At 40.0% G+C, this 72,089-nt stretch overlaps 2 protein-coding genes across 2 annotated transcripts; one reads left to right on the forward strand and one right to left on the reverse strand.

The window, feature by feature from the left end:
• The first annotated feature begins 18,597 nt into the window (after positions 1-18,597).
• COMTD1 (catechol-O-methyltransferase domain containing 1) lies at positions 18,598-22,435 on the forward strand. Its single transcript, XM_051982051.1, has 7 exons — positions 18,598-18,787; positions 18,919-19,061; positions 19,252-19,357; positions 19,547-19,665; positions 19,906-19,960; positions 20,878-21,011; positions 22,159-22,435. Exons 1-7 carry the CDS (start codon positions 18,700-18,702, stop codon positions 22,312-22,314), a joined length of 801 nt encoding a protein of 266 aa, XP_051838011.1. The 5' UTR covers positions 18,598-18,699; the 3' UTR covers positions 22,315-22,435.
• A 2,754-nt stretch (positions 22,436-25,189) lies between these two features.
• VDAC2 (voltage dependent anion channel 2) lies at positions 25,190-43,448 on the reverse strand. Its single transcript, XM_051982048.1, has 10 exons — positions 43,186-43,448; positions 42,865-42,919; positions 41,619-41,687; positions 40,464-40,513; positions 32,185-32,337; positions 32,024-32,076; positions 31,056-31,283; positions 29,415-29,565; positions 28,011-28,068; positions 25,190-25,443 (listed from the first exon to the last, which is right to left on the reverse strand). The coding sequence occupies exons 2-10, from the start codon at positions 42,893-42,895 to the stop codon at positions 25,352-25,354; spliced, it is 885 nt and encodes a 294-aa protein (XP_051838008.1). The 5' UTR covers positions 42,896-42,919; positions 43,186-43,448; the 3' UTR covers positions 25,190-25,351.
• Positions 43,449-72,089: the final 28,641 nt, after the last annotated feature.

A 72,089-nucleotide genomic window follows, 5' to 3' on the forward strand; every position in this document is an offset into this window, starting at 1 on the left:
TCTCTTCAATTTTCTCATCATTAAAATGAGGGGCCGGACAACATAATATCTAAATTTCCTTCCAGTTCTCAATCCTCTGATCCCTAAGATTAAACTAAAAAATGGCAGGCAACATTATATAAAATTGCCATTGAATTGATGACTTTGCCCAACTCTGCCTCACTTAAACCCAATTCACAATCCAAGTCAAGACACTATCCCATGATATCATTGGTCCTCTTCAAGAAAACCAACAACAGCAACAACAAAAATATACAATTGGCAGGTTTTTTCCCCTCTGTGATTCTGCTTTCTGCCTCCTCAGATTTATAAAGCCCCTTTTCTGCCTCCCCTCTCCCTGCCCAGTCAATCCCATAGTAGACTTCCATCTCCTTCACTGGTCCAGAGCCTGTGCTTGCTTTCCTAGGAAAGAGCTTAATATCAACCACACCGAAAAAATGTGTTGTTGAAAACAAAATATAATATGTAGTTCAGAGGTGTCAAACATCAACCAGAAATACTTCAAAGAAATAAATTAGATTAAAATGTAATTGGGAAATATTTAACAAAATAAATAAAAATTCAATAGAACATAGATAATGTTAATACATGGTTTTCTAAGTCAATAATCAGGGTATAGGGGTAAAATATTTTATTCATAGCATGAATGAGTGATGAAAAACCTATGAATTAGAGGCCAGGTCTCCTGACTTCCAAATTCAGATTTCTTCCATTTCACCATGCTACCTAACTTCTATGTCATTTATATATGATCATGTCATTTATTCCCTCTCCCAAAAATTCCCACTTTGGTCTCTTATTATAGAATTAAGAAGATTCTGGCTCCTGTTCAAGGAATTTTTGTCCCAGAAAGCAAGTTTATGCTAATAATTAAAGGCATTGCAACTCTTAGGTTCTCCCTCATTCCTATCAGATTGTCAAAGATAACAAAATAAGAAAACGAAAAATGCTGGAGGGGTTGAGGGAATATTGAGTTTATGCACTGTTAATTATTCTGGGAAGTAATTTGGAACTATGATCAAAAAGTTATTCTACTGTGCATCCCCTTTGACGCAGCAATAACTCTACCAGACCCATTGCCCTAAAAGGATAAAAGAAAGAGGAAAAGGACCAATATGCACAAAAATATTCATAGCAGCTCTTTTTATGGTGACAAAGAATTAGGAATTGAAGGAGTACCCTTCATTTAGGGAATGGCTACACAAATTATGGCATATTAATGCAATGGAATACGATTGTATTGTTAGAAATGAAAAAGGAGATGGTTTCAGAGAAATCTGGGAAATATGCATAAACTGACGCAATGTAAAATAATCAAGAGATTAAATGTATATAATCATGACAACATTACTATGCTCATTTTTTAAAGTGGGGTTTTTTTCTTTAAATGAAGGAAGAGGAAGAAAAGAAAATAAATGTTTGTTAATTGAAAAAAATTAAAGCAAATGCAGATCAGAATGTAGAGGTATTACAGACTGCATGCATATAGTTCCTTCCAAACACAGGCAGCCTGAAATCAATCAGACTATAGTACAATCTAATCAAAAGTCCCAGGACACAGTCCAGGTGCTTAAACTCAGAATCCCAACCCTCAGGATCTAGAGAACATTACCCAATCTCCTTTACTCACAGGATCCTGAAGAGTAAAGGTTCAGAAAGTTGGAAAACTTATCAACCATGGCTTATTCCAGTGCCCACTACTTTCACTGGCAGGAATCCCCCATTCTGTCTACCTTCATCTCTGACTCTTTCTTGGGGTGGTTATTCATTCCCTGAGTTGAATAAGAGGCTGATCACTTTCACTTATTCCTCTCCAGTGAAGTAGTGAAAAGAACTCAAGTAGACTTGGGTATAATGAAAAGCTTCTTCATCTGTAAAATAGAAATCATAATAGCACCTGCATCCTAGAGGTATTATAAAGATCAAATGAGAATATCTATAAAATGCTTAGAATAATTCTTGATACATAGCAGTTATTTAATTAATGCTTGTTTCCTTCCTACCTTTCTTCCTTCCTATTTCCTTCAAAGGATCTTCAACTGTCATAATAAAGTGAGGCTGATGACTTTACACAGCCCTCCATCACTTAAATCCAATTCATTTGCATGTTATAGCATCACCTCTCTAATGTCAAAGTCCTCTTTGAGAACAAAAGACAAATAACAATAACTGGCATCATATTTTTATATTATCTCATCCTAAAAGATATACTAGATGAATGAATTAAAGAATGAACTAGTGAATGAATGAAAAGCATTTATTAAATACCTAATACATTGTAAGCATGATGCTTAGATAATCTCTAAGGTCTTTCCTAGCTCTATGATTTTAACTTCCATTTCAATCAAGTTACTCCCCCAACCTGATCCATAATAGAACCTAAATATTTCTGCCTCAATGTCTTTACCTGTGTTATTCCCTGAATTTGAAATATCCTGATCTCCCCCATCTGTCCAGATCTTGCCCATTCTTTGAAGTCCACCTCAAGTCCTTCCTCCTCCAGGAAATTTTCTCTATCCAAACTTGCTTGCACTTCCATTATAGAAAGAAGATTCAGATATGGGAAGTAACTAAGAGCAACATAAGATGATATCTAATTCAGTACTTGATTGTTAGGTGCAGACAATAATTTATAAAGTGAACATCTGGCTAAAAAAACTGATGTCATAGAATAGAATTTAGGTTTTCTGTATCAGAGTTTATTAACATAGAGTTGACAGTTCCTGGTCAAAGACAGAGTATACTTACACAACCAAGCAGGTAAGAATCTTGTCTGGTATCTTACAAATCTAATCTAAGGAATCTATTTGTCTGGTGTCTTACAAATTTAATCAAAACTAAATTAAACTAATTAAAACTAAAGATAGGAATGCAAATTCCCTAAGTAAGGTACTAGAGAGAATAGCCATAAATCAGAAAACAGCAGCTGAAACCCCCAGAAATTCACAGAAGGAAAAAAAATGCAGTCAGTAGTAAAATCCATACCTTAAATGTCTATGTATGAAAGCTCAGAGTTAGCTCCCTCACCCTCCTTCCCCCAAAAGAGGCACTAGAAATCTTAAGCAAGGGGGCAAATGTGACCTAGTACATATCAACAGGACTTAGTAGGAGTGAAATCTATGATAAGACTATGGCTCTGGATGGATATAACTTGTTTCAAAGAAATAGGATAAGGAAAAAGGGATGAGGAGTAGAGTAGTCTTGTACATTAAGAAGGTATAGTTATGTGAAGAAAGGCAGGAAAGAGAGGAGACATATGATGGAAAATATTGGGGGTAAGGTCAAAAGGGAGAGAAATAAAAGTGACTGTGGTATTGGAAAATACTACATACAATCTGTTCAGAAAGAGGGAATAAATGAGAATTTTAGAGAAAAGATGACAAAACTGATACAGAACATGATATAGTAATAATAGCCTTCCATTATCCAGACATCACATACAAAAATATTTATAGCAGTCCTTTATGTCATGGCAAGGAATTGGAAACTGAGTGGATGTTCTTCAGTTGGAGAATGGTTGAATAATGGTATACTGTATATGGTATTATGGTATATGAATGTAATGGAATATTATTGTTCTATAAGAACAGCAGGATGATTTCAGAGGCCTGGAGAGACTTACATGAACTGAGGCTAAGTGAAATGAGCAGAACCAAGAGAACATTGTACACAGCAACAATAAGATTATACAATGATCAATTCTGATCTTAAATTTTTAACAGGGAGGTGACTCAAACCAGTTCCAATGGTCTTGTGCTAGAAAGAGCCATCTGTACCCAGAAAGAGGACAGTTCATTTTTTTATTGTTGTTTGCTTGCATTTTGTTTTCTTTCTCATTTTTTCCTTCTTGATCTGATTTTTCTTGTGCATTATAATTGTAGAAATATGTATAAAAGAATTGCACATGTTGCAAAAATGTTTGTGGCAGCCCTGTTTGTAGTGACTAGAAACTGGAAAATGAATGGATGCCCATCAATTGGAGAATGGTTGGGTAAATTGTGGTCTATGAATGTTATGGAATACTATCGTTCTGTAAGAAATGACCAGCAGGATGATTTCAGAGAGGCCTGGAGAGACTTATAGGAATGCTAAGTGAAATGAGCAGAACCAGGAGATCATTATACATGGCAACAACAAGGCTATACAATGATCAATTCTGATGGATGTGGCTCTCTTCAACATTGAGATGATTCAAACCAGTTCCACTTGTGTAGTGATGAAGAAAGCCATCTACACCCAGAGAGAGAACCATGAGAACAGAGTGTAGAACACAACATAGCACTCTTGCTCTCTCTGTTGTTATTTAATTGCATTTTGTTTTCTTTCTCAGTTTTTCTTTTTTTTCCTTCTTGATCTGATTTTTTTGGTGCAAAAAGATAACTATATAAATATGTATACATATTGGATTTAACATGTATTTCAACATAAAAAAAGAACTGCACACGTTTAACATATATTGGATTGCTTGCTGTTTCAGGGAGAGGGTGGGGAAAAGGGAGGGAGAAAAAAACTAGAACACAAGATTTTGCAAGGGTGAATGTTGAAAACTATGCATATGTTTTGAAAATAAAAAGCTTTAAAAGAATAAAAAGAAATTACAAAAAGTAGGAGAACCAATGAAGAACCAATGAATTCTATTCTCAAACTGATTCTCACTAATAGGAAGAAATATATGAGAATTATGGAAATATTGGAGGAAGTGACTACTCTATCCTAAATATCGTGATAGAAAGAAGAAACCTGGACATAAGTTAGTATTCAATCTAGATTTGGGAAAAGCAGATTTCAAAAGATTCAGAGGAAAGATAAATAGGATCTCGTGGATTTTAAAATGCTTCAGAGAAAGTCAAAGCATGAGGCATGAGAGTTGCTAAAGAATAAATTTTGACAACTCACAAAGGGAAAAAAATCCAATGGGTCAGGAAAAAGGGATTATCAAAAGAGATCATGTAAATGCAAAGGGATCTAACTCACCAACCAACTTAAATCTTTTTTTTTCATTTTATTTTATTTAATAATCACTTTGTATTGACAGAATCCATGCCAGGGTAATTTTTTACAACATTATCTTAAAAGAAAAATGAAGCCAGGTGATGGGAGATAAATATAAGAGAAAAGCACAGTCTTATAAAAAGTGTCAGGGATTCTATATCTCAGAAGAAGCCAAGACTGGCAAAGTCAGAAAAAGACTATAAAAAGAGTTTGATTATTATTTTCTTAAAGCTATATTGAGAAGAAAAAGATGATCAAAGAAGGGATATGGCCTTTGCCTGGGGTGGATAGAATAATGACTGATAGCAGAGAGAAGGCAGAAATGCTTAATTTTGATTTCATTTCTTTTTTCTTTACAAATGAGAACTTACGCCTGAAATGACAGAACAATAATGATTCACAGGAAGTTGATACCTAAAATTAGTGAGAAAATAGGAAGTGAATACCTAGTTGCCTTGATGAGTTCAAGTCACTTAGCCCATATGGTCTACATCTGTGAAGCAGAAAGTATGAAGGCTGAGCCACTACCTATGATATCTGGAAGATCATGGAACACAGGAGAAATGCCCCAAGATTGGAGAAGGACGAAAAGAAGAGAAAGGGAAGAGAACAGAGATTATAATCAATAGGCTGATGATCTTTTATTTGATTCCTGGGAAAACTGTAGAATGGATTATTAAAGAGATATTTAGAGAACATCTGGAAAGGGAATGCTCATTGTAAAAAGCTAACATGGCTTCATCAAGAATGAGTCAAGCCAAACCAATCTCATTTCCTTTTTTTAACACAATTGTTTACTTAGAAAAGATCTGGTGCCATCACTGGTTTGCTGTATCATCTGGATGCCTCTAGGCTGGACCTGCCTTGGAGAGGTAATGGAGTGATTTTCCCTCTTGGGGGGTCCTTAAACAGAGGCTGACCAGTCACTCATAATAAAGATTCATTTTGTGGGTTATATTGTGGCTGCTGAGGTCTCTTCCAACTCTCAAATTCTGTGGTTCTGGGTTTCTATGGCTAATAAAGATCAGAGGAGGGATGGGTCTGAGGGAAGGCTTAGAGGAGGAAGTCTGCCTGGAGTTATACCAGAGTGACGCCATCTAAAACTTTAACCCTGGTTATAGAAACTATAATCAGGACAAAACATTTAGCTAGAAATGTGATTATCTGTGGCTGCAGAAGAGATGAAGTTTGGAAGTACCAGTGATCAGGTAAGAGTCTGGGCCTGTCCCTATACCCAGTCCCAGTGCTTAGATATGTATTATAGTTGAAGAAGGCTGCTACATGGCACTCTGGATAGAGAACCTGGCCTGGAGCTGGGAAAACTTATCTTCCTGAGTTCAAATCCAGCCTCAGACACTTGCTAGTTGTGTGACCCCAGGTAAGTCACTTCACCCTGTTTGCCTCAGTTTCCTTACTTGTAAATGAGCCAGAGAAGGAAAGAGCCAACCACTCCAGTATCTTTGCTAAGATATAGTATTACAAAATGTCAGAGATGACTAGAAAACAACGAAAAACAATAAATAGTTGAAGAATGGGTCAATGGCTGTTCTGATCCTAAAACAGAACTGGGTCACAGTCAGTAAATATTATTAAGCTTCTACTCTGTTGCAGACACTATGCTAAGTGCTGAAGAGAAGACCCCTACTCTAAGAAGTCCACACAAATGATGAGTTACCAGTGGCTGCCTAATCTGGAAGGGTTCAAGTCCTAACTTCCAACACATACTGGTTATGTGACACCAGGCAAATTACTTCACCTCTCAGTATTCTCTCTAATGCAATCTACTGCAGAAAAGGTGCCAGCCTGCATTAATAGAAAGAATTTTGTCAACTGGGAGTTCCCTATAAATAAAATTACAAGTCCAGTCCCCATCCCTAGATGGGGGATTGTATAGAATGGATTATATAGATTGGACATTCAGGTCTTTGAGATCCCTTCCAACTCTGAGATACTAAATAAGATTCTCTTTGTGTGTGTGTGTGTGTCTGTGTCTGTGTGTGTGTGTCTTTCTCTTTCTCTTTGTCTCTGTCTCCTTTTCTATCTCTGTCTCTCTCTGTCTCACTCTCTCTCTCTCTCTCTGTCACACATACACACACACACGCATGCACATATACACACACATGCACATACACACATATACATACTTCTATTTCCAAAGGAATAACATAGATACAATTTCAAGGAAACTGAGGCTCACTTGATGTGAGTGAATATAAAGAAAATCCAAAGGGAAAAACAAATACATAAATCCCTAGGAGGGATGCCCCTTCCCCAGGATACACACATCTGTCTGCACCTAGATACTTAGGGGCATCTAGGTGGCATAGTGAATAGACCATTAGGCTCAGAATCAGGAAGACTCAATTTCCTGAGTTCAAATCTAGTCTCAGACACTTACCAGCTGTGTGACGCTGGGTAAATCACTTTACCCTATTTGTCCCAATTCCTCATCTATAAAATGAGTTAGAGAAGGAAGGGCAAACCTCTCCAGTCTCTCTACCAAGAAAACCCCAAATAGGGTCACAAAGAGTCAGCTATGACTAAAATAACTAAGCAATAATAAAATGCTCAATATCAGTAGAATTCCAACATCCTGTGGGTCCAACATCCTCCATCCTCTCAGCTCAATGGACTTTCCATTCCACTAACTCCACACTATTTTTCATCTCCCCCTTCCTTCTTGTGCCTCCTCTGTCTTAACAAAAAGTTTCTTGGAAGAGATGATTGTTGGGGGATTATTTGGGGAAGATAAATGAGCCTTGTTCAGATTGGCCCAGAAAGCATAACCAGATGCCCGAGGTACAAACTCCCAAGAAGCATAGGAAAGCTGTAGCTATGTCATATATGATATAAGATACATAGAGAATAACTTCCTTGTCCACAATTGAGCAGGTAATTGGGAAGTAATGAGTGCCTATTCTCGGAAGATCTTCATAAAAGACTCAAAGTTCTTCATTATAATGGGGGCTCTTTTTAGAATAATGAGTTGGACTACATGCCCACTGTGTTTTTACCACCTCTTATTCTGTGGTTCTGTGATGCAGGGAGAAAATCTGGATAGTGGGAAAGGTAGGAGAAGCAAACCCCCCCAATAAAAAATTGAAGACAGAATTGTGACCAACAGACATGTGTTCAGGACACATGGAAGAGAATCAACTGGAGAACAAGGATCCAGAGTGGAGGGAAGGTGAGGTTATGCTAGTTATGACATGAAGATAAACATTTTGGTGTCAAAAAACCTTTCTGAAGAATCAGAGTATATGATTTTTAAAAAGCCTGGAAAAACTTGCATGAATTGATGCTAAGTGAAGTAAGCAGAACTAGGGGAATATCATACACAGGAACAGTAACACTGTGTGATATTCCCCTAGTTAAGAACTCCTAACTTAGCTCTTCTCAGCAATATAGTGACTCAAGACAATTTCCAGAGATTTGGGATGGAAAATGTCATTCTCAACTAAAGAGAGAACCATGGAAATTGAATGTGAGCCGAAGCATAGTATTCTCTTTTTGTGGTTTCTGTTTGCTTTTTTCTTTCTCATGGCTTTTCCTTTTTTGTTCTAATTTTTCTTTCACAACATGATTAATATGGAAATGTGTTTAAAATGATTGTACATGTATAACCTATATCATATTGCTTGCTGTCTTGTGGGGAAAAGGGGGAAATGAAAGAAGAAAGAAAATTGGAACTCAAAATCCTTTAAAAGTGAATTTGAAAACTATCTTCACATGTAATTAGAAAAAATAAAATATGATTAAGTGAGAAAAAATGTAACTGATAAAGATTTTTTAAAAATTAAATGCAGTCCTTTTAAAAAATGCTGCCGAAAGAAAGAACTATGGAGACTGAATGTGAATCAAAGCATAGTATTTTCACCTTTTATTGTTGATTGGTTGCTTCTTTCTCATGTTTTTCTCCCCTTTTGATCTGGTTTTTCTTGCACAGCATGATGAATATGGAAATATGTTTAGAAGAATTGCATGTTTAACCTATATTGGATTGCTTGCTATCTGGGGGTTAGGAGGGAAGGGAGAAAAATTTGGAACACAAGGCTTTGCAAAGGTGAATGTTAAAAACTATCTTTACATTTATTTGGGAGGAAATACTATTAATTTTTTAAATGCTGGAGAAATAAATATAAGTTCTTTGCTAAAATAAAATAAAATAGAGTGCCATTAAAAAAAAAAAAAAAGAATCAGCGTATCCAAGAGAATGGAGACAATTCTGCTTGGGTATGAGTTGGATCTAACTGTATTGGATCAGAGCTTCTTATCTATTTTTTGTGTTCTAGCCCCCTCAATAATCTGGTGAAAAGACTTCTCAGAATCACATTTTTAAATGTATAAAATAAAATACAGATGATTACAAATAAAATCAATTATGTAGAAATATAACTATCAAAAATTATTTAAGTTCATGGGCCTCATCCATGGACTAGACAATCGTAGGTCTAGAGGTAGATAGACTCATAGAGGCCACTGAATTTCTCCCCTCCCCCCTACTCCCTTCAATTTAAAAATGAAAAAACAGACTCACAGAGTCTCAGTGACTTGCCCAGAATCATGTAGTTCCTAAGTGTCTAAGGTAGGATTCAAATCCAGGTCTTCTTGGTCTTACACAGAATAAGCCTTGGGCAGAACAGGGGCTTAATAAGAATGCCTTCTTCATTCATTCCTTCATCATTTCAGGACCTTTCTTCCAGTTTAGAGATTTCATTCATCTATGACTAAAATATAGACCCAAAAGTCCCAGCAGCTTACCTATTAAATTCAGAATAATCATTCCTGATTCTGTTTATCAAGTTACCTATTTCAACACACTCTCATTGACCCTGTTCACTGGTCATATGATCTCTGATAAGTCATTTTATCTCTCTTAGCTCTAAAATGGATTCCCATGATCCCACTTTACAATTTTGCACTGCAGGTGAAGCACTGGAAGTGTCACCTTTTTGTCAGCTGAAAGTTCCAAAAACATACCAGTTTCCACAACCCCCTCTAGGTCTCACCTTAGAGTCAATCTTGCTGATGGCCAGCTGAGTAATGGACCCAGGACCTGATGTCAAACATTGTTTTTGCCATTTATTAAGGTGTGAACTTGGACAAGCCAATTCCCTCCTTTGTGCCTCAGTTTTCTCATCTCTCAAATGATTAGATGATCTAATGGTTCTCTTTCAGCCCTAAATCAATGATCCCATGAAAAATGAAAGCATTCCTTGGGAAAAAAAATAGGGAATGGAGTTGGAATGGGGAGAAAAAGCAAAGGAATGAGAGGAATAACAAATTGTATTTAAGGGAGAGAGAGCTAGAAAAGCAAGGATTTCTGGTCAAGCATCGGGAAAGAAAAGGTCTTGTTGGGATATTATACTTGAGAGTTCTAATATGACTGGAGTTGGAGGACACCAGTTCCAAAATTTTGCCCAGGGCCAGACTCACAACTAGGATAGGGCAGTCAGTGCTTTGTCCCAGGATGCTAAATGTAAAGAACCAAAAATAAATGAATAAATAAATGATGCATTCAGAGTTATTCATTTGGAGGACTCTGACATTACTTGCAGTCTTTCAGTTGCGCAGAAAGAACAGAGTTCAACCTCTGATTAGGTAGAATCATTAGTTAAAATAGGAAACTACCAGATGAAGGGCTGGGGTGAGCTCCTCTCTCAACTATTCTACCTTATTCAACGCCCAGTCCTCTTCCAGGCAGTCTTGACAAAGTGTCCTAGGATTGCTTTCTTCTCTCCCCATCATAAGATGTATCCTGCCCTCTCACCCCAAACGAGGATGATCTTGGGCCAAATGGCCCTTCTACTAATGGAAGGCTTGAGGGCCTGCAGGGCCAGGAATCAGGGAAAAGGAGGGAAGCAGGGGTGGAGCTTGCAAGAAAGAGTTGCCTGAACTATTTGAAAGCTATTTTTCAGGGCGGCCACTCGGGCTGACCCAATTAGAAGGAGAATTTGTCTTTTCGGCAGCTCAATGGAGCTTCATTTGTTAGACACCTTGCTTCCAGGCCCTGGCAGAGTGAGATTTTATTTATCACCCCGTCCCTCCCGCCTTGTAAGCCTTGTAAGTTCTTTGTTATCTAATTGGGAGGTGCCCAGTTACCCCATAAGACCCCGGTAGCAGATGGAAAGCAGCTGAGGGCTGGCAAAAATGAAAGTGGGAGGGATCCAGGATGGAGTCTGAGTCCAAGGTGCCCCAGAGGAGATGACTGGGACCCTTTCAATGTCAATCTGACGGAGGTACCTCCCCCAACTTCTGCCTGGACCAATAACTGGGCCGTGTCTAGGGGCCCCAGATGTTTATTCATTTATAATTAGATAGAAGGAGAGGTGACATTTTTTTTCACTTTTGTTCCCTCTCCCCTTCCTCCGAGCCCCAGTAGCAACAGTAACTGCTGAGAAGGCTGACACTGTTCCTCTCATTTGTTAGTGAGACGCAAGGGCCGCCGTGGAATAGACAAGAAATAAGGGGGAGGGGAAGGAAGGGAGAGAAGGTGGAAAAATTAAATTTTGCGTGATCAGCAAGGTTTTCAACAATCGCTCGCCAACTGAAGTGGGTGCCCCGTCCATAAGTCATTTTGTTTTATAGACCATTAGGATCTCCAGAGAGAGCCTGCATGGAGACCACTGCTTTTTGTTGGAATTAAAATGTCAGAGAAAAAGAAATGGAACAAAGACAGGGAATCCGCAATTAATTACCAGGCCATAAAAATTCAATAATCAGGAGGGAGAGAGGCTGTAGGCCCAGAGGTATCGGAGCCAGCCTAACAGGAATGGAATACATTAATCTTTTCAAATTAGTTTTTTAATCTGACGGGGATATATTGTGACGTTTCCTTCCCCCTCCCCCCCAAGCCCCTCTCTCCCTCCCCCCATTAACCACCCCATCACTGGCCAGAGGCAGGGCTTGATGGAGACCTGAGCAGCAGGAGAGATCAGCAATGGGAGGGGGCATTCCTTAGCCACTCTGGAACATATTCAGCTGCCTAGGGTCACATCCTGACCAACTCCGCCAGTAGGGAAGTGGGAGAGAGCACCCAGAACTCAGGGTGGGCAGTCCAATGTACTAGGCAGGTGTGTTCCCAAGACACAGAATTCCTTAGGACCTAACCTGTGAGCAAAGATGTATGCGTGAATCTGTGTATATGTGGTCTCTTTCTACTCAGGGATGGAGGATGGGAAAGGGAGGGGGGGAGGGTAGTAGTGGTGGAAGATGGTTGATAAACAATCTGGAGGATAATTAGATATTTTCCCAAGTTGGGTTGGAGACAGAGGGAAGGAAGAAGAGGGGGGAACTAGTCACCTCTGGGAGAAAAAAGATGGGCTCAGAGGAATAAGGTTGGTCCACACCCCAGGACGTCAAAATTGGCAACTTATGCTTTCCAATGTGTGATAACCTGAAGAGTCCTTTGTTTTTCACTATATCGCCAGCCAGCTCTCCATTATCTGGTTTGTGAATTATCTGGGGTCTTTTGCTCTCCCATAAGGTTCCCCCCACTCCCCTTCTTAGCTTGAGCCCTTTCACAAAAGGGATAAGGATGACTTAAAGAAGATATGACAGGAAGGAGGGATAATTTGGAACAGAAGGCTTTGCAAGGATTAATTTGAAAAATTACCCATGTATATATGTTTTGTAAATAAAAAGCTTTAATTAAAAAAAATAAATAAAGTTATCTGTCCAAGAAAAAAAAAAAAGAAGAAGAAGAAATGACAAATGTGGTTGGTCTTGGAAGAGAGTTGAGACAAAATCTTTGGTGAAAAATGCAGGTTTTGGAGGATGGGGTTGGGGTGAGCTGGGGTGGGGAACAACACATACTTTCTAATCTCAGCAATGGCCAATGTGTTTTCCCTCATAGCCCCTTTAAGATGATAGAAATTGAGCTAAAAGGGACCTTAAAGGCATTCTAGACCTACCCACTCCCATTTTTCAGATGAGAAAAATGAAACCTATGGAGGTGTATGTAGTGTGTTAGCTGAACATAGTTGGGTGGGAATGGACAGTGCATAAAATGGACTCCAAAGTAAGCATTCCCTTTACTTTCTGCCTCCCCTATCTAAAGTCGCACAGGTAAGAAACAATCCTAGCACCCTCAGCCACTGTTTGGGCACATGCATAAGCCCTAGGCTGGGAGTGAGTGTCTAATGACATCCTGGCATATTTGATCCCAGAGACCACACAGCATATCAAGCTGGAAGGCTGGCGCTCAAAACCCAGCTCTACAACTTAGGAATTGTGCGAGCTGTGAAGCCTTTCTCAGCTCCACTATTCTCCTCTGTAAAATGGACAGTTTGAATTAAATAGTGGCTTAGGGCCCTTTCAACTCTAATTCTACTTTTTTTCAAAAACAGTATATCTACTGGGAAACTCCTAGCTCTGGCCAGAATTTTCCCTGGGATGCCTCTTCGCAACTGTTTACCTGTTACCTCAAAAAGGATGGATGTAGGGGGGAGCAATTTGGAAAACTTAAGGTGCTTCAGCATGGGAAGTAAGGGCTCCCAGAGTCCAGTGTTCTGTGCACAAACTGAGGAGTCATCTTTCTATGGGGGAACCTCCAACACTGGGAATGTTTGGCCTTTTAACTGGAGAGCCCGCTTTTCTGCCCCCATACACACCCCCTCCTGAAAGAACATTAGTAGATGATTATATTATTACTATGAAAATCCAATAATCTCAAGCAGCAAGGCAATTTGATGTTGTTTTAATGTTTTACTCAAATCTGGGAACCCCAGAACACATCATTAGTTTCATTCTATTAAAAATTAATTTCAAAGGCAAAGTGAGTCTTGGCAGATACTGGGCCACCTGGGCCTGGCTCGCTGGTGGGGGCAACAGCAATGGTGACCTTTCTGGAGCGCACTGCCTAAACAGATGGTGAGGAAGGGAGCCAAAATGAAAAGGGGATGGGGGGCTCAGGGGATGAGTGCCCAGTGGCCAGTTCCGGTCATTCAGGGCCCTCCGAGGATCTGGTCTCCCATCCCTCTACCCATCCATACCTATCTTCTGGTGCTCCCCACAAAGACTGGATTGGGAATTTAAAATTTGGGCTCTTGGAGCAGCTCCCCATTTAATTCTTGATGCAACTATTAGGGAGCCACTTCCTCTCCCTCAGCCTCAAAATGAGGAATTGGGATGATCTTCAAGGTGTCTTCTCCCTCTAAGTCTGAGTCAAACCTCAATTTCAACCAAGTTTGTCTTTTTACCCAGCATGGACATGCACCTGTGGGACTTTGCTGCCTTGCTCTCACAACCTGTGGTTGAATATGGCCCCATCTCCTTCTCCACCTAACTCCTCTTCATTATTTTAAGGTCCAACTGAAGTCCCTCCTCCTACCTATAGGGATGGGCTAGAGCCAGCTCACACAAGCTCAGGAGAGCCAATAGTTAATTTTTCAGTATGAGCATTTATACCTCAGAAATTGCCAAATCCTACAAAGAGTTTGATTTATTATTTTGTTGATTGTCTAGAAGGCAATGTTAATTGCTTGTTAATAAGGCAGCTTAAATTTCCATATGTGAGGTGCATTTTTTTTTTCTTGGAGTCAGTTGTTAAACACTTACCAACACTCCTACCTACTCAAGCCCATAATTCTTTCCCTTCCTGGAATTCCTCTGGCACTTCCATTCCTAGGCAGACACTTTATATTCCCACATAGTAAGGATTACTCACAGTAGGTGTTCAATAAGTGCTCAATGTTGATGGTCAATAGACTTCCTCCCTTTTAATCGCTTTAAATATCACCCTTCAAGGCCTTCTTCAAGTCCCACCTTCTACAAAAAGTCTCCATTCAGAGGCAGGGCATCCTATTTTTCCCTGAGCAAATCATGGAACTCTACGGAATGGCAATTTTTTCATCTGTAAAATGGAATTAATAATGCTTACTTCACCCATCCCACATGATGTTGTAAGGGAAGTACCACATAAATGTAGTTGTTGCTTAATATGATCATTCAGAATAATAATAAGCTTAGCTAGTTTGCATTTAGATAACATTGTAATATTTGAAAGAACTTTATTTTTGTCAATTAACCAACCTGAATTGTTAATTCAGTTATGTCTGACTCCTCATGACCCCATTTGGGATTTTTTTGGCAAAGACACTAGAATGGTGTCTCCAGTTGATTTTACAGATGAAAAAACTGAAGCCCACAGAATGAGGTGACTTGCCCAGGGTGCCACAGTTAGTAAGTATCTAAGGCCAGATATGAACTCAGGAAGATGAGTCTTTGATCACCCCTCAAACTAAGAAGGCCAAGATTTGGCTTTCATTTCCCAATCTGCCAGTTACTTTGTATTGAGAATGTAGGCAAACCACAGGAGCTGTTCCTTCAACCACACCACCAAAAACCTTTACGTTTTACTCAACTGTATGTATTTTGTATCAAATTCGATGTTTCGATATACAGAATGTGTCGATTACAGAATGTAAACCCCTTGAAGGTAGGAATTGTCTATAGAGCTTAGGGACTCCTCAGACAAATGATTTTAAGTGCATAAAACAAAGAAGTCATTTGTTGTTTTAAAAAAGTAATTTGTTCCCCATCTACATTCTCAGAGGCCCTAAAATCTCCCTATATATTGGAAACCAGGCTAAGGACTTCTGGTGTATAGAGGGAAATGAGAATGTGATTGGAAGGGGGAGAAGCGTATGTGACACTTCCACAAGGAAGGAGTAAGGGTGGACAACAATAATGATTATAACAATAACAAATAGCCAATACTTAAGTAGTACCATTACATAACACTGGTGTTCATTCATTCATTCAACAATTGTTAAGACTTTATACCTTTGCTCCCAACTTCTCTTGTTTTCTCTGGTGAATTGCCTCTACAATCACTCCCTCTCCTTTTTTTTTTTTTTTTTTAGTTTTCATTTTTTGTTTGTTAGTTTCAAGTGTCTGGGGTTAAATTTGAATTCAGGTCTTCCTGACTTCAGAGCCCAGTGCTCTCTCCACTGTGCCAATAAGCTGTCCCATCCCTCCCCTTCTAATTCTCAAGCTCTCTCTGTTTTATCCTTTCCTTGTTAACCTACAAAAATGCTCCATCCCTTAAAAAAAACAAAACAAACCTCACTTCATCTTGCCATTTCCTCAAGCTATCATCATCCAGCCTTTAGCTCTCTTCCTTTTCAAATTCCTGCCCACCTTTCTAATCCTTTTACCTCTTATCCCTCTTAGATCCAGGGACCCTCACCTTCTGGGTGTTTCCCAAACAGGACTCTCCGTCTTTCTCAGTTCTAGTATTCTCTCTAATTGTCCCCCATGTCTGAAATCTTCTCCCTCCTCTGCTCTGACTACTGACCTCCCTGCCTTCCTTTAAGTTCCAACTGAAATCCTACCTTCTACAGAAAGCCTTCCTCAACCCCTTCTTAATTCCAATCACAAGTTAATCTACTTTGGTTATACTGGGAATTTGGGAGGCAGAGAGTTTGACACCTCTGGAGTCTAGTCCAACTCCCCTAATTTTACAAATGAAAAAACTGAGGCTCAAGTAAATTGTCCAAGGTCTCACAGCCAAGTAGGTGAATCAGCCAACATTAAACTCATCCACTTACAACCACTAGCCCAAGACTTCTTAATTTGGAGTCTGTGAACTTTTTCAATCAGGCTGTTACAAGGATCTGCGCTCCCCCCTTCCCCCCAAAAAAGTTAAGAAGTTCTGCAGTAGGGACAGCTAGATGGCACAGTGGATGCACTGGCTCTGGAGTGAGGAGAACCTGAGTTCAAATCTGGCCTCAGACACTTAACACTTCCTAGCTGTTGTGGTGCTGGGCAAGTCACTTAACCCCAAGTGCCTCATCAAAAAAACAAAACAAAACAAAACAAACAAAAAAAAAAAAAAAAAACTTTAAAAAGAAGAAGGAGGTGGGGTCATTGTAGGAGCATTACACCCGGCTGCCTTTCCTGAAGAAACAATAGAGGAAGTTCAGCTTTGTTGCAAATATGGGGCTGAGGCTGGAGTCAGGAAGATCTGAATTCAAATCTTCCCTAAGACACTTAGAAGTGTCGATTCACCTCAGTTCCCTCATCTAAAAATAGGAATGATAATGACACCTACCTGCCAGGATTGTTGTCTGCCTCAGTTTCCTCATCTGTAAAATAGGGACAATAATAACACCTACCCGCCAGAACTGTTATATCACAAATGAAATATTGGCAAAGTGCACTATAGAAATATTAGCTATCATTCTTAAGTGAGCCATAGCGATCGCTTGACTGAGTGATATTTGTGGCAAAAGCTGCCTTCTAACTTCCCTGGGTCTTCAGTTTCCTTATCTGCAGAATAAAAAGATTAAAGTTGAGAACGCTAAAATCTCTTCCAGATCTTAATCTATGATCCCATCATCCTTTGTTTTCTTTAATTCAACGAGCGCTGAATAAACCCTATGTGCAAAGCGCTGGGGATGGAGAGAAATTAAACCGCTCTCATTCAGTCCTAACAAAGAGAGGTATGAATTAATGAGTGGAGGGCAACTGCACTTCTCCGAGCCTTCCCCCATACCCCACCCCGGTGAAGGGTCAAGGCCAGCCGAGCTCCCGGCGGGGCTGATTTTACAAGAAAGTCTGTTCGGTCCGTACCAGTGAGATTTCAAATCGGCCGGAGCAATTAGCAGATGGGCCACGAGGGGGCAGCGCAGCCCCGAATCTGAGGGAGGCCCCGGTCCTCCCCTGCGGAGCTGCGGACTCACGCTTCCACGGCACCAACTACTCGGTTTTATCTCTCTCCCCCCCGCCCCAATTACCTGTAAAAGCAATTTTTAATATTCGCTTTTACATATTTTGAGTTCCAGATTCTCTCCTCCCTTTCCCTCCATTGAGAAGGCAAGCAGTTTGATTTCCATTACGAGTGCAGTCATGCAAAATAGGTTGCCATATTAGTCACGCTTGTAAAGAAAACACCCCCCCCCCCAAAAAAAAGAAAAAGAAAGTTTAAAACGAAAAAGTAGGCCTTGATCTGCACTGAGCCTCCAGCAGGTAAACAGCATCTTTCATCCTCAATCCTTCGGAATTGTCACAGGTCGCTGGTACACACCGCTTGGGGAGCCAAACCCACTGTTGATTGGCCGAGTTTGGGGGGAAGCGCGGTTAAGAGAGTAGTGGTGGATAAAACTGACCCCGTATTATCCGTGAACCTCATTTATCGGAATCTTTCTGGAGCGAAGGATTATAGATCTAGAGCTGAAAGGGCAGTCATTTACGCTAGCCCTCTCGTTTTACCGTTGGGGAAACTGAGGCACAGGTGACTTGGGAAGTAGCAAAGGTGAGCTTTGAATGCAGGTGCTTCCAGTACCCCCGATATTCCAGTGCGCGCCCCACATTCGCGCGGTCACATATGCTGCGGCCTCTCCAAGTCGCCCTCCGCAGAGAAGCGCAATTCGCGGGGCGGATGGAGGGAGCGGAGAAGCGGGGCTCTCTCTTCCTCCTCAACCCTCGGAAAGTAACACTTGGCCCGCCTCGGGCGACCGGGAACGCCTCGGTGCCTGCAGTTCCCCGATGCGGCCACGAGATGGCTCCAAAGGCCGCGGCTTGGACTGTATAAGGGCCGAGGCCTCCCGCGAGGAGCCCAGCCGCAGCCCCGCCCCCGATGACTAGTCCCGCCCCCGGAGCCACCCCCTGGGCACAGCCCCGCCTCTGACCCCGCCCCTCCCGAGCGGCTCCGGGCCTGTAGTTTCCCGTTCTGACCCATGTGTCCTGGCCGGCCGTGCAGCCATGATCGTGCCGCGGCTCTCCCTGTCCTCCGAGCTGGTCGTGGGCACCGCCGTGCTAGGGGCGGCCTTCGTGAGTGGAGTCTTCCTCGGTGAGCCCCCCGCCCCACCTTCCCACGCCGCGGTGTGCACCCCCAGTGCGCCCACGTGGGCCCCGCAGGAGGGAGGGACCCCTAGAAGGGCAGGGGGGCCTGACGGCTGAGCGCCCTGCTTCCTCCCGCAGGGAGACGGGTCCTTCGGTGGCTATCCGACCCCCAGCAGCGGCGGCGGGGGCGGCGGCTCCTGCCCCCCGAAGACGACCCGCTATGGCAGTATGTGCTGAGCCGCTCCGTGCGGGAGCACCCGGCACTGCGGAGCCTTCGGAAGGTCAGCAGGCAAGGGTCCGGGGAAGCGAGAAATGGGGGCTCGGGCCGGAGCTCGGCGAATGCCTTTGCGCAGCAGGATTTGGGTGGGGGCAGAAGGCCAGTGGCGTTTGGGGGAGCTTGTAAGTCTTTGGTACAGTGGGGGACTGCAGTCCGCGAACCACGCAGTCACCTGCTACCCCATGTTTCCCCAGCTCACCCTGGAGCAGCCACGGGGCCATACCATGATGACCTGTGATCAGGCACAGCTCCTGGCCAACTTGGCTCGGCTCATCCGAGCGCAAAAGGTTTTGGATCTTGGTAAGTGTGCGCATTGGGAGGCCTGGTTGGGGAGCTGGCGATCGGGGGTGTCCCCAGCAAGGCTGGCCTTCCCTTCTCCCCCCTCAGCCCCCAACTGTCCATTTGTGCAAGTGCTCTCCACCTGGGCCTCCTTCTCTGGGGCTCATCAGTCCCCCCTTCGCCCCCTTACCCAGCCTGTGTGTCCCCCAGGGTCCTTTACAGGCTATGCCGCCTTGAGTTTGGCCTTGGCGTTGCCCGCCACTGGGCGGGTGGTAGCCTGTGAAATTGATGCTGCTCCCACTGAGCTGGGAAGGCCCTTCTGGAAAGAGGTGAGTGATGGGCTCTATCCCTCTGCACTGGGCCTGGGACTCTGGGAACTGTAGAAGCTAGGCCCTCTGTACCCCAAGGGCAGCCTCCCTCTGCAGCCGGAGGCCCCCCAAGTTGTGTCCTTTTGGGCCTGTGCTCCAGTCCATGCAAAGTCGGGCTCACAATGGTCTGGCTCCATTTCCCCTTGGTGGTTGGGTGGAGGGTCTGGACTCCTTCCCCTCTGACTCATTTCCCCATTTCAGGCAGGTGAGGAGCACAAGATTGACCTTCGAGTGAAGCCGGCTATGAAGACCCTTGGTAGGTACATAGATTTGGGCCCGTTTCCCAGCCCAAGGCAGCAGGAGTCAGAGCCCAGTGGGTGAGCTAGCACGGAGCAGGGGAACCATTCGTCTCGGACTTTGCCCTCCCTGATAGGAGCAAGGATGGGTTTCTGGGGTCTGCAGAAGAGGGAAGAAGGGGTAACCATGAGGTAGATCCCCCTTCTGGGTGTGCTTGGCCAAGTTGGGAAAGAATGAGTCAGAGGACAAAGGACAAAAGCAGAGACTTCCTGTTCTCAGAAGGAAGCCCTAAACCCCTGAATCCAGGCACTAGAGAAAATACTCTAGAAACTCCTTGGGAGCTCCCAGTGTACCTGAGGAGAGAGCCTTGAACGGGGTCTTAATTGTCCTGTTTGCTCCTCCACAGCTTGCGTTCCCCTCCAGCCAAGGGGGCCGACTCCACGGACAGGAGCAGCACAATCAGCTTGGCAGATAAGACAGGGCCTCCCCCCTCCCAAGGCAGCCAGGTGGCGGCCATAGTGTGCTAAGCAGGCTCCTGAGAAGCCATGACCTAGGGGCAGGAAAGGATCAGCCTTCCTAGGGCAGCAGCAGCAGCAGCAGCATCTGTGAAGGCACACTCTGGTCTTGCACGTAGGTCCCGCGTTTATGGCTACTTGTCTAGGAGCGGAGCTGTTTCCCGTGTGTGTGAAGTGTATTCCTGGGGGTGGTGCACACTAGTTTTCTCTTAAGAACCGATTTGTGTTCTAAGCATGGTCTGGAGACAAGTTCTGGTTCTGGCCTTCACTTAGGAGATCCCTTTCACCTCTAAGAACCCTATCCTTGCACTGATTAGTGGCTCTGGAGTTATATCCCTGGCTCTACAAATCAGCCATGGGGACCCTTCAGCCGGGGCTGAGCGGTGTGTTCCCCGGACTAAACCCGGTTTCCTCCATTCAGATGAGCTGCTGGCTGGTGGGGCAGCTGATACCTTTGACATGGCGGTCATCGATGCTGACAAGGAGAACTGTGGCGCCTATTACGAGAAATGTCTGAAGCTTGTTCGGTCTGGTGGGATCGTTGCCATCAGCAACGTAAGTGCTGTAGCTAGCCTTGAGCCTTGGAACTGGGGCTTGGGCCTTAATAATAGACGGACTGAAAGCTTCATGGCAAGGCCCTATGCTAAGGGGTCCTCAAACTTTTTAAATAGGGGGCCAGTCCACTGTCCCTCAAGACTGTTGGAGGGCCAGACTATAGTAAAAACAAAAACTTGTTTTGTGGGCCTTTAAATAAACTTCATAGCCCTGGGTGAGGGGGATAATCGTCCTCAGCTGCTGCATCTGGCCCTCGGGGCGGTAGTTTGAGGACCCCTGATATAGTGGATAGACTGCTACAATGGGGGAGGTAGGATTTTGAATCTGTGTGCGCCTAAGCGGATCACTTAGCCTCTACTTCCTCATCTGCAAAATGGGGTATCCTCTGTGGCATTTTTCCAAAGTTGTGCAGATAAAGTTCAACAGAGTTTGTAAACCCTAGAGCTGTATGCAGAAATATTAGGTCATACCTCTCTGAAGGTCTACTGCTTCCCCATAGAACTTAGGATTTAGGCCACCTAGACTTTCTGCCCTTAGCTATCCACAACTACCCCACCCATCTATTTCCCTCTCATGCCAGATGACTCTTACCCTATTTTTCTCTAACGGCTAAGCAGCTGACCCACTGTTAAGTGGCATGTGGTGTTTAAGGCAGGATTCCTAAAATGTTACAGGCAACATGACTAGCTATGTTTTCCTCCAAAACAGGGGTTCTTGGCCCTTTTATTGTATCATGGATCCCTTTAGTAGATTGCTTAAGTATTCCATATTTTTTAAATGCATAAAATATATTAGAATTTAGAAATACAAAGAAAAATACTGCATTTCGTTATTGTGACAATATACTTCTGAAGGATCTCTGTATTTTTTTGGATCTCGGGTCTTCTGATAACACAAAACATGCTATCTCACTGCATATTTTTTCCTGAAAACTTAATGAAATTCATTTTCAGAATATTAAAAACATAAGTTGTTAATGCCTACTTCTCTGAGAGATAACCATATTAATAACAAAATAAAATATAGATCATTGAATTTTTTTTTCTTGGTCTCCCCAGGGATTTACCTTACTGCATTGCCCATTCAGTATATTTCACACCCATATTTCCTGTGGAGGACCTTTTTCTTTTCTTTTTTCCTGTACTAGGTTTTATGGAATGGGGAGGTGCTCAACAAGCCCGGTAAAGGAGATATGGCTGTTCAGTGTGTCCGAGATCTCAATGAGCGAATCATAAGGGACGCCCGGGTCCATATCAGCCTCCTCCCCCTGGGAGATGGTCTCACTTTGGCTTTCAAGATCTAAGGAGCTTGATCAGTGTCTGGGAAGGAAGAGACTAATGGCAGCATATGTTCAGGTGGAAGAGCCTGGGTACTTGAGCTTATGGACAAATTTTTAAATTAAAATGAGGGATTGGGCCTTGGGACCTTCTGAGCCTCCTGTTTTTTCTTCCCTGTGCCCCAGAGTAGCAAGCAGAAGAGAGGCAAGTCCTGGAAGCAAAGGCAGCATTTGTAGAGTAACCAATAGAGTAGCCATCCAGATTTCCAGGAGTGTCAGCTAAAGGTTTGGAGCAATCTGGATGGATGAGCTCAAACTTGTGTCCAACTCTACATCAACTCAATGGCATTATCTTGGCAGAGATTCTGGTTTGCAATTTCTCCAGTATCCCCATTTTATAGATAAGGAACTGAGAATTAATGGGTTAAGTGACTAAGCACCTAAGGCTGAAACAGAACTGATTCCAGGCTTGGTGCTCCATCCATATCACCCAGTCATAACATCCCTTTACCCTCCACCCCAACCCAAAAAAAAACTACAGTGGGCTCAAATACCTGTGATTTTCAACTAATCAGCTCCCTAAAGATAGCATTTTGCCAAGAACTGTTGCTGAAGGATTGGTATTAAAATACCTAAGATTAAGACCTAAGCATCCAGAACTGATTTCTTCACCTTGGTCAAAATTTTTTAACCAACTCCCCAAAGATTAACTTATCTGCATGGATTGAAAACTTCACCAAGTGCCTGAAGATAGCATGAGGCTGCTTGGCATGGAGTTTGTGTTTGACCTGAGCTGTGACTAGTCTCTCCCTGCTTTTTTGGGGGGATATCACCTCTAAAATCCCTGACCCAGAGATAAGTTTTGTCAGAACAGCCGTTCTGGCTTCTTCCAGCTTTTAGCCAGGTGCCTGGCACACAGAAGGCGATGAATGTTTGCCAACTCCTAAAGCCAATCTCCACTTGTAAACTACAGGAAGGAAATGTGGCAGCAAACCACCATTCAGAAACCTTTCACTGGTTTTCCACAAGTGGCGGATAAAATATGAACCCTGTAGTACAGAGTCTAGACTACTTGACACTATTCTTACATGTCATGCAGAATTTAGTCCGTTTCTCATTTTTATCTCTGCCTAATTGTTTTAAGTTTCAAACATCAGTGGTTCTTGTAGGCTCCAGTGACCCTTTCAAGGGGTGCATCAGGTGAAAATTATTTTCATAACATTAAGACATTTTAAAATTTCTAGTAAATACTAATAGAATCCCCATAAACAGATGAACAAGGGTTCAAGCCTCAGTGTCTTAAGACCAAATAGTCTGCAGCTTTGGGATACCCACATGTCAAAAAATTTTGGTGGTTTCTTTGACAGCATTCGCCCCCATTTTGGTGAATTTAGCTCTTGGATTCAACATGCAGGTAAAGCTACCCACAACTCATTTTTCTGTTTGGTTTGCTAAAGTGGGTGTTTGTCTCAATGTTGTGAATTTAGCAATCTGTTTCTATCATCTTTAAAACCTATTTCTGGTAAACAACTCCAAAAACCTCCCCATCATGGCTAACAATGCCACTTTTTACATGTTTTACTGGAATCAGCCACCCTTTTCAGACCAATATTATTACTGAAGCAAAATTGGATTGCTTTCCAAGTGCCAAAGATAAAGGTGCAGAAGGAAAAGGGGAATGACAGAGAAAAGAGTTTGGCAATGATCTCCCTTAACACATTGAACTTTCTATTTTCCCCATGGAATTCAAATGTTTAAGTTTTTGTATTCTGGGAGTTTGTGAACAAACTTAATACCAAGCCCTTCACGTGGAAAAGTATCATCTTTTTTGTCAGTGAAACAGCACTGTCAAATCTATCCCGTCCTCACCTAACAATGTGGGGAGCCCTGGCTCTACTTACTTGAATGAACACCCTCACCCAAAATGTTACTATCTTACTCATTGATGTAAATCAGCTTTCAGAGTAGAAACTTGCCAAGCTTTGTTCAAATATACAAATTAGGCTGCTTATTATCATTATGGACACATCATAGCATATGATGCATAAAAAGCATCATAGGATTTGGAGGGAGCCTTGGTGGTCACTTGGTCTCCCCTTTTACTGCTTTTATAAAACAAATAAGGGAAAATGACTTTGTCAAGATCACATAGCAGAACCCGGGTGTGTGTGTGTTCAGGTCTTCTCAGTGTTAATTACTATTCTTGTAAATCATTTAGCGATGACAATACCTCAGTCATCCTGTGTAGTTAGGGTACAATACAACCCTTTTGAGCCAGATCCACTTTCCTTCTCCATAGCTCTTATTTTCCATCCCTTCCTTGGATCCCAATAATAACACACTTTAAAATTTGCAAAAACTTAGACCCAAAAGTTGAAAATCATATATCCTTATATTATTTTATTCTTTAAAAAAAAATTTATGGGATTGGTCGAAGGGCAAAAGGACTTGTGGCACAGATATGAGTGAAGAGCTTGTGGAAAAATAAATTATCTAGACAACAAGGAGACCAAAAGGAATGCTTGCAAATTGACTCATCTGACTCTAGTTATCAAAGCTTTAACTCTGCAAATACTTAAGAGGCACAATTATGCATATTTGTTTTATTCATAATTTGTATTGTTCTGGGATACCAAAAGTATTTCTAACGATGGTGAATTAACAAAATTTTTGTACCTCATCTCAAAACAGCCATTGATCCATCTCATCCAATGGTAATATCAAATTTGTTAAAAGGAACATAAAAACAAACATGCACACATTGCACAGTTTTCATAAAGGTCTATTTCATTATTGGTGGGTAGCGCCATTTAACAGTTAAATACATTTAAATAATGTATAGGTGACTGCACTACTGCAGCATTGGTAACTAGATAGATAACCAATTTAACTATAAACCAACAAGTAACTGTCTAAATATTGAAAATACAGCTCTTGTTTGGATCATCCCTTGTTTAGATCATCCCTCTTAGAAAAAAAAAAAGCCTGCTGGTCACATTGGAAATATATTTTAAGGCCAAATCTTCTGCTAGCTATCCCTTCCCCACAGGTTTCTTCGATTGTACTAAGCCTCCAATTCCAAGGCAAGCCCAAGTTTGTGACCTCCAGCATTGATGCTCTTCCCATCCACCAGGGCAGACAGCGTAAGCTTCACACCTGCAAGGACATTAACAGAGACATGACACCTCCTATACCACTTTCTCCCTCCTGACATTCCACTTCAGCTTCCTTCTGTAGTTCTCATTTAGCGGAGACAGATATTCATGTAAGCCACCAGAGGGCGATGCAGAGTGCTGCATCGTGAGGGAAGACGTGTATGATCTCTGCTGTTTAACAAAAACCAGCCCTGTGCTTAAGGAGGGGAAGGCAGGAAGGGAATAAAACACAGGTCAGAGTACACAGTGGCTTCAGGAAGGAAAGCACATCTAGAGATCCAAGGCCATAGTATGAAGCTTTAAAAGCCTTCTAGTAAGTGAGGGATCATCTGAGAGGCAAAGGTGAAAGCCAAGTGTCCTCCAGGGAACAGGAGATAGGAGGCCAAATGTAGAGAGTCACTAATAGAATGGCTTGGCAAGAACACAAGAGTATGTGGAGTAAGCCAGGAACAGCAGGCTGGAGTAAAAAACTGAAAGGTTTTAAGTACTATGATCAGACTTGTACTTAAGGGAAATTACTTTGGTAACTGCATAGAGAATGAACCAAAGAGAGGAGAGATGAGAAGACAGGAACCTAATGAAGATGCTGTGAAAACCATTCTGCAAGGATGAATACAGCGAGGCTTAGAGAGACTTACATGAACTGATGGTAAGTGAAATGAGCAGAACCAGGAGATCATTATACACTTCGACAACGATATTGTATGAGGATGTATTCTGATGGAAGTGGATTTCTTTGACAAAGAGACCTGAGTTTCAATTGATAAATGATGGACAGAAGCAGCTACACCCAAAGAAAGAACACTGGGAAACGAATGTGAACTATTTGCATTTTTGTTTTTCTTTCCGGGTTGTTTTTACCTTCTGAATCCAATTCTCTCTGTGCAACAAGAGAACTGTTCAGTTCTGCACACATATATTGTATCTAGGATATACTGCAACATATCTAACATATATAGGACTGCTTGCCATCTAGGGGAGGGGGTGGAGGGAGGGAGGGGAAAAATTGGAACAGAAATGAGTGCAAGGGATAATGTAAAAAAATTACCCTGGCATGGATTCTGTCAATATAAAGTTATTATTAAATAAAATAAAATAAAAAGAAAACCATCCTGTAAGAAGTGACACGAACCTAAATTAGGCTGGTAGCCATAAAAAGAATAGAAAGAATGGATATGAAAGATCTGATGGTGACAGAATACACAATTCTTCTCAAAAGGAAGAAGGCTTTAGAACAACCTTAAGATTGAAACTTAGGTAGTGGAAGTAAGGAAGCCAGGAAGGGGAGGTGGTATTCCAAGAGCAAAATAAAGGAGTGGTTTGGGACATAATAAAATTTGAGATACCCAGGGGACATCAGTTCAGTTATCTGGCATCATTAAATACTGCTGAAGGCTATCTAGATTCATCTACATAAAGTAAGCCCATAGAAAGTGACCAAGGTAGAGCTGTGAGGGACAGCTATAAGCTATAAATGGAAGGATATAGATGAGTATGAGGAGAGATGAAACTAGAAGAGACCCACATTACAGAAACTCAGCAAGAGAATCAACAGAGGCTAGAAAAAGTCAACACAGCTAAGGATTGGGAAGAAGTCATCAGATTTTACATCAAAGTTATAACTTATAGCTTTGGTTACAGTTTCAGTTGAATGATGAGGTCATGGAGCAGTTTGCAAGAATTCAAGTGAGTTGAAGTGGAGCTAAGTTAGCTTTTTCTAGAACTTTTGGCTGAAAGGAAACATACAGGATGAAAACTTGAAAACTTGGCAAAGTCAAATAATGGCTTTTTAAAAGCCTAGGTGACCTCTTAATGTATACAGCCAGCAAAAAAGAGTCACTACATACAGATTTCAAGGGGTTCACTTAAGAGAAAATGAGGAGTCACCTCTTAAAACTTTAATGATGTGGGAAATTTTGAGATGAAGAATGAAGACGGCATTCATTATGACTAGCCTCCATTTTCTCAGCAAATCTACTGAAAGAGAGAGGAAGGGCAAAAAAGGCTTGCACAGTGTTTTGGAAAAGCAGCCATGGGGAGTATAGTAAGGAACCAATTATTTAAGTATTAGGGAAAAAAAAAACAATCTGGTAGTAATAAGAGCAAAACTGATATCAGGTAAAAATTTTACTGGATCCATTTAGTAAAGATATTTTAATTCCTCCAATGTCAATGAGCAGGCAGCCAAATAAATATAAATAGGAATAATCCAGAATAAGGGCTTGGGAAAGCAAAAATGGCATTAAGGATAAGAAGAGATTTGAAAGAATGACAGTGTGTAGCTGAATGGGCTGAGTATAGGGGTAAGGCTGCAAAGAAAGCGAGACCACAGTAAAAGTAAGACCAGTTAAGAAACTATAGGAGTTGCTGTGGCCAAAAAATACACCTACTACAGCTAACCTGGTGTACTTTATTCATAATTCAGACTTAAGTTGGTAAAAAAAATGCATCAAACATGGTGAAGATACAAAAACACCAGAACAGTGTGCTATTAAGATTGCTAAAACAGTCTATATAAAGCAAGATCTATAAACTTATCACTAAAATTTATCAAATAAGAAAACTTACCAGGCCTCAGGGTCTGAGTATAACCCACACCAATTAAACTAGAATTGTTGACTTTTGCCTAGAGAGGGGAAAAAAAACCAGGCATGAGTTTGTTTTCCCCTTTTATAAGGTCTCCAAATGTGTGTTAAGCCAAATTTAACAAAAGCAGTTCTCGATGATTCAGACCAAAGCAGGCTGGCTTTACAAGTACTTAGTTCAACAGACTATAACTGCTCCATTTACCCATCCACAAGTGTGTCCCAGGATAAAAGTTTGCCCAAATGCATTTGATTTTTCTACGCAATTATAGAATCTTTACTAGAGAACATTAGAAACTGAGCCTGCCCTTTCTCCACCTAAAAACAAATTAAGTCAAGCCCTACCAGAAAACTGAATACAAAAATCGAGCCCTGATATAAGCATATACATCTAAAAAAGTAAAATTTTACTAGGCCAATAAGCACTTTAAAAATCTTTTCTTAATTGGGTGTGTGGACCACCTCAGTTTTTAACTACCGTGGGAATCCGAACTACAGAAAAGCTGAAGAGACCATCACCCACCCTCAGGAGTCTCTCCAAGGAGCTTGAATTATATACTACATACTTAAGATTTATCCAAGCTAAGTTTCTGGAAATATCAAAATGTTCGATTTGATATGTCATGGTGGCTTGAGCAAAAGTACTACAGCATTTGACCAAGCTGTCTTAGGCAAATACTAATGTCTCTCCTGCTATATAATGGAGAATATAGTGGCAAATAATATTTTCTATTTAGAGGAATAGTAAGACATCAAGTATGCTATGAACTAAAAAACATACACTATTCATTCTAGAAAATGATTAATTTCCTTTTCCTAAAGTCCAAGTTACTAGAGTAGATTGTGTAAAATAAGATCAGCTAAAATTTGACTAAAGTATACTACTACTCATTGTCATGGGATAATTTTATGTAGCAGAAATTATTCATTTAGATGACCATTAACTATTTTACTCCTAAGGCAATAACATTCCCTGATGAATTCCATTCAACGAAAGGCATCTGTTTGCTGTTGGAGCTTCTCAGTCACAATCATTCACAGATACACCCCAACACAAGATTCATAGCTACTGCTAGTATTATAATTGATAATATAAATGAATATTCTTTATTATTACAATAAGCTTGGTTATTACTTTAGCTACATTATAAAAACGCTACCCATGAAAACTAATGTTGTCTCTATGAAAAAATAAATGATGAATTCAAAGTAAACTTTTGGAACACAATTGGTTTTTAACTTCACAGTTCTGTATACTATAGTTAAGATTTTTAATTTAGGTTTTTGATTATTTGTTTGAAATTATCATTCTAATTGATAATTCCAATAGCCCCCCCCTCTCCCCACCAAATCCCGAATCTAGATGTGATCCCATAACATTACTTACAGAAATGGAAGCAGTTTCATCCAATTGATATTTGGCTGCAATTCCAAAACGAGTGCAGTTGGTGCCTGATGTCCAAGCTAAGTTTACAGAAGTATCAAGATCTTCACATACTTTCTGATAAATTGAACCTCCAAATTCTGTTCCATCATTGCTGCAAAATTATTTTCACGTTATTTAACATTTTGAAGGGATACCATTCAGTTATCACCCCAATCCAAAGAATGTACATTTTAAGCATCTCAGACAATTGATATAACCATTTTAAAACTATAAAACTTATCTCTGGATAATACACAACTAATAAATTTTTCATGTGACTTAACAAGAGTTGAGTTCTTTATTCCCCAATTCGATTCCTTCTTTGATCCTTTCTCCAATAGCTAAATAAAAGTTTAGAATTTTTGTCTTCCTCAGTTTTTCTCAGCAGCCTCAAATAATTTTGTCTTTATTATTATTATTATCATCATTGCCCTTTATCTATGGAACTAACCTTATAGTCATGGTATGTTTTTAGATTCATCCTGTTCCCTGCCCATGCTTCTATCTTCTGCACATCTTTTAAAAACCTTACTTGGTGAATGAGATCTTTGTAATATTTTTCCTCGTAGCCTAAAAATCCCCCTATACCTCCTGTCTAATGCTACATTCTATCTCCTCTGGCATTTAGTTTGATGGAAATATTCAGGAAGGTTTTCTGTCTCCTTAACAGCTTGATTAGATGTACATGATTCTAGGGCAATTTATTTTGCCAGTCCTTGTTAGGTGTATTGGAGCTAGTCAAGAAACCTTTATTGGTATGTTTTAAAGTTCAAATTCTGTTCTCAGAAACTCAACTTGTCTTGAGTATTTCAACTTCTCAAATTTGCTTTTTCATAAGCCCTTTCCTCTAAAGAATCAGCAAAAATGATAAAAAAAACAAACACTGCTATGCTCCCCAAGTGTTTGATTCTTTGCCCAAAAAAACACTAAGCTTTTGCAATGGCTTCTCTAGCACTATTATTGGTGGCCACAAGAACCAAACGTGGGTAGCAGTCATTAGGTATGACATAGTAGAAAAGTTCTGTACCATATCCTGAAGAAATCCCAGAAAATAACAGCAGACTCTCCTACTGTCATTGTGTTATTAAGGTCTGCATTTTCCCATCACTTGGAAATACAAATAGATTTCAGTAAAATAAAAGAAAGCAGGCTGACAGAATACAGAATCACCACCACTTCAGATGAAATGCACATTTGTTCTTTCAGCACCAAGAGACTGAATTTAGATTTCTGTCCTGCCTTTGTTTATATTAAAACCCAACCAGAAGATCACCTTACTTTATGTAGATCTATTAGAAATGGCAAATGATGAAAAAGACAAGTAGAATAGAAAGAGACCTTATTTTTATTTTGTCTTGGTTTTTTTTTTAAGGATAGAAATAAACAGGGGTCGACTTCCAAATGAGAAAATGCCATCTAACAATATAAGTCAGCACCTTCTCGTATATGTCCTCCAGCATTCAGACATTATTACATAACTTGTTATGGGTCCCCATATGTGTGTATGTATCAGAGACTGGACTTGATTCTAGCTCCCAGCTCTGTCTGCATACCATTTTTTTAAAAAGATGTATGAACACAAGACCCTAAAGAAATACTTACACATTAGTATGCAGTTGGAAGTCTCCAGTCCTGTAACCCACTGCAAAGTTATTCCTTGTTAACTTTGACTTGGCACTATCAAAGGTCATCTGGTAGCCAGCAAGCCAGCCTTCATAACCAAAAACGGCTGACCCATGAATGGCAGGTCCAGCAAAATCAAAATCAATGTCACAGCCAAGGTTTATACATTCCCGTTTGTAAGCAGACTTTATTTTACCACTTTTCTTTCTGTAATAAGAACAGATTCAAGATTTATTTTACTGCAAACTTTCACGTATGTAATCAAACACTATTATTAGAAACCTGAAAAAAGGACCAAAAAATGTAGTTTTAATTTGAAATATAATTGATAAATGAAAAGATAAGCTGAATATTCATATTATAATCAAATTCAATGAAGGGGGACAGAACAAAAGAGGCCCCTTACTTCTAGGAGACTGAGGGTTAAGTCAATCAAGCATTTATTAAATGCCTATTGTGTTCCAGAAACAATACAAATTGCTAAAAGCAAAGTATAGTCTCTGACCTCAAGTATTTTTCCCCCCTGAGGCAATTGAGGTTAAGTGACTTGCTCAGGGTCACACAGCTAGAAAGTATTAAGTGTTTGAGACCACATTTGAACTCAAGTCCTCCTGACTTCAGGGCTGGTGCTCTATCCACTGCACCACCTAGCTGTCCCCCCAAGGAGCGCATAAATTAAAGTTTTTAAAATAATAATAATGGATTAAGAAGACATTTTTTAAAAGTACAGGTAATAAAAGGCACACAAAAGCCTTTTTTGTAAAGTTTATACAAAATTAGCATCAAACTGAAAATAAAGCAAATACTCTATCTGGCCAGTGATACTGAATAATAACAGCAACACTGGCTTTCCATTATAGCAAATATGCAACTTATCATGAATTTAAAGTGCATTTTTAATATGATACTATTTTTAATTTTAAAAATAAGAAAACACACATGGTTACCCTGTGTTTGGTGAGAAGGTAGTATCAAATGTCAGCTTCAAACCTTGGCAAATCTATTTTGAGGGGAGAAAAGGAAAGAATTCAGTTTCATTTGATTTTGCAAATAAAGAAAAAATATAACTTAGAAACATTAAATAGATATAAATTGTCCAAGTAGTTACCTGGTCTTCAATTGCGATTTCGGTTCCCAAAGTGTTATCAGTGTTCCATTTTTCTGTGAAAGTCAGACCATACTCACACCATTTATATTTGGTCTCCAAAGTCCCAGAAACTTTACCAGTGTCTGTATTAGATGAACCCGAAGATGTGAATTCCTATTAAAACAGTAAATTTTTTTCATGAACTTTCCATACCTGTACACTGCTTAATTCAAAAATAACAACCAACCTCAAAAGTAAATGCTGAAGAGCTACATCCTCTCAACTACCTCTTTACACTATCAAAGATATGGGCATGAACCTATCTTGTTCTAATCTGCTAAGAAATACTTAAGCTCACAAAGAATTGACATTAACTTTCAAATAACTGACTGCCACTTATTTCTAGAACTTCTAACTTGTTAACTACATGTTATAACAAACATTAATTGTAAAGGAGAATACAATCTAAGCACTTACCCTTTTCAACACATGGTAATTATGCATGTGTATATGTATAAATGTATATTGTATTTGAACATTAAGAGACATAAATGAATATATCATATCAATAGCTAACTCTATATGAGTATATGAAGATCCACATAGATACATAAAGAAGTTTGAGTGCTACTGATAACAAAGAACATTTCTGCTATGGACAATTACTTTTCAAATATAATATCATATAATATGGAATCCAAGTCCTTCTTTTCTGAGCTGCATAACTCTTTTGTTAGGAAATATACTTTCTTGCTATCAAAATTGTTTGTAGATGAAGATACTCCTGTGTCTTCATTTGTAAAGTGAGTGAAAGGAGAAGATAGACTAAATGACATTTAGGAATCTAAAGTCTATCCTTGTAGCTTTCTCTGGTATTCAGTTATTCTATTACCTTCTCATATTCAGAATGGTGGACTCAGACTTCTCTATATAGTTTTAAACATCCACTAACTATAAAAGCATTTGTTCACTTGTAGATACAATTAAAAAATCTATGTTTCTCCATATAACCAAAAAAAATTCATGTTTTAAAACTAATTCTTCCAGCAATACCATGCAGCTATAAAATCTCATAAATACCAAATCTCTCTAATTAAAGATCACACAAAGAGTAACAGACTCATGATCAATGTGAACAGACAGCAGCATATTATCAATAACAAATTATACACAAGAAAAAGCATCAAAAGAGATGTATGGTCCCAAAATCAAGATTGGCTGTAGTCATGTAGCAAGTGAAAGATAAAAGATGAGCAGCTTAAATATCAAGAGACCCCTAAAAAGCCTCTTGGCAGAGGATCTATGAAAGGACTGAACAATAATGAATGAGATGAATGGATGAAATACACATTAGTCAGATCAAGAGTCAATGTACAATGAAAAAACAAGCCTTATGAATTGGTTTTTACATTATGACTAAAAAAAGTTAATTTATTTTATCTTAATGGATGGGAACAATGGTTTACATAATTTAAAATCGCACCAGAAAAAATTTCTACTTGGTTTATCATATTGATATTCCTTAATAGTCTTTAGTTTGGACACTGACTAAAATGAAGCACCAATTCAATGAACTGACAGGCATATTTAAGTGCCTACTACATACAAGATGCTGTGCAAGATGTTATGATTTCTTGAAATTTTTCACACTGTTCCTGTCCTTGAGGAACTCAAAATTCTACAGCAGATGAGTGAGATGTACACAAGAGAAAAAAATACATTAAAATATAAAGTAAAAGGAATGATAGTTACAATGGAAAAAAAAAAAAAAAAAACTCGTTCTAGAAATGAGGAGAGAATACTTTCTCCTTACATGGAAGATGAACCTCCCGAGATGAACCTTGAAGGAAGATTCTGAGAGGCTCAAAGGGTACATTCCAGGAATGGGGAAAAGGCCTGTGATAATGGACAGAGGGAGGTATAAAACAGTAGTATAGTTTATGTGATACACAAAGTTTATGAAATGGTGCGTTGTCAAGAAAGGCTGAAAAAGTAGACTGGAGTCAGGCTGTGGAATGCCTTAAAAGGCAGACTAAAGAGATAATGCATTACTGAGGGAGTAGGTGTACAGAATATGGCAAATACTGTTAGATATGGTCAATGTATTGGCTGGTTTTGCTGAAAGGCTTTTACTCCTTTTCTTTCTTTTTTAATCTTTCTTATAAGAAAAGGTCTCCTAAGTGAGGGAGGAGAGAATATTTGGAAATGAATGTGATATAAAAACAGAATCAAAGTATCTTTTTTTTTTTAAAGAAAAAGAAAGAAATATGCCAAGTTGAGGAATTTGTAATTATCTTAGAGACAACAGGGTTGTTACAGATTATTTTTGAATAAGGGAGTGATACATATAGTCAGTCAGCATGACAAGTGACAATTGAGCCCTAGAGTGAGAAAACACCTGGGTTCAAATTTCCCTTTCTGCCATTTCTAATTGTGCGGCTAAATGTAAATCAATCATTATAATCTTTGTTTCCTCACCTGTAAAATGAAAGTGATAATACTGTGGTAGCCTCATGAGGATCCAACAAGATAAAACATAGAAAGCACTTTGTAAGCTGTAGGAATATAAATGTTAGCTACTATTTTACTTCTATAACCTCAGCCTTATGGAAATTACTTTATCAACTGTGAAAAATAGACTGGAAGAGAAACAGAAGTCAGATTAAAAACTCAGAAGATTCAGCCTAAAAACTAAAAGGTTAAACCGCTGTAGGGACTGGGAGTGGAGAGGAGGTGGATCCTGATAAGATTAAACTTATTCTGTATCATTTTTTATTGATTTTGTCCTGTGATTACTTAAATTATGATTCATAGTTTCTGAACTCAGTTCAGAATTCAGCTGGTCAGTAAAGGGTCAAGTCCAGAAATCCATTTCTGTCGTTACTGTTCTATTCTTGTCTCAAAGAGTTTTGTTATCCTAGGTCAATACAAGTAGACACAAGAAAGTCAGCAATCTTTGATCGTTCTCTTTTCCTTCCATCTTCACTCATCTAAGTCTTTGTTTAATTCTATTTCCACATCTTAGGTATTGTCACAAGTGAAATTAAATTTATTTACAAGATGTCATACCTATTAGAGAGATTGATGGCAGCTTATTTTGTAGCCAGTAACCTTTTGTAAAAGGACAACACCTCTTTTTTGGTTTGGGAGAGCAAACTTTAGAGGATATCATGGGATCGAGGGCATCATGACTCGTTACATAGCTAGAGGTGTGAGGGACAATATGGTTGGCTAGAAGTGAGGAATGTGGGACTGGCAGCAAACCCCTCCTATGACTAAAAAATATGCATCATTTGAGTCTACCTGGGCAAATCCTATTTGCCTCGTTCCTCAAAAAATGGAACATGCTAGAAGAAAATGGCAAAACAATTCAATATCTTTGTCAAGAAAACCCCATGGATGGGTCCACAGGGACACAAAGCATCTCACATGACTAAACAACAAAATGTGACAAAGCAAACAGAAACAAAAAGCTTATATATTCCACTAAGAAAGCACATACAGAATTAAATACAAGATAGTCTCACTAGAAAAAGAACACAGCAACTGGAAGGGATAATCAATTAACAAATATTTATTAAGTACATATTAAAGCACTCTGCTAGGCATTGGGACATATAAAGGAAGTGAATAAAATATTCCCTGAAGGGAAACTCTCATAATAGAGGTGCCACCTGAGCTAGCTCTCTAAGAAATATAATGATTCTGAGACAAAAAATACTTTACAAATATTATCTCACTTTATCCTAACAGTCCTGGGAATTAGGTGGTTTTATTGTCCCCATTTTTAAACATGAGGAAATTGAGGCAAGCAGAAGTTAAGTGACTTGCCCAGAAATTTTCTCTGATGCCATTTTAAATTATGTATACCATTCTTCCCATCCACTAAGATGTATGTATCAGAGGCAGTTTGAAGTCAGGTCTTCCTGAATCCATTTCCATTTTTACCCACTGTGCCCCTTGACTGCCTCAAAAATGCAGGAGTACATTCCAGGCTAGGAATAAAGCTTTTGCAAATGCAGAGTTGGGATATGCTGAGTTCAAGGAATACAATAGTCTCTGGCAAGAATGGACTATATATATAAAAAGTCATGTGAAAGGAGGTAGGGAAGGTAGGATGGAGACGATCATGGATGGTGTCTATTATCTTGGGGGCAATGGGAAGTTGCTGAATGTTTTCTGAGTGGAGAACTTGATATAGCCAATTGTTTGGTGTCAGAGGAATCTTACATGGTAGTTGTGTGGAAAGGAAGAAAACCTAACAAAGGAACTATTGGTATGGTCTCAGACATTTAACACTTCCTAGCTATGTAACCTTAGACAAATCACTTAAACCCAACTGCTTTCCCCTCTTTCCCCCCCAAAAAAGGAGCTGTCTGTTAGGAGGGCCTGATGCAGGGGGGCAGAGGAGAGGATGCTATTAGTGGATGGGGAGTTCTAGGTTGGGAATTCAAGAACTCGAATTCAATACTGACAATCTGAGAATAGCTCTGGGCCTCCCCAATCAAGTGAGGAGTTGGACTAGATGATGCCCAAATCAACTCCAAATTGATGAAATCAAGTTATAAAAGTATAATTTATAATATTTGGCAACAGACCAGATATAGGGATGAGGGAGAGAGAAAAGTCAAGGATGACTTCAAAGTTACAAACCTAAGTAACTGGAAGGAAGAAAGGCCCCTCAACAGTTTGATCTCATAAAACCAGCTACAATCCAGAGGCCTGATGATGAATAATGCTATTCCTCTTCCTAACAGAGGTGATAGATTCAAAGAGCAGAGGGAAACATATTTTTGGACAAAATCAATATGGGAATGTTTTCTTTGACAAAACACGTTACAAAGTTTTGTTGTTATTTTCCCCCCCAAATAAATGGGAGAATCAGGAGCTAGGAAGGAAGGAAAGGTGAGAGGGAGAGGAGCATTAATCAACACAGTCAAGCAGGGCAGCTTTGAAAACTACATGTTGAATTTATTCTACAGTGCTCCAAATCTCTGTTCAGTTTTGAGCTTCAATGGCAATATACTTTAAATGAAAACCATATTGTCAATAATGTCAAACAGTGTCAAAATTTCAATAATCCCCCAATAATCTGTTTATATACAGAAACTCATTGTAGTTCAGAGTAAGTTTTTTAAATGACCAAATAGCAAAATCTGAAAGTATGAGATTTTAATTTTGGAGTAAAGAAAAGAGGTATATTTGCAACATGTAGCATAGATGAGAAATGGAGCTGCAGAGAGATTAGGCCTAGAGATTTTGATCTGGGAGTCATCTGCACAAGTGATAACCAAACAAATGGCAGTAGAGAAGATCTTGAAGGTAAAGATTCAGGCTTCAAAACAGTCATGGGGGATTACCCATCCAGGGAGAAGAGGAAGATGATTTGGCAAAGAATAAGCAGCAGCCAGACAGGAGTGACGTCTCATAGGAACCAAGATAGGAAATAATATCTAGGAGTAGTAGTCAATAGATAACAGAAAAACCAAGAAAACAGCACTGAGAAAAAGGCCAGGTGATTTAGCAGCTGAAATGGCTAATGATCTTTGAGAGCATGATTGGTATGGTGGGAATGTCAGAAACAAGACTATAAGGATTGTGGTGCTGAGGAAGTTAAGGCAGACAGGAGTTTGGCAAGGGTGACAGGAGGTTCATTTGGAAAATTCCAAACTTAGTACTTTATTGACGCCTAGCTGTCCCTGCCTTGCACACAGCCAAAGCTTGCTACTTTGCTGAACTGTTGGAAAGTATGTTTTCAAATAAAATCCTTAAACTATAACTCCTTCACAGGATCCTAGATTTAAAGCTGGAAGGGAATTTTAAAACTGTCTAACCCAACCACTTTCATTTTTACAGGTGAGGAAACCAAGGTTCAGGGAAGTTAGGTGACTAATGCATGATCATAGAGCTACTGTCAGAGGGAGGACTTGACCAAGGCACTCTCTCCACTATACACCATACTCTCCCTCTGCCTTAGAGTGATTTAAATCAGAGGTGTTCTGCCATCTGGGGGAGAGGGTGGGGAGAAAAAGGGGGAAAATTGGAACATAAGGTTTTGCAATTGTCAATGCTGAAAAAATTACCCATGCATATATCTTGTAAATAAAAAGCTATAATAAAATAAATCAAGGTGTTAAAAACCCGGCCCTATAGCAGCCCCCAACATTCTCTAGTATGACCCAAACCAGATTAAAAAGCAACTGGGAACTGTTAACAAAATAAACAAAAACAATAAAACAGAGGCAGCATTACATTATAGAAAGCAATCAATATACAACAGCTGTGCTCTTTAATGTGCTGTGTGACACCATTGATTTTAATTGCAGATAAGAATTTCAATCTATCCCATCTCTCAGACCAGTTTAGGGCACTTTAAAGTGAACAGGCATTTCAGCAATTCTCTCCCTCACCCTCCCCCACAAAAGATAAATTCAGGGTAAATTCAAATTTGGAATTGGGTAGGCAGGGAGGTCAGGAATTCTTAGTCCCCGGAGTCCAAATCACCCAGTCAGCTCTCAAAGCACCAGAAGAATTTCAAAGCTCCAAGAAACCACCAAGGATCCACAAGCTTCTCTTCTTCCAATCCATTAGGTCTCCTCCCAAAGCATTTTTTTTAGTCAAGTAACCCAGAGAGAAACAAGGGAGTAAGCCAGTGACTCATCCATAGTCCAACAAAAGGTACAATAAGATAACCAAAAGCAAATACTTCCTCTAAGCTCCCAGCCCCACAGTTCCTCAAAGTCATCCAACCAGCACAAGAGGTGCTCATACCAGCCCTCAGAAAGCTTTTTCCTCCCTAGAACACTACTTTTTTTTTTTTTTACTTACCATTGTACATACTACCCTAGATCCCAATAACTCACACAAACCCAGGCCCTTCCAGCCCACTTTCTTTACACACAAGAAGTGACTTTTACAGCTTCATACATGTACTTACTGTTTCTACCACTAGCTTAAGGCCGTCATCTGTTGGGAAGGGAGAGGTCTCCTATGAAACGGCATGTCTAGTTTGGCAAACAAATTTGTCCTTAAGCTGTGGGCTGCCAAGTGAGGACACTTTCTATAGAAAAGAAGATCCCTGATGCAGCTGAAGGTCAGACAAGAAGGTGGCCAGGGTTTGAATCAGCTCCCTCCTTTCCTTCCTTCCTTCTTCCTTTCCTTCTTCCGTCTCTCCCTCCCAAGGTCACCTGGCAGAGCCATCCTTCCTACTTCACAGGATTTTCTCGAGAAAAGCAATTTTAGCCACTTGCCAATATCAGAATAATTAGAACCAAAATCCTATAATAAGTCTACCTTCCATGACACCACCTGGATCACAGGACCTACAATCAGAAAGGACCTTACACATGCAGCACTCAAGGCAAGGCTCTCATGTTATGGTTCTGCAAAGTGAGGCCCTGAGAGGTTAAATTATTTTCTCAAGGTCAAATAGGAAGGCAAGAATTTCAACCCAGGTCCTACACTTTCCACTACTCTGAACTACTTCATCATCAAGCAGCAAACAGAAGTCACTCACTCCAGGTCTGGCCCAATTATCTACCTCTGGGAAACCAAATGATAGTTGTACATCCAGTACTTCTACTTGGCTACCATATCAAGATTATCAACATTGTGCTTAATTGGCCATATGGCTCACACAAAATGTCATATGCTGAGGATGGTCCTTGGACTCTTGCGATCAAAGCAAAAAGTTAAATTTGTTAGAAATCAGACAGAAAGCAAGAACTAGCTAAAGAAAAAAATTCCCCTTTTTAGTTTTACAAATTAAAAAACCTTTATTCTATTACTCACATTGTTCCTTTAAAAAAGTTATTATCAATCAAACCAGATCCTTAATCCACCGAAATGCAAATTTCTGAAAATTCATTAAATCTCCCCAGACTAGTGTCCAAGCAAGGCTTTCCCATACACATATCAAAAAGTAGCCCACTAATTGAAGTATTTATTGGGCATCTACTTGCCCAACAATGAGGAGGAAGGGAAGGGGAACATAACAAGTTAAGTAGTTTGTAACACAATCTCTACCCTCTAGGAGCTTATGATTTTACTGGGACAACATGATTTTTAAAGTACTAGAGGTCTTTAGATATATGGCAACGAAATGGCAAAAGTCCAACTGTGTAAATTAGAAATCATGTCCAATCTGAAGAAAAATTGAGCAAAGAAAACATGCCTGCCTCTTCTTTGATGGGAAATAAAAATTTAGATGGATCATACTTATATTTAGTCAGAAGTACATTTTAGGGTTAAAGTATCATGTAAAGGTATATCAACAATTAGATTACGTAATAAACACTTACCACTCCACTGCAAGACTTTGTTTTCACATCCAGTTTCACCAAACCAAAACCTTAATAAGTATGAAAAAAAAAAAATCACAAAACTATTCTAGTCTGTATAAAATAATTTCAATTACAGATTCACCTTTGAAATTACGAATCATACACCTAACAAAGTTAACAGTTAAAACAACTAAAATCAAAGAGTTCATATTCCATAGGAACTTAAATGTCTGCTGGAATACTTAACATTTCATTAATTGGACTGGATGAGAGGAATTGATAAAGAATTCCTCAAAAAGCCTGAGGGCTCATTATAATGTTTCAGTGACCCTAGATTATCCAAGGCTTTGTCAGCAGAGTACAAGCTCTAATAGTCCTATCAAACTGGAAAGACTATGAATTCAGGCTTCTTACACACTTAAGAGATCTTGCTCAACGAGGACCAGCCAAGCAGATTTGTAGAGATTCCTTATCATGTTAACCGCCTAGGATTAACTCTTCTAGTCTCAGTCACTCACATACCATCTATCTCGTAAGTTATGAATAGGTTGCCATTTGTGAAAGGAGTACTCACACCAATTATACAAGCTTGAAGTACTAAAGGAATAGAACACTTTTCAGCAAGACTAATGTTTTTCTACAGCATTGGCATAAAAGTGTTTTTTCACCAGTTTAGTTTTTTACGTATAAAAAAAAACCATAACTGAACTATACCTTGGGGTAGATTATAGTTTATGATAAGTAAAGATAACCATTCTACACCCATTATTTTGCTTAATACCAGGGGAATCATGACTTTTCAAAAAAAAATTTCAAAAACATTTTACTTCAGTGAAAGGGGACTTCAGTTACCAACTTCCCTAAAGTCGAATAATAAGATTTCACACATTTTATAATCTGATCTATAAAATCAGGACTGACCTAAAAATGAAGGAAAAAAATCGCAAATTTGTGCTTGAAGGTAAAAAAAAAATAACAACACACATATTGCCTTGTTTTTAATTTGAAGGTCTGAAGGAAAGTTGCTATTAATAGATACTTCATAACAGAGATGGAAAAATAACCTTAAGTTGTTCGAATTCTGAAGATCATTAAGTATTTACATTGTCCTCTCCCCTCCCCCCATTTTTAAAGTATAGATATATCGGAATTTGTTTTAAATTAAATTCTTACCAAATCCTTTGTTGAAAATATCTCTGGCAGCTTTGCCAAGGTCAGCATATGATGGAGGAATACACATTGCTGATAGGAAAAACAACATTATTAGTACTCTCCTTCCTTCCACTCAGTACCTATACAAAATATACAACTGCAGACAATGGTTACCTCTCTACAGGCTCCTGAAAATTCATTCATTAATTCCACTACAATTTAGTTTTGGGGGCTTTTTCCTCCCCAAATAAACATATTTCAAATTTTTAAAATCCTAATTGAATACTAGGGCTGCTCACTGTTCTCAAATGACACCTTATTTCCAAATAAAGGGATTTGAGGTAGCTACCAAAGAAGTTGAAAATTTCTCATTATGGATATGCACATTTCTAAATTTAGTGTAGATTTACTGTATTTTCCTACACGAAACATTCAGATAATTACATCTACAAGAGAGTATTTGTGCACTGCTACAAAGCTGAAGCAAGGTTTGTGCATGGATTTAACAAAATAATAATGAATAAATCTTAACAAGTTTATCCAACGCCCTTACCTGCCTTAGTATCTTCACTTAGGTCAAAACCAAGGGGAGAGAAGGCACACGGATGTCAGGAAGAATAGATGGCCCAGGACTCGTGGCCCAGCTCGGTTGCACTTGCCAGAGCAAAGGTGACCCCCTCTACACGAGGCACTCAGTCCCACACCCCGCCTCCAGACCTGCCCATTCATTCATTCATTCATTCCACTGGCCACTCCCACGTCCTTCCTCGGACATCAAATGACCTTGCTCTCTCCCAACGGGACTTTCAGTTCCTTCCAGAAAAATCCATTGTCCATCACTAGTCCACCCCACTCTTGACTGTTTCACGCCCATTTAAGTTGTATCCAGCCTCCCTCTCTCCCTTCGTTAGGAGAGGTTTGGCGCTACCTGACAAAGCCCAGAGCCTCCGGGAACCTGGTTCATCCCGGCCCTGCCTGAGTCCCCAGCCCTGCCCCTGCACCCCGGGTAGGCCCAGGGCGATATGAGAGCCGCTTCCGGGTCCCCTAGCTCGCCCCGCACCGTGGGGGCCGGCTGTCAGTGTGGATCCCTTACGAGAGCTAGCGGGGCAAAATGCACCAAGGAGAGCCAATGAGAGGGAAGGTGACTGAGCTCGCCAGCAGAGTCACCATCACCAACTGAGAAGCTCCGCTCCGGGGCCCCGAGGCTCGCCTGCCCCGAAGGGCTTCTCCCCGAGCCCGTCCCAACCCCCAGCACGGCCCCACTTACTCGGACGCTCACATTCTATCACGTACGACATGGCGAGGCCAGGGAAAAGGGTGACCTGCGGGAAAGGACGCGATAAGTACAGTCAGCGCGATCCTGGACAGGCGGGGCGGGGGAGGGAAGGACCACCCCCGAGGCCGGGGCTGAGGCCGCGGGGGGGTGGGCCTCACACCACTCCCGCCTCCCCCCCCCGCCGGGGCCCCGGGGTCGGCGCGGCCATCTTGAAGGGGCTCGGCCCGGGCCCGGCGCCTCCAGAGAGCGCCGGTGGCTGCGGAGGCTGCGGGCCAGGCCGGGCGGGCCTGGGGAGGGGCGGGGCGGCCATACCTGAAAGTCGGGTGAGGGCTGTCCGCGTTCCGCTAGCTGCTCGAGCCTCTCGCCGCACTCAGACTCCGGGGTAGCTGCCGCGGCTGGAGGGCGAAGTGAAGGAGACGCCGCCGGTCCGCTCCCAGGACCCCGCCACGGCCCCCTGCAGCTGCCCGCCGCGCCGGCTCCTAACTACGGCAGCCTTCCCCTCGCTCCGACAGCTGAGAGACCTCCCTCCCGGCCCGAGAACCCGTCGCTCCGGCTTGGCGAAGACCGCCTCTGCGTCTGCTTCCCGGATACCCGGAGGGCGCGGGGACGGCGATCAGGCAGCGCCGAAGGCAGCCCGAGTGCAGAGGGGGCGGGGAACGGCGGCGGCCGCGGCGGCGCGGTGGCCGCGGCGCGAGGGGCGGGGCGGGGCCGAAGCGCGCCTGGGGGGAGGGGAAAGGCGGGGCCGAGGGGGTTTACGGGATGCCAAGGCCCGCCTCCCCTTCCCTCCGCCCCACTGCTGAGTATTCAATCGGCACGTAGGGCAGGTCTCCCTTAGCTAGCTCTTGGGGCGGGGTAGGACCGGTCCTGGCGGGACTCCCCAACCTTTCCGCCGACTGAGCCCAGCCCCTCCCCCCGTGGTCACGTGACGGGAAGCCCGTGCCATCCGCTCTTGAAACCTGAGTTCGAATCCCGCCTCTGGGGCACGTGTGATCCTCGCGTTCCTTTATCCACTGGAGGGTTATTTACATAATAGTTTGTCTCTAAGCTTCAGTGTTTGTGCCCTATGAAACCCAAATTATAACGATCGTGATAATGACGCCTGTATACGGCATTCTTAACGTCGGCAAAGCACACGTGTTAACTCACAACCACCCTGGGAGGTCTGGTGCGAGGACCATAATCCCCATTTTGCCAACAAAGAAACTGAGGCCCTGAGAGCGGAACTGTCTTTCTGCTGGGGGAAGGGAGTGTTTTTTCTGTGAGCCTTGGTGGGGCGGGTCCCCTCCCCACCGCCAACACCTATGAGCCTCCAGAGTCCCCTCCCCACCGATGAGGCAGGGGGCCTCATCCAAATTCGGGGGCTTCGGGGTTGGCCACGTGTTTTGTTTTATTTTGTTCCCAGTCTTAGAGGGGCTTAAGGGCCTCCCAGCTCGCCCTTTGCCCTCTCCAAACTCCCTCCCCCTCCTTCCCCAAGAACAATTAATTATAATAAACTGACAAGCCGCAAGTTTGACCCTCAGACCCATTTTACAGATGTCCATGTCTGAGCCTGCTCGGTTTGGCCCAGAGTCTCCACGCACCCCCTCCAACCCCATCTCCCTTGGAGGCGTCCATCCCAAGCCCTTCCTGAGGCAGCAGCAAGGCTGTAGTTTTTATTAAGATCAAGTGTAAGAATGATGGAGCCCCGGAAGGAGGATGTCGTGGGCCGGGAGCCCTCCTGTCCTGGGCCAGGCCCTGGGGAACCGCTGGCCCGGTGAGGTCGAGATGATAGGCAGGGATGGGCCGGGCCTTGCGAACACACACACACACACAGTAACAGGCAGAACAAGCCAAAAACTTGTGCACACACAGGATAATAGGAAAGAGCAAGCCAAAGACACGCCCTGATGACTTGCCGATGGACATAAACTTGGGCTGCAATCCTAGCTTACCCACTAAAAAAGGATCATACTTTGCACAATTTACCCACCTTCACGGGGCTAATGCTCACAAAATGCTCTGGAGTGCTATATAAATGTGTTACTATTGTTATAATTTTTTTATTTTATTCTCCAATAAATTTCCCACTTCAGTTCTCTAAAATACAACTGATCCTTTTGGCTAAATTCATGCAACTTCTATACTCTTCTCAGTGTCTTTCCTCCTCACAATCTATGTGTGTTTAGAGAATGTAGACTCATTATAACAAGGACTTAAGCTAACAGATGCTGGAAAAAAGACCCAATGTATGATTCCATAGCCCCATAGGAACGTTAGAAAGATTTCTCCCTGGATGTCTCTCACTAGCATCTCAAACACCACACGAAGGAAACTCACCCGAAAGTCACTGCTCCCACCCCCTCTTTACTGACTTTTCTGCTTCTCTTAAGGAACGCCCAAGCTTTACCCCTTGGAGACTTCTTTAGACAGCTCTTTGCCCTCCCTTCCCTCATTCAGTCAGTCAGTCAGCAAGCATTTATTAAGCACCTAGTATGTTCCAGGCATTGTGCTAAGTGTGAAGGACACAAAGTTAGCCTCTTTAGTCAAGGAGGGAGACAAAAAGCAAATAAAGATATACAAGTTCTAGACAGGAGAAGTAGAGAACAGGAAGGGGGAGGGGAACGACATTAGAATTAAGAGGAGCTGGGAAAGGTTTCCCGGAGAAGAAAAGGGTTTAATTGAGACTTAAGGGAAGAAATAAGGAGAGAGAGCGTTCCTGGCATGGCAGACAGCCAGAGAAGATGTCCAAGATCAAGAGATGTGGTATCTTCTTTGTGGAAAAGCCAGGACGCTGGTGTTACTGGGTTAAAGAGTAAATGGAGAGGAGTAGGTGTGAGAAGGGTAGAAAGTTAGGAGGGGACCAGGTTAAAAAGGGCTTTGGAGACCGGAGTGTTTTATATTTGCTTCTGGAGGCCATAGGGAACCACTGAGTCTATTGAGCAGGGGAGTAACTTGATCAGATCTGCATTTTAGGAAAATCACTTTAATGTCCCAATGGAGGGTGGACTGGAGTGGGGAAAGACAGTGCAAACAGCTCCACCAGCAGCTATTACAACAGTCCAAGTATGAGTGATAAGGTTCTGCACTAGAAGGCTGCAGTATCAGAGGTCAGAATTGCAGATGGGGAAGAATTAAGGAGATGTGAAATCACTGAGTCTGGATCTGAGAGGTGAGAAAGAGTGAGTCCTGGATGACATCTAGGTTGTGAGCCTGAGGGATTGGGAGAATGGGTAATAAATAATATATAGGTAATAATATATAAATTATATAGGGAAAGATAATTCTGTTTTGGACATAATTGAGTTTAAAATGTCTACTGACTACCCATTTCAAGACTTTGCAGCCATGAGATTGGAGATCAGCAGGAAAATTGGGGAAGAACACAGAGAGGAGAGCTGATGACACCACCAAGTGAAATGGTATAGAGCAAAGTTCCTTAAAACTATAGGTGGCAAAACAATGTGGAGGTCACAAAAATTATGATTTATTATCAGTAAATGTTTGATTTGTATATCTATTCTATATGTCTCTGTACTCAGGATTTGTATTAAAATTTCTTAGATCAAAAGGATCATGAGTGGAAAAAGTGTAAGAAGCTCTGGTATAGAATGTTGGAGAGGATGTGGGAAACAGGGACACTGATACATTGTTGGTGGAATTGTGAACACATGCAGCCATTCTGGAGAGCAATTTGGAACTATGCTCAAAAAGTTATCCAACTGTGCATACTCTTTGCTCCAGCAGTGTTTCTATTGGGCCTGTATTCCAAAGAGATACTAAAGAAGGGAAAGGGACCCACACGTGCAAAAATGTTTGTGGCAGCCCTGTTTGTAGTGGCCAGAAACTGGAAACTGGGTGGATGCCCATCAGTGGGAGAATGGCTGAATAAATTGTGGTATATGAATGTTATGGAACATTATTTTTCCATAAAAAACGACCATCAGGAAGATTTTAGAGAGATTTACATGAATTGATGCTGAGTGAAATGAGCAGAACCAGGAGATCATTATATACTTCAACAACAATACTATATGAGGATCAATTCTGATGGACGTGGCTCTTTCCAATCATGAGATGATTGATGCCAGTTCCAGTGATTCTGTGAGGAAGAGAGTAATCCACACCCAGAGAGAGACCTGTGGGGACTGAGTGTGGACTACAACATGGCATTCTCTCTTTTATGTTGTTGTTCAATTACATTTTATTTTCTTATTCGTTTTCTTTCCTTTTTGATCTGATTTTTCTTGTGTAGCAAGATAATTGTAGAAATATACCTACATTAAAAAAAGCTCTCGTATAGAGGGAAAAGAGAAGAGGGTCCAGGACAAAACCCTGAGGGAGGAGACAGAGATGGACTATCAGAGAGATGAGGGAAAAATAAGAGGTACTGAGGCAGAGAAAGTGATCAATAGTGTCAAAAACTAGAAAGAGGTCATTCATGATGTGGCAGATCACAGTAGGCTTAGACTTCATGGTAGAATCATGTCTTCATACAAGAAATGGCTCTCACTGGCTATTTTCAAGTTCAGGGTTCTTTGCCTTTTCATAATCATCTTCCCAAAGTTTGGGCAGCCTGGGAGAGCCAATGGACCACTTATGAGAACAATGTTACAAAGGATTACAAAGAAAACCATGAAATTGAAACATAGTTATCAAAATGTTTTTTTTTACAAGAACCCCCAAACTAATTAAACTTCCTGATTTTACAGGTGAGGCCCATAGAGATTAAGGGATTTGCCAAAAATCACACAGCTGGTCAATGAGAGAGCTGAGATTCGAATTCAGATTCTTTCCTCTAGTGCCCCTTTCCTCTCTGGCATCCCACCCTATTATTCTCTACTCAAAAATCTTCCATAGCTTCTCATTTTCAACAGAATCAAATCCAAATGTAGATCAACACCAGACATAGTTTTCCAGCCTCCTGCCAAAAACTTTCAGTGTCTCCTATAGCTATTCCATGTTCCAACAACTGTTCCCCAAAAAGATACTGCTCTTTTACTCAAAATGACTTCTGCAATTTCCGTCGATCAATCCATTTCATCTATTCAGATGTTTTATCTTCTGGGAAATCTTACCTAATCGATCATAGAAATTTATAGGGCTCTAGTAGCACTTGGAAAAGCGTTCCTTATGCAACTTTCATATGAAAAGTCACCATACCAAACTCAGGATTTATGTACAAAGACAAAAAATGAAAGTCTTAATGATCTAATAAGCATAAAAGTACAAATCCTGAAAATGAGTGGAGATAAAGTTTAAAACAACAAGACTATTGAGATAAGTTTAGAAGAGCCAATTTTTAAAAAAAACACCAATAAAATAGACAAACTAATTAAGTAATTTGATTACACAGGGAGAAATAAAGGAAAACCAAATTACCAAAATGAGGAGGGAGAATTCACAATGGAGAGTAAGCAAACAGAATGACCATAAATTATTGACAACAAATATATTTTAATTCAAATCAGGAAATATTTATTAAGCACCTACTATGTACCTGACACTGTACTAAGCTCTAGAGATATAAGAAAGACAATCCCCAAGGGGTTTACAATCTAATGAGGAAGATAGTATGCAAGCAAATATATATGCGAAGCAAACTTTTTACAGAACAAATGCAGAAGGAAGCTACTAGAATTAAAAAGGGTTTGGGAAGTCTTCCTATGGATGGTGGAATTTTAGTTGTGACTTAAAAGAAGCCAAAGAAGTCAGTAGTTAGGAAGGTGGAAGAAAAATACTGTAGGCTTTGGGCAAAATCAGAGCGAATGCTCAGAACTGAGAGATGGTGTGTCTTATTTATGAAACAAACAGAAGCCAACATCCCAGAATCAAAGAGCCCATGTTGGGAAGTAAGGTGTAAGAAACCTGGAAAAGAAGGAGGGGGCTGGTTTATGATAGTCTTTGAATGCCAGAGAATTTTGTAATTGATCTTAGAGGTAAGAGAGAGCCATTATAGTTTATTGAATGAGGCAATAACATGGTGGGACCTGGGCTTTAGGAAAATCACTTTTAGTGACTGAATGGAGAAAGCACTGGTGTAGGGAAAGATTTAAGGTATTCAGATATACCAGCAGACTATTATATGACAACCACACAGAACTGGATGAATATTTGCAAATATATATATATAATATATATATATTTAAACCGATTAACATAGCAGGAAATAGGAAATTTAAACAAACTGATTTCAGAAAAGTAAATTGAAAAAGCTATAAATGAGCTCTCAAGGGGAAAAAAAAAAAGTACAGAGAGATAAACCTACAAATTAATACTACCAAGCATGAAAAGAACATTTAATCCTTATGCCACATAAAGTGACCACAAAAGCATTGAGGAAAAATGTTACCAAATTTTTAATATGGGGAAAATACAATCCTGATACACGGATAATGAACAAAAAAGAAAATTACAGACCAAGATCGTAATTAATCTTGACGCAAAAAGATTCAATAAAACATAACAATGGAGCTATAGCAATATATTTGAATTTTTATTTAGGATAGTTTGGATATTATGTTTTCCCATCTACTCTGCTTTGCCTATAATGGATTTCCATAAGTCTATTATACTGAGATAAGATTTGCTTCTGAGAAGCACAACTATTGTTCAAGGAGGAGGTCTCCCAAGGTACATATTGTCCCTGAATAAAATCAGAGGCCCTCATGTGAATGTATTTCAATGTGTCCCTGTCTCCCTGCTTCAACTAGGGCAATGTCTTCCTTTTACTTCCCTTTCTTTCTACTCACTGTTCTTATTCTCTTTCCCTATGAGAGACTGAGTAATCATCATCTTGATTATAATATTGTTGCTGTTGTTCAGTCATGTCTCTTTGTGACCCCATAGACCACAGCACACCAGGCCCTTCTAATCCTCCATTATCTCCCAATTTGTATTTTTTCCTTTCTTGAGTCTAACCATTTTGTCTTTTCCTTTTTCTTTTTACTTGAATTTCTCCCAAGATCAGGGTCTTTTCCAGTAAGTCCTATCTTCTCATTCATTATGTGGCCAAAGTATTTAACTTCAGCTTCTCTATTTGCCTTCCAATGACCTAGTCTGAATTAATTTCTTTTACTATTATCTGATTTGATCTCCTTGATGTTCAAGGAACTCTTAAAACTCCTCTAACACCATAATTCAGAAGCATCACTTTGATGGCTCTTAGCTTTCATTATAAACCAACTCTCACAGCCCATACATTGCAAATGGAGAAACTATGGCCTTGACTAAATGGATATCTGTTGGCTAGGGGATGTCTTTCTTTTTAGTATGCTGTCCAGATTTGCCACTTTTTCCTTCCAAAGAGAAAGCATCTTTTGATTTCATGGTTGCACTCACCATCTGCAGTAATCTTTGAACCCAAGAATATAAAATCTGTTTTGTCAGGAAGTGATAGGACCAGTTGCCATGATTTTAGTTGTTGGATTTTTTGTTGTTGTTGTTAAGCTTCAAGCCATCTTTTATACTTTCTTTCACCCTTATCAGGAGGCTTAATTTTTTTCACTTTCTACTTTTAGACTAGTATCATCTGCATATCTAAGATGGTAGATATTTTTACCAGCAACCTTAATTCCAGTTTTTGATTAATCCAGTCTGGTATTTTGAATGATGTACTCTGCATATAAGTTAAATAAACAAGGTGACAACATAGGTTCTTGTTATACTCTTTGCCAATATTAAACCAATTGTTGTTCATGTTGAGTTCTAACTTTTGCTTCTTGACCACATACAGGTTTCTCAGAAGGAAAGTATGGTGACCTGAGAAGAACCAATTTGAGGATTTACCACATTTTGTTGTGATTCACACAAAGACTTTAGTGTAGTCAGTGAAGCAGAACTTCCTTGCTTTCTCCATAATCCTGTGAATGTTAGTAATTTGATCTCTAGTTCCTCTCTACCTCTAGAAAAACCAGTCTGCTCTTCTGGTAGTTCTTGATTCACATATTGCTAAAGGCCAGTTTGCAGAAGCTTAAGCATAATCTTGATGACATGTGAAATGAACTCAATTGTTCGGTAATTTGAACCTTCTTTGGCATTGCCATTTAGGATTGGAACATAAAATGATCTTTTTCAATCCAGTGGCCACTGTTGTATTTTCCAAATTAGCTAGTATATTGTCATACTTTAACAGCAGCATCTTTTAGGATCTTAAATACTTCAGCTGAATATCTATAACCTCTAGGTTTATTGTTAGTAATTATTAATAATGCTTCCTAAAAGCCCACTTATTTTCATTCTCCAAAATGCCTGACTATAGATCAGTAACCATATTATCTGTGATTAGTGATATTAAGATTGTTCTAGTATAGTTCTTCTGTGTATTTTTCTACTACTTCTGTTAAATCTCTACTATTTTTGTCTTTTATCATGCCTATTTTTGCATAAAATGTTCCCATGATATCTCTAATTTTCTTAAAGAAATCTCCTCTTTCCCATTCTATTGTTTTCTTCTATTTCTTTGCATTGCTCATTTAAGAGAATCTTCTTATCTCTCCTTGCTATTCTCCGAAATTTAGCATTCAGTTGGATATATCTTTCCCATTCTCCTTTACCTTTTGCTTTCCTTCTTTCCTCAGCTATTTATAAAGTCTTATCATACAGTCACTTTGCTTTTTTGATCTTTTTCTTTGCAATGTTTTTTGGTTACTGCCTCTTGTGAGGTAATATGAACCTCTGTCATAGTTTTTCAGGTATTCTACCAGATCTATTCCCTTAAATCTACTCCTCACCTCCACTTCATATTCATAAGGGATGTTATTTAAGCATTAACTATACAATCTTATGATTTTCCCTGCTTTCTTCAATTTGTCTGAATTTTGCAATAATAATCTCATGATCTGAGCCACAGTTAGCTCCAGGTCTTGTTTTTTAACTGACTCTCTACTTGGGGTTCCAATGTATATAATCAATCTTATTTCAATATTGACCATTTGATAATGTCCATGTGTAGAGTCACCTTTAAATTGCTAAAAAACAATATTTGCCATGACTAGCAAGTTATCTTGACAAAACTCTACCAGTCTCCAAGGCCAAACTTGTCTGCTATTCTAATTGTCCTTTGATTTCCTACTTTAGCATTCCAGTCCCTATGAGGAATGTGACATCTTTTTTTGTTGTTGTTGCTAGAAGATTTTGTAGGTCTTCATAGAATTGTTCAACTTTCTTCTCTCTATGATCAGTGATTGAGGTACAGACTTGTGTTATTATGAAGTTGAACCATTTTTCTTGGATTCAAATAATTGTTTTTTCTGTCATTTTTGAGATTATAACCCAGAACTGCTTTTCTTAGCTATTATTGACTATGAAAGTCAAGTTCATTTCTTCTAAGGAATTCTTGCCCACAGTAATATACATAGTGATCACCTAAATTAAATTCATCCATCCCCATTCATTTAAGTTGACTAATGCCTAGGATCTTGATGTTTAATCTTTCTATTTCCTATTCTGCATGTAATTTATTTTGGCTCACAGATCTTGTGTTCCAGGTTTCAATGCAATATTGATCTTTACAGCAGCAGCAGACCCATCAGCAGCAGAGCTTCTTTTCTGGCTTAGCTCCAGCTACTTCATTCTTTCTGGAGTTTCTTGCAGCAATCTTCTGCTCTTCCCCAGTTGGACATTTTCCAACCTGAGAAATCATCTTCTGTTGTTGTATCTTTCATTATTTTAATACCATCCATGGGTTGGAGGGTTTTTTTTTTTTGTGTGTTTTTTGTTTTTTGTTTTTTTTTTGTTTTTTTGGCAAAGATACTGGAGTGGTTCACCATTTCCTTCTCCAGTAAATCAACTTTTTATTTTTTTAATTTATTTTTATTTTTATTTTTTTATTATCCTTTTTAAAATATATATATATATATTTAAATTTTATTTTATAATAACTTTATATTGACAGAATCCATGCCAGGGTAATTTTTTTACAACATTATCCCTTGCACTCGCTTCTGTTCTGATTTTTCCCCTCCCTTCCTCCACCCCCTCCCCTAGATGGCAAGCAGTCCTATATATGTTAGATATGTTGCAGTATATCCTAGATACAATATATGTTTGCAGAACCAAACAGTTCTCTTGCTGCACAGGGAGAATTGGATTCAGAAGGTAAAAATAACCTGGGAAGAAAAACAAAAATGTAAATAGTTCACATTCGTAGTAAATCAACTTTTTAAAATTATTTTAAAATGTTTTCCCAGTTACATGTAAAAACTTTTTTTTTATTACATGTGTACATTTATTTTTTTTTTTTTTACATATATCATGATTCATGTTGGGAGAAAAAATCAGAACAAAAGGGAAAACAAGAAAAGAAAAAAAAAAAAAAACAGAAGAAAAAAAGTGAACATAGCATGTGTTAATTTATATTCCATGTCCATAGTTCCCTCTCTGGATGTGAATGACATTTTCCATTCAAAGCACATTGGGATTTTCTTGTTATCATTGAACCACTGAGAAGAACCAAGTGTGTCATAGTTGATCATCACACAATCTTGCTGTTGCTATATACAATGTTTTCCTACTTCTGTTTTGCTCAGCATCACTTCATATAAATCTTTTCAAGCCTTTCTAAAATCAACCTGTCCATCATTTTATATGAAACAGTAATATTCCATTACTTTCATATACCATTCCTTATTTAGCCATTCCCTAATTGATGAGTATCTACCCATTTTTCTATTCTTTGCCACTACAAAAAGGGCTGCTACAAATATTTTTTGTGGGTCCTTTTTCCATTTATGATTTCTTTAGGATACAGGCTCAGCAGAGGCACTGCTGGATCAAAGGATATACACAGATTTATAGCCTTTGGATATAGCTCCAAATTGCTCTTCAGAATGGCTAGATCTAGCGGATCAACTTTTGTCAGAATTCTCTTCTGTGCAAGAAATTGGAAAATGAGTGGATGTCCCTCAATTGGGGAATGGTTAAATTAGTTATGACATATGAATATAATGGAATATTACTGTTCTATAAGAAATGATAAGCAAACTGACTTATAAAAGGCCCGAAAAGACTCACATGAACTGATATTAAGTGAAGTGAGCAGAACCAAGAGTACATTACACACAGTGATAACAAGATTATGTGATGATCAACTATGACATACTTAGCTCTTCTCAGCAGTTTAGTGATCCAAGACAATTCTAATAGACTTGGGATGGAAAATGCCATCTGCATCCAGAGAGAGAACTTTGCAAACCAAATGAGGATGGTGGAAGCATACTATTTTCACCATTTTTTGTTTGCTTTTTCTTTCACAACATGACAAATATGGAAATATGTTTAAAACGATTGTCCACATAGAATCTATATCAGATTGCTTGCTGCCTTGCAGAGGGGGCAGCAAAAGAGGGAAGGAGAAAAAAAATTGAATTTCAAAATCTTACAAAAATGAATGTTGAAAACTATCTTTAGATGTAATTGTAAAAATAAAATTCACTGGAATTTTTTTTTTAAAAAGGACTATCATCTGTCTGTCCTATGTTATCCTGCAAGGCATAACTTATAGTTTCATTGAGCTACACAAGCCCTTTCCCCCAGATAAGAGAGTAATCCAAGAAGGGAATGATTATATTAGCTCCCATTAAAGGGCCTACAAATTACTTTCCATACATTATCTTATCTGGTCTTCAGAGTAATCTGTAACAGATTTTTTTTGTTTGCTTTTTTTCCCTATTACAATATATTATATTTTATGTGTTTACATTTTACATATGAGGAATCTGAGGATCAGAGGGATTGACTTGCCCAAGTATCTGGTAAGAATCTGAGGCAAGTTTCAAACACAGATAATATTTATACCCCCAAAGTGACCAGTAGAGTAACTTGCACAAAGTAGGGATTCCTCTGCTCAAAAAAAACAAAACAAACAAAAAACAAAAAATTCAAGACCATCCACAACATGGTCTCACTTTATTTCCCATTACTTCTCTTCTCTAGCCTGGCAGCCTGGTAATGCAGTGGAAAGAATGCTGAGCCTGAAGTTGGAAAAATGTAGGGTCAACTCTGACCTTTGATGCTTACTACTTATGTGATCCTGAACAAATCATCTTACTTCTGTCTTCCTCAGTTTCTTCATCCATAAAATGGGGATAACAACAGCACCTGGAAGTCACTTAACCTTTCTCTGCCTCAGTTTCCCCATCTATAAAATGGCGATAATAACAACACCTACTTTAAAAAATATAATAGCTTTTTGTTTTCAAAATATATGCAAAAATAGTTTTCAGCATTCACTCCTGCAAAACCTTGTGTTCCAAATTTTTCTCTCTCCTTTCCCTCTACCCTTTCCCCTAGATGGCAAATAATCCAATATAGGTTAAACATGCGCAGTTCTTCTAAACATATTTTTACATTTATCATCCTGCACACACACAAAAAAAATTAGATCAAAAAGGAGAAAAAAAATGAGAAAAAAAACCAAAAAGCAAGCAAACAACAACAGGTGAAATACTATGTTGTGATCCACACTCAGTCCCCACAGTTCTCTCTCTGCATGCAGATGACTCTCTCCATTACAAGTCTGTTAGAATTGGTATTAATCATCCTATTGTTGAAAAGAACCAAGTCCATCAGAATTGATCATAATCTTGTTGCTGTATACAATAATTACCACCTACTTTGAATGAGATAATAATTATAAAGTACCTGGTATGTAGGAAGTGCTGTATAAAAGTTAGCTATTGTTATTTCTAAAATCTATACTATTATGATCCCAAACACACTCTATACTGCCTCTAAATCAACTTCATAGATCAATTCCTGAACATACCTCAAGGATTTCTCACTGTAAACTTCTTGGAGCTGGGGAACCTGTTTTATTCACTTTTGTTTCCCTCACTACAATAAGCCTCACACATACATGCACAATGATTTTGTTGAATAATTGAAAAAATCATCCTGCTACTAAGGAACCATCCACATCATGGTTGATTGCTATTAGCATACATTACAGAGACATTATTGCCATACATAAACCACCAAATGTCCTTCAGTTCTTTCCTCAAAAACTTAAGATTTGAGGACCCAATGTCATTGAATATAGGAAAAATAATTCAGAGATTATCTAATATGACCCTCTCTTTTTACAAGTGAGGAAAATGGAACCCATTAAATTTAGTGGCTTGCTCAAGGCCACATGTCCCATTCACACCCAGACTCAACATGTCTAAATTAAGACTGCCATCATTTCCCCCAATCATTTCCCCATTTCTGTTGAAACCTTTGAGGTTAGCCAATTGCCAGTCACCTAATTCCACCATTCAAATTCTCCCTTCTATTCTTTCTTATCACCAGCCTCTTGACTAGAATTTTTCTAGCAGCATTCTAAAAAGTCTTCCTGGTCTTTAACCCATTATTCACATTGCTGTCCACATAATTTTACTAATGCTTGTTCTTTTCCTGCTCAGAAATTTTGAATAGATTGACTTCAGAAGGAAAATATATAAGTACATATACAAAGACATAGACAAGAACATACACATAATTCCTTTTTGGACTTCAACTAATTTTTTCCCATTCTTTTTCCACTCCATTTCTGTTCATTCACTCCACACTTCAACCAAACTAAACTTCTTAATTATTCTCTGATCTTATCTTAAAGTACCCTATATATATATATATATATATACCATCTTCCATGCTTGCAATTCATTCCTTCATAATCACAGCTCAGGTACTGCCCTCTACCTCCTTCTCTGAACTCATTTTGAAATAATATCTCTGCTGGAATCTCTCTTCCACACTTTTTGAGGTTTTCTATGCACTTAAATCATATTCTAACATGTTATTTGTATAGATGGAGGAAGGAGAGGAAAAAGGATAAGCATTCATATTGCTCCTACTATATACCTGCAATGTGCTAAGTATTATACAAATATTTCATTTGGTTTTCATAACACCTATTCAAAGTGCTATTATCTGCCATTATACACACGGAGGAAGGAAAAGAGAAGGTTTTCATGACAGCTATTCAAAGTGCCATTATTTCTGTTGAGGAAACGAAAGCAGAGAGAAGTTATTTGCCCAGAATCATAATTAGTGTCTAAGGTAGGATTTGAATTCAGGTTTTTCTTGACTCCAGGACTAGCATTCTGAATTACCTAGCTGCCTCTGATGATAGGTTGAAAGGAAAGAGACAGGGAAGGAAAAAAGACTGTGTTTGTTGATTTAAATTTGATTTGAATTTGTGGAGCAACAGGGACCTAGAACTCAGTTTTTGCTGCTGTTCTGTTATTTTTCAGTCAATAATCTAACTATTAGTGACCCAATTGAGGGTTTTCTTGGCAAAGGCACTAGAGTGATTTGCCATTTCCTTCTCCAGCCTATTTTATAGATGAGGAAATCGAGGCAAACAGAGCTAAGTGACTTGCCCAGAGTCATACACCTAGTTAGTGTCTGAGGGCAGAGTTGAACTCAGGAGGATAGGTCTTCCTGCCTCCAGACCCTTTATTTGGGGGAGCTTGTTGAGGAACAACTACTTCAGAGAACCAAAGGTGAAAGCTTTTAACTGCCCCTTCTGCTGCTGTCTTGATGTAGTACATTTTTGTATTTGGGGACATGGGGGAAGGGAAGGAAAAGGAGAACACTCCGAAGTTCCTGAGGAAGGCAGGAGGCCTCCAGCAGCTTATTAGGAAGAACCGGACAGAAGGAAGAGCCAGAAAGGACAATGGCTCATTCTCCTCTGTTGAAGGAGGGAAGGAGGCCAGTCTGATGCCAGGGACCTTCTGCCAGGGCCATGGGGGCATCTGGGGACACTTACCCCCAGCCAGAATTTCCTTCCCCCATCAATTATTTATATGCTTATATGCCTTTCACAGTGGAGGTATCTGAAATATGTAACAAATTAGAAGCATTATGATGATTTCCTTGAGGGCCCATTAGTACAAATCCTTCCTTACACGCCTGAATCAAATTTGCCTGTCTATGGTTTGTATTAAAAATATAGTGAACAGATTTATGATGACATAAATCACATATACCTGGGAGCTGGGAGAAAGAGAGCAGAGGCCTCAGAATCTGAGCTGGAAAAGGTCTAAGGTATTAGGCACAAACTATTTAATTTTAAAAAGTAGTGGATTCAGAGGAGATTGACATGGTCAGAAAAGCAAATCAAAAGAGGTTGATGGGAAGTTCTCTTGGGAAACACAAATATAATAAATGGCTCCAATTTTGCAAGCGGCTATACCTCTGGCAGAGGAACAAGCTAGCAAGACGGACCGCTGGTCTGCTTCCATTTTTCCTTCTAAGCACAGACTCCCTTTCCATTGGCATCTCTTCCTTGGTGATAATCTGATCCACTCTCACAGCTTAAACTGACACCTCCAGCTCCCAAAGATTTGAGAATCATTCCTTGACTGGGGTTTCCTATTAGTGACTGGACACCACCTGTTTGTTCTGTCTGCCATACCAGTTCAGGTTGTCTTGGATTTCCCTTCCTTCCTGATTTCCTTATGTCTATTAATAATCAGCATATTCCCTGTCTGCCAGGCTAGAAATACTTGCTCCATCTCTGACTCCCTCCCCTTGTCTATCACAGCCAGTGAGCCACCAGATTCTGTCAATTGGTCAATCAACAATTATTTATTCAGTAATTACTGTGCCACAGATCTTCCCTGGGCCCAAAATGCCTCCTCATCTCAGCCGGTTGAAATCCGACCCTTCGTGCTTTAAAAGTTTATTTCAAAGGCTACTTCCTTCATGAAGTTTTAAGTGGGGTTTGATCAGGGAGTTCTTCTCTTTCATTAATTTGAACTTAACTATCTATATGACATAGACACGCAATGTTGTTAAGAAGACAAATGAGAACTTCTGATAGTCTCTGGTTACTGGAGCTGTCCCTGACATGACTGGTTGAGATTCAGGAGGATAGACTTTTGTCAGCCTTTAAAGAACAACAGTTCTTTTTTGTCTGCCTTCCGTCCTCTCCCCCTGCTTTATTTTTTTTTTTTTAACTTCTGCCTTTCATTTAGGGAGGAAAAAATCCTTTGCTTTTCTCCCCACTGGCCAGAAGCAGTCAATAGCAACTTCACATAGCAGAGGCACATGGCAGAGACATGTGCTTGCCTTTGGCTGGAGAGGAGAAGGCCTGAGGATGGACTTCCAGTCCAAGAGATGGAAGTGGTCCAAGTGCTGATGAACTTCCTACCGAATTTGCATGGTCAAAGCAGAATATACATACTCAACAGTGTTGAGGTCCAGATTTGGGGTACCTAAATGAAATTAGGATTTAGTTGAGGTCTAGTGGCAGATTTGGGGTACAGGGAGTCAAATAGAGCCCCCCTGATACTCCCTTGGATTCGGCCAGGATATGGCAGTAAATGAGGTCTAGTGGCGGCACGAATCCCCAATAAAAGCATTTATTGGCCCAAGAACTAGATTGATAAAAGAGGTTTATTATTGGGATTGGAAGTAAGGAGATAGGTGAAGGTAGAGATAAGGAGGGCACCGGACAGAGGGTCCATTGGACAGAGGGTGCTCACACGGCTAGCATGTTTGGAATCTCTGCAAAGAGGGAGTCCCAGCGTCTCCCTTTTATAATGGGAGATTTAGCTCAAGGGGCTTTTGGGTGTAGCCCCAAAGTTGGCTCAGATCAGGGTGGGGCTGGGACAGGTCTGGATCTTCTATTGGAATTCAAAGGGACCAGGATTTGTGAGTCAAAGGGTAATTACATCATTCACTAGAGGAGTTTGGGAATCATAGATAGGAATCTTTCCCACATCAACAGGAGAAGCAGGAGAGGGATGTTCACTGATGTCCCAGAGCTAAAATCCTAGTCTAGTCTAGCTTCGAAAAGGGAGATTTTGGGGGCAGCACCAAGCTTTGGGGGCTGACCTACAAGTAATCCCTAATTTTAAGAGGAGGCTGAAACTTCTAGAGGAAAAGAAATCTACTGAATTCTGTTGTTCCATGGAGGGAGAAGAGAATTGTCCAAATGGCTTAAGGACTAAAATCATATCAGTTCTTTATCCTCCCACCCTCTTCTATTCTCCTGGGTTATTTGGATAGGGAAGATCCAACAGAAAGAGATGTTGCCATTTAGCAGTTCTAAAAACTGTGTTGCTTTTAGCAAAATCTCCCTTCCAGGGAGCCCAAAAGCCAGAGTTTCTCTATGAAGTTCAATTCGCTGGAATGGTAGGACAACAAAGACATTCATTGTGGTCCTACCATTCCAGGGAATTGAATTGTTACTATCTGTGAGTTTATGGGAGTATTCGAATGTTTCATGAGTTTCCTGTATTTTTTTTTAATGGTTCTCAAGAGCCCTTTGTATTTTCTTCGGAATGAAACAAAATGTGTCCTACTGATGTATGAGTTCTTGTATGAGAGCTAGGGACCCTCTTACTCACATTTGAGGAAATGTGTTGCTCGTTTGGGGATTTCTTGGTAGAGATAGTGAGTTTTCCATTTCCTTTTCCAATTCATTTTACAAATGAGGAAACAGGCAAGTGGGATTAAAGTGACTTGTCCAGAGTCACACAGCTTAGAGTGGACATTTAACTCAATTTCTCCTGACCCCAGGTTGGATGCTGTGTCCACCGCACCATCTGGCCAGAACTGGGGGAATTTATACACAAGCTAATCTTAAACTTCATTTTGGAAATTTCCCTGAGGCAGATGCATAATGGCCCTAATGGAGAAAAACGAGAGTCTTAAATCTGTCCTAGAATAAAATCCATTCTAAATGAGCCTCAGATTTGTTTGGGAGGGAGAAGGGGAAGGGAAAGGGATGGCCCAGAATTACAAAGCTATCTCTGATTCCCTACAAGTAAAAGTATTCACTTTTTTCCTTTCAATTATCTGAACCATTTGTTTTGTGCCCTCCCTAAATCCTCAGCACAACTCTTTTGTCTTTCCTTTTTATCATCCCTATTGAATTGTAAACTCCAAGAGGTCAAGGAATGACTTCTTCCTCACTGTATGGCCCTCAGGATCTATTCTAATGCCTCCCATTAGAAAGGCAATGTAGTTATCCTTTCCACATCTCAATCTAAATATGTCATGGATCTGCAATAAGAAATTTTTAATGAAAATTTTGGGGGGAATTTTGTGAAAGCTACAGATGACATAGAAAAAATTTGGAAAATAAGAAATGTGTAAAATATATGTATAGTATTGGATAATATCAACATTTTTCCCCTTTTAATCCCATAATAATTCGGATTTCTTTGGTACAAAAGGAGGGACAAAAAGTTTTACTTATATTTTCAGATTAAGGGGAAAGCAGCACCCTCCCCGTCATGTGGAAGAAATAACTATAAATGTTTGTTGGAAGGATATCAAAGGAAAAATGGCCAGCTTTTCCATTAGAAGGCCCATCACCTACTCAGTGAAAATAAGAGAAGCTGGAGCAAAACTTAAAAAGGAACAAAATGAAGGCTAGTGAGACATTTTGGGGGAGCCAATCATGAGAGACAAAGTGGAGTCTTAACTGTGCTGTCACCATAGTCTACAAATAACTTCAACAAACATTTAAATACAGAGTGCTGGGAATGCAAGGCAAGTGAAACATGCTCTGAGCTCAACAAATTTCTATTTTTCAAGAGCTTATATTCTAGTTTATTCCAACAGTCTGGTTTGGGGAACAATGGGGCTCCCCCAAGGCCATGTGCCCTTCAAGTCCCAAGCCCTCCCTACTCCCTTTCTTAGAGAGGAAGAGATCAACATGTTCTGAATGCAGTGGTGTCAAGCAAACAGAAATGGGGGGCACCTTGACTTAGAAAACCCTATTTAGGTTCTGTTGTGTTTTTATTTATGTTGTTAAATCTTTACCAATTATGTTTTAATCTGGTCCAGGGTGCACTTAGGAATGTTGTAGCCCCCGGGGGCTTGTTGGGGACCTCTAGTCTCAGAGTGGGGTCTGCTCACTCACTGGAGGTAGTCTGGATACTATCTTCTAAGGAGTTCCCCTGAGAGCAGCACAGACCCTTTGGAACAGAAGGACGTGCTGGATACTCACGCCTGGAGGTTTAGAGAGTCCCCCTTTCCAAAGCCTTACTAGATCCAGGAAGCTCTGCCAAAGAATACAGGTCACTGCTTTATATTTAAGCTCTTCCAGGATTGTGTGAAAGGGCTTTAACCAGGACTGGCCTGAGCTGAGTACAGACCACACTAATCATCCAGTCCACCCGGCTCTGCTCTCTCAACTTGGATGTTTACTTCTATTTTATCAGCAGCTTTCCTCTCATTCATTAATTCTTTTTAAAATTCTTTCTTCTCCTCTCCTAAACCTTTCCTGGGGTTAAAGAAGAACTCTCTTCTTCCATCACCAGCCTGCCTTTCTTTTCTGCTAGGAAAATCATGAATGAATAGCCAAAATACCCAAATAGAAAGCTAAGGGGAGAAAGGTCCTGTGAGGGGCCCCTCTTGGGAAGAAGCCAGAAAACAGGCCAAATATAAACAAAGGCAGCCCCTTCTCTCTACCCCCTCCTCTCTACCGTCCTAACAATGGTGAATTTAGCACAAGTTTCCTAGTTGTTTAGAGTGAGAGGGACCTCATGGAACCTCCAGACACTCCAAGTCTTTCCATATACAGTTAAAACTCATTAATTCAGATGAATCTCAGGTCACTGTGACAGTCACTTAGCAAAAAACAACAGCAAAAAAGAATTAATTGCAGGAGAATAGGACTATACTAACATTTTTATTAATATGGTCTTCAGTGAATCTTAAGGAATGGGTAAAAATGATGATTCTGTGTATCAATTATAAAAGTATAGGTGCTCAGAAAGTTTACTCCTTTTTGTTTAAATATCTTATTTCACTTACAAGTGAAAGTGAACTTTCAAGCTGGAAACAGGTATCTTATCACTGAATTAGTAGGATTCAGGGTAATGAGATTTTACCTTATTTATCCCTGTCTGTGGCTTCCATTCTTACCAAGAAAATGCTACACTAAGTTGGGACTCTGGCACAAACTAAGTAAGTCAGGTTGTGTCTACCTCTAAGAAAAAAATAATTAGGAATAGCCTTTTCAGTCAGTTCCTGTCCATTACCTGGAAGAAAGGAATTACCTTACTCATTTTGATGAGGTCTAGATATGGGGTACTTAAATGAAATTAGGGTTTAGTTGAGGTCTAGTAGCAGGTTTGGGGTAGAGGGAGTCAAATAGAGCTTCCCTACAGCCCCACTGGATTCGGCACAAGGATATTGAGTTAAATGAAGTGTAGTAGCAGTGGGAGTCCCCAATAAAAGCATTTATTTGCCTGAAAAGCTAGATTGATAATGATAGATTTAAGAATAATTAAGGAAATAAGTAAAGGTAAAGATAAGAAGGGCACTGGACACAGTATTCCAGTGGACAGAGGGTCCTGACATGACAGGTGTGAGGGTAGCATGTTTGGGACCTCTGCAAGTAGAAGGGGTCTCCGAGTGGACCTTTTATAATGGGAGATTTAGCTAGAGGGGCCTGTGGGTGTAGTCCCAAGTTGGCTCAGATCCGGGTGGGGCTGGGACAGGCCTCCCATTTTCTATTGGAATTCAAAGAGACCAGGATTTGTGAATCAAAAGGTCCTTGATTGATAATTACATTAACTAGGAGGGGTTGGGAGTCAGAAAGAAAGGAATAAGTCTATTCTTAAAGGGATCATACCCGCATCAACTTCACAAGTCTCCTCAAGGTCACTGAACCGAACCATTTTTGTTTCTGAATAGAAATCACTTCCACACTCCCAACAAGTGATCATTCAGCCTTCACTCTTCCAAATTTCCTTACCACTGTCAAAGGTACCACCGGCCTTCTGGTCACACAGACTAACTCCTCTGTCAATGCTCCCTCATGTCAAAGGAGGGCCCAAATCTTGCAATTTCTTCTCTAAATGTCTCTTAGGTACACCCTCTGCCAAGTCATGCGGCACCAGCCTAATTCAGAGTCTCATCATTGCTCGCTTGGGATATTCCAGGAACCTTCCAGTCTGTCCTCCTGCCAATCCAGCCTCCCCAGAGCTGCCAAAATGAGCTTTCCAAGGGCCAAGTCTGACCTTGACACGTCCCCACTGGATAAACCCAAGGGATTCCCTGTTACCTACCAATAAAATATAAATCCCTTGATTTGACATTTAAAGTTTTTCACACATCTACTCTCCACACACACTAGGATCTAGCCATTGCCACTGTGTCTTTGCACTAATGGACTCTCCCTACGTGACCAGAATTCTCAGCTTTCCAATTTCCTAATTTTTAACTCTTAAAATCCCTGGTTTCCTTTAAAATGCAGCCTCCCTCTACTCTAGGAGTCTTCACCCAATCCCCCTGTTAGTGCCATCCTCTCCCAGATTGCCTTCCTCCTAGTCTCTATTTATATTGTTCATTCTGATTGATATGTATTGTCTCCTCTATTAGAATATAAGAATATTGTGCCTCAATCCAATCCCTTGAGGGGGATTGGTTTTTGTTTTTTCTTTCTTTTTTGTTTTGTTTTTCTTTGTATCCCTAATACTTAGCACAGCAGTTGCCATGCAGTAAATGCTTAATAAAAGCTTGCTTACTTGTTTGATTTTCATTTGAAAACTTTTAGTGAAAGAGAATCTATAATTTCCTAGTGCAGCTCATTCCTTACTAAATGTTAGGAAATTTTTCCTATATGAAGTCTGAATCTTCTTGGCTGCAACTTTCATCCATCGCTCCTGGTATAAGGTACTTTCACCTTTAAGATACTTCCCTTTCATATAGAACAGCTTGTTAAGTCTACTCAAGAGTTCCAAGAGAAACAGTTTCTCTGACTCAGAGTTCTGAGACAGTTGTTCATTTTTCAGTGCAATAAGCTATAGTATATTAGAGCAATATGAACATCAGAATCCTTCTACGATTATGGGACAAAGGTAATTTATCTGATTCAAGAGAGAAGATGAGAATTTGATTATTAAACATAAGCTAAGATAGGGATCATTTACCAAAAAGGAGCCAGAATCTGAACCCAAAGAGATAAAAGGAGAAAGCTAGGAAAGATTTTAAAACTGCATCAGCTAGCCTTAAAGCTAGAAGTGACGGATACTACAGTTGCTGCTGAGAATTAAGTTCAGTTTAGCAAAGAAATAGCTTAGAATCAGAGAATCAAAGAAGTTATCCAAAGGATCAATTAGTTTGGCTGAGGCATAATGTTGAGTAAAGTGTTAAATAAGCATAATATGACTCAACTAGCTTAGAAGTGGATGCATCTTTTTAATACAGAAGCTATTGCTATCAAGGAATTTTTATGGGTAGTTCCTGAGTCACAAAGAGGATATTATAGTTTACAATTCCAGAGTTTTTAGTTATCCCAAACACATGAATTTTTACTCATTCATTTTTACTCATTCACATTTGTTTTCTCTAATTTTCTGTAAAGGAGTGCCTAGTCTTCCTGAAAAATAGTGAGTCCATTAGTGGAAGAGTGAAAAACAAAGGTCTATATGTGGATTGAGATATATTTATTAATCCTGCTTTTTGTTCTAATATATGAATGACTAGAAGGTTGCCTTATTGTTAGTAAATGACTGTTTAAGATCTGAGTGACTGATTTTGTGACAATGAAAACACTTTGATGGGGACTCTAGAGCTGATGTAAGAAGTGGGGAAACACAAATTCCTCATAATGGGATTACCCCAAGGACCCTGAAAGAATGTATGTAACTATGTGGTGGTGATCCTTCTCTGGGAATTTAGATCTTTTAACATAAGAAAAAGATGGAGTGTATGAGCCAGCCCAGAAGATGAGTAGGTGCTATCTTTTCAACGAGAAGTATAAGAGGCACATTAGTGGAAATGGCTACAACTGGATGGTAGATTCAGAGTTGAAATGGATTTTAGAGGTTTTCTAGTCAAACTTCTTTATATTTAAAACAAGGAAACTAGGTCAAATACAAGGTCATAGAAAAAAAATGGCAGAGCCAGGATTTGAATCCTGGGTCCAGGATACAAAATTAGTATTTTTTGGTGAGCTAAAAAGTTTCATTCTTCCTTCCATTTGGGAACTCTTCAAGCTGACTAGAAGTCAGCTATCATATTACAACTCCCTACTTTTGCCCCTCAAGGATGGTCTTCTCTAGGCTGAATTACCCTCCTCCCCTCCCCTCTCCCCCGGTTCTTTCAACTGATATTTCTTTTCTTTTCTTTTCTTTTCTTTTTTTTTTTTGCTGAGCAATTGGCATTAAGTGACTTGCCCAGGATCACACAGCTAGGAAATGTTAAGTGTCTGAGACCACATTTGAACTCAGGTCCTCCTGACTTCAGGGCTGATGCTCTATCTACTGAGCCATCTAATTGCCCCTTCATGCTATATTTCTATAGCATGACTTCCTATCTCTTCATCACCTTTGGGGCCTCCCAATTTTTAAATATTCTTCCAAAAATGTGGTGCCCAGAACTGAATTCAGTACTATCTAAGCTACAGAGCTAAGTACAGTCCTAGAGCTAAGCACTTCCTAGCTCTGGATGTCAACTTCTGTCTATATAATTTAAAATTTAATGAGCCCTTTTAGCAGCTATGCTGCATCTTTAGCTTCATGGATGGAGAGGCATAAAAACCAATCTGACACTGAAGGATAAAGAGTATTTAGGATGATGGGAAAGGGTATGTTTCTTTGGTTAATAAATGTAATGAAGAGAATTATAAAAGTGATAAATGTGCACATCGTGGGCACTTAGGTATTTAATGTTTATTGACTGATTGAAATCTAAAGTCCTATATTTAGATGAAAAAGAAATCAGCATCTTAAGTATAAGATAAATTAGACAAAACTAGAGAGCAGTTTATATATTTAAAAAAAGGTTTAAGGGTTTAGTAGATTCAATTTCTAAATGAGTCAGCAGGGCAACATAATATCTGACATTTCAACAGAGCAATGAATAAATGAAGCAGTATTCATGTAATCAGGTTTGTAAAGCATTTCATATACATTGTCTTACATGAGACCCATGACAGCCCCAGGTACTATTGATATTATCCCAATTTAAATATGAGAAAACTGAAACACAAGCTTAAATGATTTCATCACATACTGTGTTCCGAGAAGCACACATTGGATTGCTGTGAATTCAGAATTCCTGATTCTGCATCTCCCATTTCATTGCCATGTTATAATTCCACTACTGGCATTGCCTTTGAAAAGCTAATGTCACTTCTATGCCACAATGAGGCAACAATACAGGACTTTGGTAGAGGAGAGTTGGATTAAAATTGGGGGGAAACCCAGATTTTTCATCTCTGTCAAGACACTAAGAGGAAAATTATATGGGAATGCATTTAGAAATTGTTGTTTTTTAAAAATATGTTGACTGGAAGTGCTGATTTCTTCTTCTTTTTTTCTTCTCTCTCTTCTCTCTTCTCTTTTCTTCTCTCTCTCTCTTTTTGCCGAGCAATTGGGGTTAAGTGACTTGCCCAGGGTCACACAACTAGGAGGTGTGAATTCAGGTGCTCCTGACTTCAGATGTAGTGCTCTATCCACTGAGCCATCTAACTGTCCCATTTCTTTTGTTTTTCTTTTAAAAATATTGTTTGTTATATGGGATAGCTCTTTGAGAGCGGAAATGGGAAAGATGCTTGAGGAAAATTATGATAATTAAAAAAAAGACACCAAGAAAAACTTATTTAACAAATCACTGCCTTATTTACAAATGCACTCTCATACTCAATTTATACATTTACTAAACATTTCCTAAGCGCCTACAATAGTAGATAAAGCACTGGAAAATATACAGTTAGACTCAGTTGCTGCCTTCATAGAGCTCTCTAGTAGGGGAATGCCAAACTTTTGTGGAAAAGATGGTTCAATTTGGAATAGATAATAAAAAGAAGAATTGGGACATGATATATGTGTGGAGTAGTTGTTAATGGTTCAATGTTGACTTGGCAAGAGGTATTCATTGTTCCATGGATTTGGGGTTGGCCCTATGCTTTGTAACATTTCATTAGGGACTTAGATAAAGACATAGATGGTGTATTTGTCAGATTTCCAGATGACACAAAGCTGGAAGCAAAGTAAAAACACTTGGATAGCATTATTAGGATGCCCAAAGAACCTGATAGGTTAAAGCTTCCAGACAAATCTAATAAAATGAAATTCAAAAAAAAAAAAGAAAAAGAAAAAAGAAAAAAAAACTTCCACAAGTATAGGATGGGGTTCAGGTATGATTAAATAACAGTCTCTCTAGAAGAATCTGGGAGTTTTTAAAGGATGATAAGTTCAATATATGTCAATAATGTGATATGACAGCTAATAGTTAATCAACAAGTATTTATTAAGTAACTATTATGGGCTAAGCACCATTCTAAATGCTAGGAGAGAACATGCAAATAATTCTGTACATTCTTAATATCTTTCTATTTATCTATTATGTAGAGCAGTGGATAGAGTGCCAGGCTTGAAATCAAAAGGACTTGAATTCAAATCTGGCTTCTGACACTTTTTAGCTATTTAACTGTGATTTATCCTTTTTGCCTCAGTTTCCTCATCTGTAAAATGAGCTGGAGAAGGAAATGGCAGACAACTCCACTATCTTTGCCAGGAAAAAACCCCAAATATAACACAGATAAATAAATACAACTTGGGATTGGTGTAGAGATCACAAAAGGATCCAGAAGTGAGGGAATATCAAGCTAATCTTTGAAAGGATTCATTCATTCCAAAAGGAGCCAATAGCTTTGCAAAAGCATGGAGATAGGAGAGAGAATGCAAGTTAGAGACCAGCAAATAGGTTGAACATATAGTGAAAGCAAAATGCAATGTGAAATAAGAAAGGAAAGGTAGGATGGAGACAGATTATATTGAAAGAGGATGCAGCCTCCCAGTTTGCCAGGCCAAGATTTTTGTGATGGCAAAGAATAGGATACAGAAGTCAGTGCTCATCGATCTTGGAAGAACTAAGCACATTGTGGTGCCTGAATGTATTAGAGTATTACTTTGATGTAATATGACAAATATGACAAATGCAAACACATGATACCGAGTGAAGTAAATGGAGGCAAAGAATATATAGTTATAACAATGTAAATGTAAGAAATAATCACAGAATGATCAATGATGACAATGAATGTTGGAAAAATACAAAGAACAAGTATAGTCTCAAAAGAAGAGATATAAGAAGGCCTGCCCCTTCTCCTTTGCAAAGATGAGGCATGTCAATGGGTGATGGAATATTGAATATATTATCAAAATTTTTTTTTTGTATTACTCTGATATAGGAACTTTTTTCTTTCAAAAAAATTCTTTGTACTGTTGAATGTCTCTAGGGGAAAGGGAACAGGGATAGAAAGGATGCCAGGGGAAATCTAGATTATATAAAAACAAAAGCTATCAATTATTTTAAAAACAATAAGGAGCCCCTGAAAATTATTCAGCAGAGGAGGAGCATAGACTTGGATTTAGCAAGATTATTTTGGCATCTCTGTAGAAAACAGTTTGGTGTGGAGGATCTAGCAGCAAAAAAATGTTGGGAGGCTACTGCAGTTTTCTAACAAGAATGATAAGGATTTGCACTGGTAGTAGCCACCATTTGGAGGGAGAGGGTATTGGGAAGGAAATTAGGGAGCAGAGTTCAAATTCTGCCTGGGACACTTACTAGCTGTGGGACTCTGGGCAAGTCACTTAACCCGTTTGCCTCGGTCTCCTCAACTGTAAAATGGAGAAAATAATGGCACTTATCTCACAGGGTTGGTGTGAGGATCAAATCAGATAATTGTAAAATACTTAGCAGAGTGCCTGATATAGTAAGTGCCATATAAATATTCATTTCTTTCCCTTTCCTTGTAGATTGTAAGATGATTTCCCCCTTACCCTCTCCTGTTTCCAGTCTCTTCCTCTATGGTCTCTTTCTATAACTACGATTTTATGATCACCCTCTATATAATTATATAACCTAAGGGCAGGTCTGACTCTATCACTCCCCTGCTCAAAAACCTTCATTGGGTCCTTATTCGTGGCTGAGGCAAAGATACGTTTTCAAAGACATTGCCTTTCCAGCCCTTCACAGTCTAGCTTCAATCTCTCTTTCAAGATTAGATTTTATAACTGATATTAAATGAAGAGAGTAGAACACCAAGAGAACATTGTATACTGTAAAAATAACATTGTGTGATAATCAACTTTGACAGCTTTTCTCATCGATGCAGTGATCCAAGAACAATTCCAAGGGACTCCTGATGGAGAAAGAACTATGGAGTCTGAATGTAGATTGAAACATAATATTTTCACTTTCAATGGTTGTTTTTTCTATTTTTCTTTCTCGTGGTTTTTCCCTTTTGTATTGAGTATTCTTTCACAGCATGACTAATGGGGAAAATTTCTTTAACATGATTGTAGATACATGTATAGCCTACATCAGATTGCTTGCTGTCTTAAGGCACATCACCTAGCTGCTTAATCTGTTAGGGAAGGCAGTAAAAAGGAGAGAAAGTACCTTCATGATTATTCTCTCTTCTCCTTCCAAACCTGAGAGTTTGGTATTTATACTCTTGGCTAAAATTACGACTTGTCCACATGTATCATGGAAACACACCAAATGTGGCTCTTCTTCTCCAAAAAAGCAGCAAGCAAGCAGTCAACTGCAGCCAAGACAGAAGGTTCCTTCTCTCAATGGTTACCAGCACAGCCAGTATGGGAGTTACATGCCAGAAGATGGTGAACCATCAACAACTGTATTCAAAACCTCAACAGGAAGGATTGGCCAGTCAGGCCACAATCCTTCCTAGACAGTAATTTGGAACAGGCAAGAAGGGCAGGAGAGTCTGCCTTGGATCCAGAAGGAACTCAAGGGATTATGAATGGGAAGGCCGACAGGGTGGGAGGGGAGGAAGAAGAAGAACTGCCTCTCCAATGACTCTTCTCTCTTACTGGAAGCTTCATAATATTCATTTCCCCACTCTGAAGAGACATAGAAGCTAAAGTTTTCTGCAGGGAAGCTGCATAACAAAAAAATAAGTGACTTAGTAGTTTTAATAAACTGGAGTAATGGGCCAAATTAAATAAGATTAATTTTAAAAGAAATAGTTATTCACCTAAGTTTAGAAAAAATAACAAATTTCATTAGTACAGGATGGATCCCAATTAATAAAGGTTCATGTGAAAAACAGCTAGAGGTTGTTAGCAGGATTGTACATCGATATGGATAGATAGTACGATGTGACTTCAGAAATTCTATCCGAGGCTGCATGAAGAGGCATTTGTTTGAAAAAATCTTCCAAACACATCTAGAGAATTTACCAGGCCAAGCTTGATGGGGAAACCCAAGAAAAAGTCAGTGATTTTTCCAGCCCAGGTAGGCACAGGAGGAGGGAAGAGAAGTCAGCAGAAGCTGGGAATGGCCAGGAGCTGTGGGCTAATAAGACTTGAGTCATGCAGCAGGCTATTGTTACTCAGATTCTATCCTAGTTCAGTTACTTGCAGTGCTCAAAGCAAGAGTTCTGCAGTCACATTTTGCCTTGGAAAGATGGTGAGCTCTCCCCCACACCCCTCTGAAGACCTTTAATGTCTTAAAACAGGTTCCTGGAGCAGCAGAACCCATTTAAGGACAAGGGAAATAATCTTCCAGTCAAATCGGAAGGAGAGGTCTGTCTCATCTGGGTGAGAGTGTGTGCAGACTAGCATAAGTCATGCCAGCAGAGTCCCAGTAAAGCAGGAGCAGGAGCCACTGAATCAGCAGCATCAGCAACTGCTCCCAGAACAGCCCACAAGCAGTAAGGACATCAGATAAGTAGCCAGAAGGAGATTATAGCAGCAGCAACGTGGAGGGACTCTGTGGTTTTGCCCATAGTAGGATCTAAGGCACAGTCCTGGGTGGAAGTTCTAGCATGAGCAGGAGCATTCAGCATGCCAGAACTTGCAGCTGGTGGCAGTTCTAGCATGAGCAAGAGCACTAGAACTTGCAGCTGGTGGCAGTTCTAGCATGAGCAGGAGCATAGAACTTACAGCTGATGGCAGTTCTAGCATGAGCAGGAGCATCAATGCACCAGAACTTGAAGGTGGTTTTTCCACTCCCCTGCCTCCACCCACCAAAATCGTCATTTCCTATACAACACATCAGGACTTGCACAAAGAGTGGGCGGGGGCCATTCTTTCTCCAAGCTTATATATTAATAGAGTATAGTCCAATTACTATTTAGCCTCATGTGCTTGGGACCTCAGTGCATCAACTCAAGCCTCAGCCCATTACATCTCCCGCTTTCTTTTGTTTTAGAACACAGGTGATCATGCCATCCCTGACTCCTCAGGGAGGTCAGAACCCCCAAGGGGAGGTGATCACACCCTCCCTGACTTCTCAGGAAAGAAGGTGAA

This window comes from Antechinus flavipes, chromosome 2 (assembly GCF_016432865.1).
Source record: "Antechinus flavipes isolate AdamAnt ecotype Samford, QLD, Australia chromosome 2, AdamAnt_v2, whole genome shotgun sequence".
Lineage (NCBI taxonomy): Eukaryota > Metazoa > Chordata > Mammalia > Dasyuromorphia > Dasyuridae > Antechinus > Antechinus flavipes.

What these genes read in the sequence shown, in the direction of transcription:
- COMTD1 (XM_051982051.1), top strand. Translation starts at nt 18,700, where the DNA reads ATGATCGTGCCGCGGCTCTCCCTGTCCTCCGAGCTGGTCGTGGGCACC. An exon ending in CGTGAGTGGAGTCTTCCTCG is followed by an intron (nt 18,788 to 18,918) that starts GTGAGCCCCCCG and finishes TTCCTCCCGCAG; the next exon opens with GGAGACGGGTCCTTCGGTGG. An exon ending in GGATCGTTGCCATCAGCAAC is followed by an intron (nt 21,012 to 22,158) that starts GTAAGTGCTGTA and finishes TTCCTGTACTAG; the next exon opens with GTTTTATGGAATGGGGAGGT.
- VDAC2 (XM_051982048.1), bottom strand. Translation starts at nt 42,895, where the DNA reads ATGTCGTACGTGATAGAATGTGAGCGTCCGA. An exon ending in AAATCGCAATTGAAGACCAG is followed by an intron (nt 32,077 to 32,184) that starts GTAACTACTTGG and finishes CCCTCAAAATAG; the next exon opens with ATTTGCCAAGGTTTGAAGCT. An exon ending in ATGAAACTGCTTCCATTTCT is followed by an intron (nt 28,069 to 29,414) that starts GTAAGTAATGTT and finishes TCCCCTCTCTAG; the next exon opens with GCAAAAGTCAACAATTCTAG.